Raw genomic sequence first — 60,948 nt, forward strand, 5'->3', positions numbered from 1 at the left:
ATAGCTCAAACAAAGGATCAGCAATCAATAACGAGGGAAAGTTTGGCCCAGACGCCCCCACCCCATCCATATTCTCAACTTAAGAGGACACATCTGTTTTTAATATCATTGCCTCTGTGCTGGAGAGTTACACAATCATGATCAAGTGTGTTTTCTAAAAGGCAGAAACACTCAAATAGAGACAAGGGCGAACACAAACCAACACAACATACACCCTCTTATGGCACACCAAAGGAATGAAGAACAAGATGTCGCTGTGATCACTGGGCTCAGTGGATATGTTTAAGATACATGTATATGACTGGAGGGTATTGTGAAATCAATAAAATGTTGAAAGAGAAAATATTTTATTATGTACAGACACTACAATGTACAGACACTACAATGGCACTACAAGATCACATGAACCACTGTTTTTACTCTAAAATGTAGGACTGGAGTTTTGTTTCATTGTCTCTGTGGCAAAATATGTTGTAAATAACAAAACAGTGCAAGAATGAATGCCAAAGACATGTGGCCTAAAGTTTTTTTTTTTTTTTCTGGAAGACATTGAAATGGGCATCAGTGAGCCGGGGGTCTTTAAGACATCGCCATTTTAGAAATAGAGTAGAGAAAGAATAAAGTCTCATGTGTCACAGCTTTTTCCCATTGAATACCACAGATCTCTTTTTAATTAAACTTTTGGGCATAATGTGGCATGGTGTTGCACAACATCTAGAATATTTATTAGCCGAGTACTAACAACTGGAATTGTTCAGCTATATGATTTTGACAATGTGTCATATTCAACTACTGAAACAGGCACACTGTCATCCTTTGCTCCATGTACTATTATTTGCAAGTTAATCTTTGTTGTTTTCCACAGTGACCGCATTTTTAAACACTGGAATGAATCTTCTACTGAGAATTCCCTGATACCTTACAAAAGTGGAAGGATGCCATTGGCTGGTTGGTCCCAGCTTTATGCAATTTTATGCAGAGAATGACAGCCCTTATGACTCCAGATCACCTTACACTGCACTTCCCAAGTGGTTCTGGGATTCCTGCAGTTACACTTTGCAAGTTATGAACACAGTGGAGTGACAATGGAACTGTTCAAGACATTGTGCACCTCATTGGTAGGGGGATCTCTTTCACAGTACAGTAGTATAAAGCAAAATTCATGAGTTTCAAATTGAGATGTTACAGTAAGATAATGCAAGACATACACAAAATACAATAAAGTGGACAATATAATGTAATTTTTATACCAACAACTGGTACCTTATAAGCACCAAACAAAAACAAAGCAAAAAATGACTGTAATCACTATTATGGCCATAGTTTTGTGAGTTTTTTTTTCTTTTATTATGAACCTGTGCTGGCATTCACTCAGTTCTTTTTAAAGCTATGCCAATTGGCTCAGCTCTGCCAAGCACCAACGTAGCACTAGTGGTTTCTGCCATTCTTTGCTTCTTTACAGCAAGCCCTCCATTGTAATTATCAGCGCAATTAGCTGATTCATGCCATTTTAACACAGCGCCTCAACATACTCAGACATATCATCAGATACAGTTTAAAGCCCTCTTAGTCTTAGTAGGAAGCTCTTCTGTTTTCTCGGGAAAGCTCATGTCTGTGCTGGATGGGTGCCACTAAAACACAATCTAGATACTCAAATTTCTATATTTCACGACTCATGAGTGCGTTTACTGTGAAAAGCACATAACATGCAGTCACTCTATCTGAACTATCTTCATTTTATGAGATATTATAAACATTTATCTATGGATGACTAATCTAATAAGCACTCAAACCGGTTCACAGCACAGGCAGATGCAATAACATACAAATGGATTGGTTCAGACAACCTTACAGCACCTTATAAATACCTTTTCCTTAAATACATAGATTTCATGCACCACCCAAACCTGCTTGTCCACTACCAACAAGTAGGGGCGCTGGTCATGACTCAGCCCCAGACAAAGCAAACAACAATCTGACCTTGATGATGGAGATAGAGTTAGCATGTCACCAGGGGCTGGGTGATAACATTTGTGACCTATGCCTCTGGCCAGTTTTGTGCCGGCTGGCGCTCTGCTGGTGCCATTCTGTCTTCTGCACACCAGCTGATTGAATGTTTCTTGTCTGTTTCTCACAGCAGACTGCAAACTGTCTAGCCATCCTTGAATACCCCCCCAGCCCCCAACTCCACCCATATCGCCACGCTCGGCTGCACACAGTGAAGTAGTGAGTGCTCCCAGTGCTATCTTCTTGATCAGACCCTGATGATAGTATGGAGACTGGTGTCTGAGCTGGCCGATAGCCGTCGGCCTGCTCTCTGTTGAGAAACAGATATGTGCAAGAATGGAAAAATATTGTGAACCCAGCTATTCTTTCCTCTCTATCTGTAAAACAGTTGTTGCGTCATCATTCCGTGTGTTAGCACATGCACTTTAATTGCAGTTGACTAACGGATAATTGTTGTGTTATTTGGAAGGGAAATGAGGTGACAAAAAAGGTTTGGATTTTATCCCTTTCGAACGTTGAGTTCTATAAAAAAACAAATAATGTGCAGAGTTGAACGTGCCTCACTACATATCTCCCTCTTCCTGACTTTTCTCTCTAGTTGAAAGGTGAGGTGACTGCAGTTCAGAGGTTGAGTACTGGTTGGCTGTGCATGTGTTGCTGCTTCCTGTCGACTGTAAGTCTACTGGTAGTCTGGCAAAGGGGTCACTACACAGACCTTTGTATTCAAAGAGGAGAACAAACAACGGAGACCTTGACCCCATACCCTCCCCCTTTCCCAAATCTCCTTACAAATATCAGCGCCTGAAGACTCAGTGACAATGTTCATGTTCACAACAGCAATGTGTGTGGGCAGTGACTGGAGAGACATTATTACTCCATTCACAAATTGTACTTATACAAAATGTTCCATAAAATGAACCATCATTGAAAGTTTTTTTTTCATCAGCTAATGAAAAGAGAATACTGCATTTAGACAGGATTGTTTTGAAAAAAAAAAAGCCACAGCAACCGTCCCAAGGTAGTGAATCCTTAGCTTTTCCAGCTGACTGAATGCTCTGATTGTAGCATGCTAAGCGGGGTCAGTGGAGACTCCCAGTAAATGGCCATGTCGCCAGTGCTCTCTGCTGCTGAGTCGACTGACGAAATAATGAACCGCACAGGCTTGTTTGATTTCCTCTGGAGACAGCTGAGCGGGAGTCTGATCCACATACAGCCCTGGCTCCCACTAACCCAATCTGCTTCAACCCGCTCTTTCTCTCTGTCTCTGACCGAGAGACGGCGTCTACGCAGGCCTTTTTAGGGTACATCTATTCACCGTGATTTATCGTAAATTAAAAAGCTGGGAGCTCAGTTGCACAGCTAAAATGCCCTCTCTGACTGCCTGGCCATGCTCCACAATGTCTGAGCTGGATTCCATTTCCTCTCATGTCTATTTCATTGCTATTGTAGCAGACCAATAATTCACATGAAATTGTGTGTTTCCAAGGAAAGGTTCATTTAGCCCTGAAGTTTGCGGTGCATACTGATCATTCTAAAATTAGACAGCTGAAGTGGATGAATATTGTTTATACCACAATATTTTGTGGCTGTACATGACATACATAACTGTTGTCAGAATAGACTTTTAAAAAAGCGATTTTGGAGAGGCCCCACAGCACTACAGCAGTAACATAATTATGGGTCCATGATATTACAGTGCAAATTCAGAAAGACTGGTAAAGGCACAATGGTGAAGGAGCACACCAAATCCAGTATTTTTCTGGGAAACAAGGATGTTGGCTAGCATGCAGGCAGTCGGTGGTGATGTGTCTTGGCAGGCACAGATACGGGCAGTGCAGTCATAGACCCAGTCATCATCATCTGGCTGTGCATTCCTACCCTATCTGTGCAGTAAACTGGATCTCCTTCTCCCTCTTATCAGCTGTCAGGAATTTTCTATCAGAGGCCCTCTTTCTCTCTCTTACTCTCCCCCACTATCTCTTCTCTTTTGCTCTCTTATTCTGACTCCCTTACTCTTTTTTTCCTCTCTTCCTGTCCTTTCCTTGAAGCTCAGAGCTGACATACAGCAGAAACGGTTAATGGTCATTAAGATAAGGAAGCAAGGAGACGTCAGTCGGCTCCTAGGACAGACTGGAACCCAAACAGCTCTGGTGCCTACTGCGTCACCACAGCAGGAGGTCCTCTGCCCTTGGGAAGTACCATGCCCATACGGTCAACCCATGAACCAAACTTATACATAAATTTACTTCTCTCTCAACACGTGCCTTTATCATTACTTTTGTTTATTTGTTTTTTTTTGCTATTCTATTTTACTTGATTTTATTCGTAAAAGTAACTGTATCTTAAAATGTTGTTCTAATGCGTTTCTTTTCCTTATGTTAAGCTATTACATTGTTTTTGCCTGTAATTTGTACACGTCTTTTTGCCATATGTTCATTTTTGCTCATCAATCTATACTCAATAATTCATAACAAAACTATAAAATTGACTCAAAGTGGCTTCCATTTAGACACTCCACAAAGGCCTGATTGATGGAGTGCTGCTGAAATGGTCATCCTTCCAGCACGTTCTCCCATCTCTGCAGAGGACATCTAAAGCTCTGTTAAAGTGACCCCCCTGACCATAGCCCCTTTTGCTCAGTTACTACATTTGGCCCAACAAACAACTTTACAATGAGTGCTGGTGGTTCCAAAAGTATTCCATTAGTATCACTGAGTCCACTGTGCTTGTGGGAATCCTCGATTTTCAAAATTTTCAAGGGTTTTACATTTGAATGCATTAATTGCTACAGTTTTAGAAATTAAATTTTCAGAGAGTCGCATGGACTTTTGGTCCTGACACATAATCTAAAAAACAGTGACATTATTGATTTAAATGCATGTCTGCCTTTGTCTTTTGCCTATGTCCATTCATAGTTTAGTTCAATTAGATGCAGGTAGATATTGAAGACAGTTAAAGAAAGCAGGAACCACCAGGCCATAAGTTGAATAGCTCTAAAAATTTAGGTATATAAGAGATTTATGCTTTTGATTAATACATCTGCAAAACCTTTAAAAACGTGTTTGCACTTTGTCACTATGGGTGATTAAGCACAGACTGATGGACAAAAATGGTAACTGCATTCATGCAATATGAAAACTAGGACATAATAAAGTGAAAGATTTTTAAAAAGTTTTCAAGTAAGCAACTGTATGTATGGGATTGTACAACTGTATGTATTCTATTAGTGTTGTACCAGTTGTGTAACTAAACTCCACTTCCTCTAATGAGATAAAAACTTTTGAAATAAAATGATGCAAGCCTGCATTTACATGGTTTCTAATTTATACCTTCAAACTCTTAGTACTTCAAATAGTACGAGACTGTAGTAAACAGCTAAAGAAATTTGCAAATGAGAAAAACTGACTCAGTGTTGACATAACTCCAAAATAGCCAATATTAAATAAAAAAGTATTATGGTATTATGAATTGATTATCTGATTAAATGCAGATGTTTCACCTATAAATTCATTATAAAATATAATTAGATAATTCCTGTTTTTGTAGTATTTATGCAGTTTGACTGTAGAACGTAAGTTCAGATTTATGTAATTATAGCTATTTTATTTGTGCATTAGTGGCTTTTTTCCAATGACATTTTTATTTCACAATGTCACCGTTTATGACTGTGGGTTGTTAAGCCTAAAAATGAGGGAAAATGTGAAACTAATATGTTTCATTATTAAGTTATTGAATGATTTCACAATGCATTCTTTCATTCCTATAAAGTCTAACTAATTCTTTAGAAAAAAACAAAGATATCTTTGATGGTTTTGTCATATAAACAATAAAACCCTTTAATGGTGACATTTTATGAAGACATCTCCATTGAGTCAAATTTGTCATCAAATTCCAGTACACCACAAAACGACACTGCAGGTTTCTCCATGAGAGATGTTTACAGAGAAGATAACCAAGTTCAGCGGGATCCTCTATGTTATTGTCCCATTTTGCTTGAGGTCTCAATATGGAACAGAACTGTGAAGCCAACTGTCTGGCTGAAATGTAGTGTTTAACTGTAGGGGTTTTATGTCCTTGCTGCAGAAATAAGGATTATAACTGAAAAATGCTGTGCAGAGAGTAAAACTTTACAACTGTCCTTCCCTGCATGCAGTCTTAACATCTGGACTCCACATATTGCAAACTAAAATATGGCTACAATTCATGCCACTGTGCCCATAATCCTGTAGTATCAAAGCGCAGGCAGAGGGGTCTCTCTTTCCTCTCTCTCCCTCCCATGCAACCCCATGTGATGACAGACCCCTGAGAGGAGCCCTTTGTTGGTAATTGAGCTTACCTCATTTTCAAAATACCAGGAGCCCTGCTGGATAATAAAAATGTGCCTATACTGGGGCACATATTTCTGGCAGAAGCCAAACAGTTTTTGCACAGAAAACAGAGCTGTACTTGTTGAATTAGACCAGAAAGAAGGAAAAGGTTTGTTTTTTTAATTCCCTGACTTTTCTTTGGTGGAGATTTTTTTTTCCCCTCTTGCCTTAACGAAGTGGGAGAGTGGCCTTGCTTAGAGTCCGGATCGTTGGGGCCTTAGTTATATCCATCAGGGAGCCTGTAATTACTCAGACAGCGCTGCTGCCATCACGCCATGCCTCCACCACTCTGCAGGCCTGGCAGCCTGTAAACGTGTCAGTGGCAAGATGTTGCTCCTCCTCTCTGTCATACATTTCCTTTCACATAAGTGGAAGGTCAAATACACCAAATCAAAGAAGCGGCCCCTCAGTGTCTACCTGTCCACACTCATTGCTAAATGACTAGGTGATATTATCTGTCTATAAAATCTTAAAATAAAGTATAAAAGTATAATAAATATAATAAAGTATAACTCTTTAATGTATCAAATGTCATTTCTTGTCATTTAGAATAGTCACACCAGGTTTGTAGTTGCATGCCCAAGTTACAACAGTACCTGGGTCATGTAAGTTTTTTTTTTTTTTTTTTTTTTTTAAATCTGGACCTAATTGATGATAATCCAGAGTCTTCACTAGCCACCTTAGTTAATTTACATCTTATAAGACCAAAAATCATGATGCAAGAAAGTTAAAGACAAACTTCAGATACTGTTCACTGAAATGTCCACAATATCTTAAATACTACTGGACAACAAGAGACAGCGTTGCAGGTGATTATACACAGGCACACAGGAATGCTTTTCTCCTCTTAACTTGCACACAATCTTGAGTACTAAGTATTAGCTATCTTACCATCAGTGTGGGGCCTGGCAGACACAGGTCTTTGAAATGTGATCCTTGTCCCAGCCAAGTCCTGCCTCCCTCACCCTAATTGGATGATTACATCCAGAACAACATTATTTTAAGCTGGAGAGAAATGGGGGAGTCCTTTAATGCTGAGTAAACTCATCTTGACTTGTTATTTGTACCCGTGGTACAATGTTAGCAACTTCACACTGTCAAATGGCTGTCAGACCAAGTGTAAAGCTTCTCTAAATTCATGCTGAATACAGCTCATTGGAGAGAGTGAACTATGGGATATCAGTACATCAGTACATGACAGATTTATACTATTGATGTGGTAAAAATATTCCATTCCATATTATCATACTTTTCAGATAATTATGTGATATGAACATGAAAATTGAACAAATAAAGTGCATGAGATTCTTAAAGTGAAGTTGCACAAAATCTAGGATAGACTGCTACCAAACTGGCTCGAAAAATCCAGCAGCATCTGTCAAAAGCAACTGGCGAAAACACTAGTCCAAGACATCAAGCCATTTTGCAATGCAGAAGGATGCTCACTGTGCAAACTGCTCCCAGCTATTCAAAAAGCACTCTGCATTTCTTAACATGAAGACGCTTTTTAGTCAGATTGCAGACCCTCTTGGTTGCTTCAACATTCACTTGAAGGCTAGGTCAACACTGGGAACAAAACGAGGCTTGGCATGGTCTTGTCAGCATTTTAGCTATTTCAGTGGTCATCCTTGTATCAAAAATCCTACAAACAGACAAAGCCTCTTAAATATTTGCTTAAACTTTCAGTGCCCCATAATCATGCCAGTAATGATAGCATGTTTGCTTTGTCCAAACACCAAGGGTTCTGTTCTAAACACAAAAAAATCACACACATACGCAAAGGCATGTACACACATGACATACTGGGACAATGATGGACGTGAAGAAATTATAGGATATGGCCACAGAGTCGCTCTCTAGTCACTGAAATACACAAACACTGCAGAACTATATCGAAATCATATTCACTGTATATTAAAATATTTATTGGTGAAATCATAATGTTCACAAGATCCTAGTGGTTGGCAGAAATTCTACTCAGTTTGACTCATTCAGCTAGACATTAAAGGTAAAAAGAAACACCAAAGATCTTATCCTTAGTGCATAATGTTACTTACATTATGCTTTCCTACAAATCATCAAAATGAATTTATGCAAGCTTTTAGTATTCTTTCTAATGAGAAACACTCATATGTTATATGCTCCAGGTTGCAAATGCATTTGATTCAGTGGCAATTTATTCCTGAGTGATTTTGTTGGGAGACATTAAAAGCATGAATAAAAATAAGCTTAAATATCAAAGGCTTTGGTTAAAAAAATATATCTACCCAGAGGGGAAAACTGTAAAATTACCTACAGTGTGCCAGGCTGCTTGCCAGTTGAAAACCAGGCCATGGAAAATGTACATATCCATCAGAGAGAACAAGCAAAACCACAGTTACATAAGAAGTTCAATAGCATTGTCATTCTTCATTTAAAAAAATAATCTTTTCTTTGTTTACAATAACAAAAAATTTTGCAGCCAGTCAGTGTGTATTTTTGCGTTTGTGCAGGCACTTTCAATTCATGCACGGTCATTTCCTCACTGTGGACTGAAGTGAGTCAGAATAAATTACCGTAACACAAACACATACAGTAAATCAAATCCTGATGTATGCATTACCCCCGCAGCCTGTACACTGCGTTAACAGTCTAAAGTGTGGCAAGTCATTAACAGCAGTCTGAAGCAATGTCAATACATGTTTTTTTAAACAGAGAGCATTGTGTCACGAGTAAGAGGGACTCAGAAAATAGGACCTTGTTTCCTAAATGCTCCACAGAGGGAATTAGAATTAGCCTTGTCAAAAGGTCAGGGTTCACATTAGGGGTGCGATGTCAGGAGCGAATTCACATGACCACCTCATTGGCAACTAATATTTGAGGTTATTTGCTGCCAGCTGAACAAAGACTTCACTCCATATATATTCTGGGCATATATATTCTGAACAACGTGTGGGGGCTTCTGAGGCACTGATGCTGGAGGTAATGTTGCTAACAAAGAAGTGTTTTCTCTCATATCCAAAACTGTCTTAATGAGTTTGTGTCTAATTAAGATTTCTAAACCCGATGCCCCGCAGCATCTTAAAAAGTAAAGTCTACAATACACTAGAAATATCACTTCACGCGTATGCGCACACACACGCACGCACGCACACACACGCACACACACACACACACACACACACACACAATGGGATGACCATAGCAGTGCACTCCACTCCACTTCAAACTAGAAGATGATGACATGTATTGTCCACCTATCCACATTCAAACCTTCTCTGGCATATATCAATGCCCTCCACCATTCCTCTTCTGCAACCTGTGTATACCCTGTAGGGTATACACAGGTTGTAAGGCTTGAGAGAAGTCAGCAGAGTCTAGCACACAGGTACAATGAGCGTGGTGGATGCTGAGTGCGGTGAATGGGTGGGAGTAGGCAGCCATTTAGCGGCTGAGGCGGCAGTCTTAAGATGTTGTGTTTCCAGTCATTACCTCCTTGCTTTGTCTAAACCCCCTCAGGTACTCCCCCTCCTCCATTCTTCCTACCCCCTCACTCTCACCCACAATGCACCTGGAGCAAGGCCAGGGATGCTGTTAATTTGAGCTCATTATTAAGTTAAATGCAGCGCGGGCGGCAGTGCTAGAGCTAATGAGCAGTGCAGTGCTGGCTGTGCTGCTCCCAGCCTCCTGTCCCAGCCATTAGAAAAATTAGAGAGTGGAAAATGAGTCAAGGGTTGTGGAGGCCTTAATTGAAGTCTTGAATGAAACTGTCTCTGATCTAAGTAACTGGGAAGGACTCAGTGCTCACAAAGAGTCAGAGTTGATCCTGCTGGGGCCAGAATGTGCATTTGTGTCAACAAAATCAACATCATTTAGACAAAGACGTTTTATGTGGAAACCGATACGTGATAAACAACATGCCTACATAATGTAGATCAAGTAAGAAAAACCTATAATAATCTACTTATAGCCATTGTATCTACATTTTATGTGTTTATCCTAGAGAACCATTATTGTTGTGTTCATGCACATGCTATCTTAGCTGTGTGGGTGGTTAGGATTTCTGCTCAAGGGGAACTATGACTGGAGAGGAGGTGCTCAGAGCAGAGGTACTACAAAAATACACAAGTTGGAAAACAAACAGGGCACTTGGTGTAGCGAGAAAAAAAAAAAAGAAACAGCTGTATTTAAGGCTTTTAGCGACTGGGAAGAAAAAAAATCTTGATTTGTCTGGAATAAACTGTTCAAAGCTGTCTACTGCTCTGGAATAGTATACCTCGTAAGTCATCACAGAGATTGTCTAGCATCTAGCCACTGAGTCAAGACCGTGAGAGACTGGGAGGTTTAGAAGTCTCTATGTTTAGATGACTTTGAGGGTTTTTCCTCTGCAGCCTTGCTAAATTGTCCAAACACGACCACACTGGCATTCATTTGCACTTCATCCCAACACAGCTTATCCTGACCACACAGTGACAATGTTTTTCTGGGAGATACTGTGGAGATAGCTGGCCAAATCTTTGAAACCAAATCAGCAGCTCACAGAGATCAGCTAGAGCCTCCATTTCAATATTAAAAGAGAGCAAAAGATCAGTTTTCTGTTTAGGTTTGACTGAACTGTTAGGAAGATAGAGGGACATGGAAGGCATATATGACTGTATGTGTATAGTGTGTTTCATAGAATCTGACAAACATTTCTGCTTAGGTTTTGTCTCAAGGGTGAAAGGTTGAAGTAACTGAGCTGAATTGACGTGCCTCATTCAGATTCTCATCTCCCCTCTCCCCCCTGCTCCAGTGTGTGGCTGGGGACAGTATGTAGCAAATTCTTGTCACAGTATTGTCCTCCTGCAAGTCTACTTTTGATGGAGAGCACTTAGCCATGTTTATAGCTGTACAGGTTCAAAGAGAGGCCAGCAGCACAATGGAGCTGGGCAAGCTGGCTGCAGCACCACTGTGTGGGAAACACGATCACACACCAAAGAATCAAAACAAAGACTCAGAAGGGGAAAAACTCTGCAAAGATTAAGGAAATTGCCATTTTTCCTATTCTATTTTGCCATGTTGAATTCTGCAGAAAACATTTCCTCACCACAACAGTGAAAGTAGCCAAAAGGTCTAGTGGCACAATAACGGACCTTTAAGAAAACTGACGATAGCAAATAAGTTCATTAGGGTATCAGTCAAAAATATTTTCCAGGGAATGGCCTTGGATTGCCTCTGTCTCTGTGAGCAACTGGCTTAGGGAAGTGTTGTCAAAACTGTTACATTGATGTGCATGACACTTTTGACTGGCTGCTACGGCTCTTAATTTATGCTGACTTCCCGTCATAAGAACAGAAATCTATGCATAATTGGCGTCAGTGTAGGTGATGGGCAGACACATATGCCACATTAAAGGGATAAAACTGGAATTTGGGTTTTGAGTCAATGTTTGGCTAACTCAGCTTCATCACATGTCCAACATTTAACTAAATAGTGTGCTGACATTGACCGTCACATACAGTAAAGGCAGCCAGTCTTCTCGTGGTGGCCTTCTCACCCCAACCAGCCCCTGTGACCTATCCTTCAGCCTCCCCCGCCCCCAATCTTTAATCCAGCTAACCTTGTCAAAACCACCAGACCTCATTCAGAACAAGCAGATGACTCTCTGCACACCAACGGCCTCTATAAATAGAAATTTCATTGAGGAGCAGCGGGCTGAATGGGAGGTATTGTAAACAGCGGGTCAGTCTAAAGCCTTACACAGGGCTAACCTGGGAAAGTGATGGAAAGTGACATGCTGCAGCCATGAGGCATGCAGTACAACAACAAACTGACACCACTGTACCACTATGCAATGTCCTTCAGTTCACATGTAAAGGTTTATACCTCAAATTGCTCAGAACCTACTTGAAAAAGAGCATACTAAGAACATTCTTTGAGTTAAACAAAACAATGTGGTTTATGTTTATTTCTAAAGTAAGAACACTGTTTCTGACGGACTTCAACATTCAACACATCCCAGTTAACCCTTAAACAATACAAATAATCAGATGTTTGTGGGACGACTAAGTGGACTGCTCACTCTGCATTTTGTATTAAAAAAAAAATCCTTAAAGGATCATGAAGTACTTACTTTTCCAGCATATATTTCAATACTCTATAATACATAGACAAATATTTTTAGCCATATCTTTATATCAGTCTGCAAAATAGCCACAGATCAAACCTGTCAATGAGGTGCCTGATCAGTAATTCAGTTTACAATGTTTTATACACAAGGCAGTGAAACAAACCAATTCTGGCATGGAATCCTTCCCCAAATATGTTGGTTGAATCAAAACATCATGCCATTCTGTGACATCAAAAACTGTCTGACATCTCGTTTAGTCAGGTCAGCTATTTCTAAAATGATAGATGTAGATGCTGTAGCCTCATAGGTGAGACAATCTTATCAGTGACGCTGAGCACACACACACACACACACACCCTCACACACACACACACACACACACACACACACACACACACACACACACACACTCTGTCAGCATGGGCCTCAATGTTGGTGCAGCAAAAACAGCAGGGATCTGAATTTGACTCGTGTCTGCAGAATTAACAGAGCTTTGGAAAAGTTTGGAGGTGTCTTGAAGATTATAGGTGCTTCTATCGACCGCTGCTTAACATATGGACAGACTATAAAGGTGCTGTGGCAGTTGCTTACTAAAGCACGCAAAGACAGAGAGGAAGAGTGAGTGAGAGAGAAAGAGTGAGAGAGGCTGAACCATTTTTAAGCCACTCAGTTGATTCATAATTCACACACATATCCCAGCCAGGGGGCAGGGATTTTGAGGAGCAGAGATCAGTAGCCAGGCTTAACTTAAAATGTCAAATGCTTTACTTTGACTTCATGGAAAAAAGACAGTTCAGAGGACCCGACAAACCACATGCTACCAAGCATTTTTATCCTTCTTGCTTGAGAGAAAAAAATCTTGGCGGCAACAGGTACAGACCAGCTCTTTCACTGAGCTGTACAAAACAGCGAGGCACTTCAACCCTGAAGGCCAGTGATACCTGATCATCAAACTGCCACCAATTAGAGCATTAGGAGAAGTCATTTATTTTACCTCTGTTAAAGAAGGTGCTAAACTCCATGAACCATTCCCTCATACCCCTGCTGAAATTTCATCCAGAGCAGCCCTGGCCCCACAGAGAGAAAGAGGGATATTGAAGGGCTAAGTGAGATGAGGACCCTGGAGACCAGGCTCACCAGAGTAGACCTTGCCAGTCCACGGGCAGCCAGAGAAATGACAGCCCCCTTCATCATTCACCCCCTCTCTCTCCTCCCTGCCAGGCAGAGGGACTGGGCACTACAAATTCATTGTTCACAACAGAAAAAAATCTGCATGCTAAGAACGATCAGTCACGGAGGGGCTACCAGAGTTCAGGGGGGTGGAGGTGGTGACTGACACCCTCCCCTTTTTTCAGCCTATGACCTAATGCAGGTAAAGAGTGAGGCTTAGTGCTAAACTGTTCCCCTCTCTTCAGCCCCACTCCCAAATCTCCCCGTTTAGTTATTTGTTGAACCTCCTGCACTGAAACCACTGCCTGTACAGGCACCAATTAGGTGTTGGACAGCATGCAAGTTTCCATCCATGGTAGGCAGTGAGAGGAGAGCTCAATAAGTTTTGGCCTACTCAATTCTATTGGTGAAAGTAACTGAAGAGCCCCATAATTTGTCGAACTCAGTGGATCTAATTGTGAAATCATAATATCATAACAGAAAACTGCAGAATATATCCAGTGTTATATTTGTAAATCCCTATCAACACATTTAGAAATGGAAATTGCCATTGATGAACAAGATGAGAGAAAAAAAACATAATGGAAAGATGCCCTGCAGAGCGCATGCAGGCTGCCTGGCTGTGTATTTCAGTGGAACAGGAAATCATGTGTTTGTATAGTGTCTCATCTGAGAGGTGTTTCCAGGTGCTCCTCAAGTGGTTTCCTCTGATTTAGGCCCATGAAGCTTGTCAGCTAACACCTAAGCTGTTAGGGGTTTACCCAGCTCATATTAATACATCACTCATCACACTAAACACCTCAAACTGAATGTCTGACACACCAGCATGGAGACAGACATATCTTCATTGCTCTATAACATAAACAGTGAAAAGCAATACTGAGGAAGCCTGGCTGTGGTAGTCATGCAGCACCATTCAATAGCATCTGTAGGTTTGGTCACGTGAAAGGATTTGAAAACAAAAAAAAATTTAAAACAAATATGATATCCTGATCTCAGAATGTCAACACGTGCTTGCCATTTGTATCTAATGCAGTGATCCTTTACAAAAATGCTGCAAATAGTCCCCTCTCTTCTGATAAACAGCACCCTCTGCTGCTTAGCCTCTAAACTAGCCCTCCATCCATTTCCAGCTTTAACTGTTTGGGAGCATGAGTGTTCAAGGCTATCCCAGCATTCACAGGTTACAACCCCAAAGAAGTCACCAGGTTTTTTTTTTATTGTAGTGCTAGCATATATAGAAAAAAAAGATATTACACCCATTTGCTGAAACAGCTTTCGGGTAGTCAACCCAAACAAAAGAGAAAAAAAATCTTGTTTTTCAAAGTAGTGCTAAAATGTATTTCTTCAAACAAGCACAAGTCTTTCATATGATAAGATATTGAACACTCAACGTAAATAAACACCCATTTTTCTTTAAATTCATCATGACAAACACAACAAACATGTTCACACTTTGACCTCCGTAGAGTACACCATCAATCACGTTTTTGGGAACAGTACAGGGAAAACACCCAGAAAATCCTTTTAATGTTGGCCAATAAGCCTTATAAAGTATCTGAGGAGTCATGCAGAGTGCAGCGCTGTGTCATTATAAACAAATGCTACACCATCCAAGAGCAGAAAACTGACCACTGCAAGTAACAGCTTTTCACTTCACAAGCACATTAAGGGCATCCTATGATGTATGGATATAAAATAAAATGTAATGGTAAATGTAATCAGTTATACAGATGACCTCATTACTTACATTTGTCATTTTAATGTAAACCAGTCTATAGTATTTTTTTCTAAATTGCTCAAGACAGATGATTAGGCATAATTCCCTACAATCAAGATTGGCGGTCCTGTTTCACGAGTCAATCCCAAACTGGGGAAGAGGATATTTCACCCAGCGACTCTGAACAGGGCTCCAACAATAACACCTCCCCACTGAAAGGAAATTCCTCCGCCTCCTCTGCTCTCGGCTGGAACACACAGCTCTCTTAATCCTACTCTGGTAATGAGGTCATTTCACCATCTAATGTTCTCCTTACTTGAACAAATTAAAATCAGTTGCTCAGTTACAGGAACAAAACGTAGTGACTGATCTCTACCTTTAATATGATGCTTTCTTTACAAAACTATAAATAATTTAAGTAATTTCAGTATGACTAGATTTGATGCTTCTAGATGTTCAGTACTGTTTCTGCAGCAAAGATCAGAGGACTTTGGTGAAGTGGGAGTGGAGGGAGAGGAGGTGGTAAGGCAGTAATGAAATAGACTGAGATGTTGTTGAGAGCTTTGCTCTGCTGAAACCAACTCTGATTGTTGCTCTGAAACCATCTAATCACAAGAGCAGCCGATCTGGCCTTAAGTGGAGGTGACAGTGTATCGGAGAGACACATAACAAGTCAGAGGGAATTGGAGATAAACAGATAAAAGAATGCCATCTCTGCTGGAAGCATCAAGGCACAGGGGGCAGGAAATAAACCTGTATTTAAGCTGATTACCCGAGCAGATTCCCAGCCCCTTTCAGCAGTTCTGCACAGCCCGGCCTCGCCACTACCAATGTTGTTAATTAGAGATTTGCTAAGGGGAAAAAAGGCAGCCTTGTCAGACTTGCAGGAGTGTTAGTGATGGCTGGCTGGAGGGGGACATGCAGAGCTCTTAATTGGGTCTGTATGCTGTATCGGTGGCTGGCTGGAGCGCTGGTGATGATTGCTGTGAGCAGGTGGCCATGGTGGCAGCTCCATGCAGGCCGTCCCAGGCCAGCCTGTCTGTTCTTGTCAGGACCTGGAACACTGAGCAGACAGCTCCTGAGCCCTGCGCTCATTACGGCAAGTTGCCCACCCCGTTGCCTAGCAACACCCTCACAGCCCCTCCACAACACTTCCTCCCTGGTCCCATAGTGTAACCCACGAATGTGGAGAACTACTTTCATATACAGATAAGTATACTGCTTCTTGTCTCTGTCCTTTTTAAATAGATGTCATTTATTAACCAAGCCACAATGCATTATATTCCCCTGTTTCAACCAACAGTGTACAGTACACCAAATGGTATTATGTCAGTGTAAATGAATGAAAGCTGCTCATTAGGCAATGTCTCAGGCACACAACAGCTGGTCACATAATGACATTTGTGATTACAATCTGCCTACTAACAGTACTTCTAACACATGGACCCAAATGTGAACAGGAACACGTGTAGGCTTCACCACACGCACAGGACTAGTTAAAATCTTCTTAGCATTCTTGCTAAATCTGCTGCCATCATTTTTTGGCAGTAATCTTCATTTGCACCAGAGTGTACAGTAGCGTAAGTAATGGGATGGGGAAACTTCATGCAAATACTGCTTGTGACATCAACTCTAATCCAGAAACCCACTCCAAGACAGGAGAGGTCTAGCAGTCAAGAAATCGGTGTTCACAAATTGGTGCTTTTATAGTTGTTCCAAACAGTCTTGATGCCAAATGTGGGCAAAAATGGAAATCTTATCAAACTCCAGTTGATATAACTGCTTGAGCCAAATTTTACATGGGAAACTTAGGACTGTGTGGGGGATTCTGCATTTTTGGTGTTTGTAGTAGTAAATGTCAGTATTTCATGTCCCAAGAGCACCCAGCATTTTTCTGTGGTAAGATTACATTGGACTATAGTCAGTCGAAGGTTTCATGATTCAATGGAATTTTGATGAATGCTACAAATGAAGTGTAAAACAATCAATCATGTCAGGGTCTGACTGGAGAAGGGCATGTGGAACAGTGCCTCAGCTGGAAAATGACAGGAAACAGTAGAATGACATCAGTTATGGCACAGTGCAAGGTCTGTTTAATGAAATGGAGAATTCAATGGGCTTCTATAACGCCTTTTAAAACATGAAGCACACCTCGAGACTCCAGTTGTGAATTTAAAAAGGACATATTTTATGTAACCACAGAAGAAAATGGAGCAGAGCTGGAATCCAATCAAAACCAACATCACCCCCTAATATGCAGTGACTAATCTGGCAGTAATAGATGTTATTTTCACTCCTCACTCCTCAAAGGGTTATGGCTTGAAGCTAAAACGAAATCAACTTTGTTTTGTGCTGTGCCTAGGTTCTGAATTATTCAACTTGATCTAATCCAGTCAACAGTCCACTTAATGATCTCCACAGTCCTGTGTGCAGGCTGACCGGTGCTGGAAAAGGTAAATATTAAATCATCGCTCTGCTCTGGAGGCTCTCTCTAACACTACATCCACACTAGGACTTTGTCATTCTGTGGTACTGTTACTGAAGCTGGAGAGAGTGGAAAGCTCTCAGGTCTAGACCCACTTCACTGTGCCAAGAAGCCCACAGCGTGCAAAAGCTGAAAACCCAACGTGCAATCATTTGTCACAGGAGGTTCGCATGCCTGGAATGTCTCAGTTTGTGCACTCAGAATATCAGACAAGATAGGTGGTGCTCCTAGAGATCAGGGCCACTCTCTTGTCGGCTGATCAAAGTGAGAGGGGCTGGCACTACAAGGTTCACATGCAGCTGCGTCCTCTTTGGGGCTGTACTTGGGCTGCGGGTGCAAGACCTCACTGTGGAAGTGTCTGTAAATAAATGGTTTTGTCACTGTGTTCGTACATTCCTCCAGCCAATGGGCCTGTTCTGCATTGTAACGCCATTAGAATAGGCTGCCGTCCTCACACCGGGCACCACATCATTATATACGCATGGACTTGACACAGAGGAATGTAAAGATGTCCGCAACATAGCACCATTGTTCGGGTGACCACGAAATGGCCTTCAGATATTTCTACTACAATAAACATTAGCACATTTCCCAGAATACTGAATTGGTGCTTTAATCGTTACTATTGCCATGGGGAATTTGAGCACCACTGTATGCCTTTGGCTGAGTTGATAAAAAAAAAAAAAAAAAGAGCAGAGGACTGGGATAATGGCACAGTGGAAATCAGAAGGAGAGGCAGGAGTGCGTACCTGTCCAATGGTCTTTCCACGTGGAATGTGAGGAATTCCCAAAGCCTCTGTAGTCAATATTTGGTTTAGATTAAATGATAAGAATAGCTCAGTCTCTCACCACTACAACTGGGACGCCAGCCAAAAATGGAGCCGAAAGGAACACATTCTAATGTGCATATTACCATGCCTAACGTTTGACTTGCATTACTTCGAGAATACGACACAGAAATAAGTTCTCATTACCGCAGTTACCTAGCTGATGCTATATCATGATCACACAGCCAGTCCTATGGGAGTAATCTAATCCGAGTGTCATTTGACCTTTGTCCTTAGAATCAGCACCTCAGGCCCCTCTTTGCACAGTGCTCTACTGAGCCTTACTTTTGCAACCCTGTCATTTTTATCTCTTTTGGGATGTGGTGAAGAAGGTCAAAAGGATTTGTTTATTTTTACTTTACTCCAAAACATCTTTCACCACATTTTGTACCCAAGCAATTGGATATTTGAGACTGAAAAGGCAGACCAAATGAGGTGGTAGACCTGCTAATAATGAATCATTTTGAAAAGAAAAAATGACAGCTGAAAAGGAAAACACAGTGGATTTCCTTCTGGCTGGTCTGACATTAGAAGGATGTTTAACTTAGGGTACCAAGGGAGGTGAACTGCATAGACCACTACACTAGTCTCAGGAGAATGAGAAAGTGAGCCACAAAGAATGAGAGAGAGGAAAAGGGGAAAATGTAATTAATCACACTACAGTCAGTAGGCCTGGTCTGGTGGAGGTGTTCTTCAGTTCTGGGTTTGTCTGTCGGTCTCAGGAGAAAGGCCAGTGGAACAGAAATGCTGAGTATGGGTGGTCAATTAGTTTACAAATTTCAGCTGTGACAGGCATTTTCTCAGCCCTGAGCACAAAACTTCCCCCCAACCACCATCCCTGACCAAACCACATCATATCAGGGCCCAAACCTCATGCCATGATCTGAGGCATTCCCCAGGCTGCAATGTAGAGAAGTTCACTCAGTGCAACCCGACCTAAATCAACTGCTTTTTACTGTGGTTATGTAGCATCCAGGATCTGCCAACGCCTTTAGTCCCTTTTCAGTTTTTCATGTGTCCAACATATTTGTGAAAACCAGACCTCCAATATTCTGTCATTGTGCTTTTTTCACTTCACTGGGCTCACAACATGTTGCACATCCTATCCAATTTTATAAAAGTACTTAAGTATTTAACTATAAAAGCCAAACACATGCCACATACACAGAATGAATTTGAATATTAAAGATGTTTTCCTAAGCTTGTCGTTAAATGCTGATGGAAACAATGATCGGGTTTCCACTAATGCTTGGTCTTTTACTATACTGGTTTGACGAATAAGGATGGCGTCACAGCTGCAGTGGGCAGCTAGTAATACACTTGCATACAGACAAACACATCTAAGTGTTGATAGACAAAAACCACACTGTGGATCATACCACACTGCTCTGGTTAATCTGTTGATTAACACTGTTATCAATCATCCTCTGTGATTCAGCGACAATGTGCACACTGGGATTAAGAAGGTGACTGATTCACTGTGAAAGGTTTTTAATGTGCAAAGAACTAAGACATATTGGACCATTATTCTACATCTTCATTTGCATGACAGATGATTTCTACTCCCTGCAATGATTACATAACATGAAATATGAACATATACATATATACATATATATCCTCCTTCTGGCACTACATGCGAGGGTATGAATGTATATTGGCATTTTTCATTAAATAATATGCATTTAAAGACATGTATATGTCTTCACCACCAAAGTATGCATCCATATCTTTCTGGCTCTGTGTACGTGCAGAAGGTCATACTGATTACAATGAATGTGCTATAGCACATTTGTCCCACTGCGGATGCATTCCAATTTGCATGAATACGTGTGCATGTGTGGGAATTCAGGACGGGAAATGTAAAGGTTGCATTAGTTCATTGGAAACAAAGGCACCTTCGCATGAGTCCTTTCCTTTCACAGACGTCCACGGCTCACTGTAATGCTTAAGAGGGATTATCCTAGAGCTGCCACCTTCACCTTTCACTTCACTTTATATAGATGGCCTGATCTATATTGTATCTTAGTCATGTAGAATATTAGCTTAAAAAATTTTCAACTTTCTGATATAAAACCAGCTTCTAGGGGGAAAAAGAAACTCTGTTAGACTGGGTGCCTTCTTCCTGAAGCTAGGACAAATGACGAGCAAAGCTGGCCATGGTCTGGTTTTCCTCAGCTATGATTGCAAGAGAACGCTTGAGCCCCCAGTGACTCCCCAAGCCTATCAACTTCACACACCTACACTGCTCTCTTACAATCTTATCTTTTGAGGTTTCACCTTACAATATATATCATCATCTTCCCTCCCTCTCGCCTTCTCCATCTTTCATTTCCCCTCTTTTTCCATGCTCTTACTCTCTGTTTTACTGCCCCGATTGACAATTGAGTCATAACTTCCTGACGGCACCGTTCAAAGGTCACCCGCCTCTTCTTTTTCCTTCTCTCTGTGTTCACCACCCCCTCTACTTCTCTCTCTTTTGGGAGGCCCGTCATCCAACACGCCCAGCTCTGCATTCCTCAGACAGTGGGAGCACCTTCAAATGCTGCCCAAGCATAGCAGACCACCACTCGCTACGGCACGCAGGGTGACTGAGCCCCAGCCTCAGCTGCCACCAGGCCTCAGCACAAGGCTCCAGCCCTGCCAAGAAGAGCTTTGACTGGGGAGAAATTGCAATGGAGCAGCAACAGAGTCTGTGTGATGACAAGGAGAAAGCAACTGTGGCTCTCAAGGACCAGAGTGATAACTGTACAGTATTAGCCACCTCCAAGCTGCTGAAACCAGCTCCAAGCAAAATCTTCATGCCACAGTGGGGCCTCACATGTATGTGCTGAGACATTGGCAGCTGCAATAGTGGGAAGCAGGCCTCAGAGCACCTTTTTGTCTGACCCCCAAATCCTTGAGGTCTCTTACTACATTGACACGCAGCTCCAGTTTCAGCCTCCCAAGGCTTCCTGTGTACGTGTCTCTCGAAACAATAATGTTCTTGTATATGGTCACATACCACCACACAGCAAATGTACAGTGTAGTAGTGAACAATTAATCCATTATTAGACCAGTTCAGATGTAATGCTTTCCAATTCTGACTACTGCTCTTGCATGTTTCCCCCATTATCACTGAAACAAGAAAACCTGATGATCAGATCCAGATAGCTATGCAGGTGGTAGGTATGCTAAAACACAAATGTTTTAACATTATGTAGGGGGGCACAGCAGATGTGTGCATGCAAAACCAGAAGCAGACTCAAAAAAAAGGATGGCGATTTAGGACATCCACACATGTATGCAAGGGTAAATATGCTGCATCCAATTCTAAAAAACAAAAGCTATAGCATATAGTGCACAGAGATGGAACAATGTCTCTGAAAATAATATATGTTTAGAACAAAGCACGCAATAACCATTAAAGCAGGTATAAACCGTATCTTGGCATCATAATTTTTAACAAATCTTATGTTTGTCAGATATTTGCATTAAAGTAGGAATTCCTGGAGAAACTCACAGTGCAAAAAGCTAATTTATTGGTGAGCCAAAACATTTCAGTTTGTGGCCTTTATGATAATTTGCATCATCATATTTTCCAGACTTTACCTTTAATTTGACTACATACTATTGATGTGTGCTAATGAAACTGCAGTCTAGTGCACTAACAGAAGGTGTCTGGTTTAATACATTTAAGAAACCTGAATCTTAAAGCAGTCACATTTTCATGTGTGTGTGAACACAGACAGGTATGTTTCCCCTTTTGGCTAAGCTGAATTGTTAGTCTTCAGTTGTGCCTACGTGCCATTATTATCAATGCCACATCTGGATAGAATTAGTCAAGGAATCCTATAAAGCACCTAATGGGCTCTTCTAACATTTTTTGAAGACTGATTAAGAGCTGTTTCAGACCTCGTTCACATAAATGAGAGCCATCTGTGATTTATTTAAGTTTTCACCAAATGTGTTATCTACAAATCTTGCTCCCTTTCAGCGTAATAGGGTTTGGAGGATTTAAGAAGGGACTTGACAAGACTGCTGAATATTTGCTCATGGGGCAGGTCAGATACTTGGATAAACATGGAGGGCTTCACAATCACTTACAAGCTGAGCATACATAGAGGTTTAAGGTGTCCTGCAGTTCTGTACAGTAAAAATAACCTAGATTGATTAAGACATATGACATATACTTTTAAAAAAACTGATATACTGTCATAAGTCTACTTTTAAAACAAGTTCAAATCAAAGCATGTTTGTAAACATTTAAGTCGTAAAATAAAACAATAACGTTAACTCCTGCTTGAAAGGTACAAGTCTTTCAACAGGGTGACCTGAATGTTTTATGAGAGAGACTAACACCACGAACCACATTTGTTACAAATTAGGCTTCTCAGTGCCGTAAAGTTGACACCTGCCACTTCAAACCTGTTTGGAAAAGGAGACAGACGCTGATAACCGGAGTAGTTACTTTAAATACATGTTCATTAGGTGAGTTTGCATCGTGTTTACCTGCTCAAAGTGCTGACCGCAGGGCCCTGTTAACAGGAACGTTAAAAAGAATGACTGATTTGTAAACAAATGTTCAGGTAACCAATGTATGCTACAAAACATTCATGCATTAAGTTAACGTCTAAACCCAAAGGTTTGGTCAAAGCATGATCACCACTTTCAACCCTATGGTTAAAATGTCAAATTATCATTTAGCCACAAGGTGTTGCTAAAAATCAACTATCAGCCACGTTTAATGCTGCCTTTACGTTCTCCTGTTAAGATGAATAGACATCTGATTTATAGATACATTTAATAAATCGACAACAGTAAGTTAACAAATTAAACAAACATATGATGAATCGGTGACTGTGAGTCATTCTCGCCAGTACCGCTCCGACTATCAAACTTCAAATATCAGTCCCAAACGTAAAAGCTAAAATTCCCGACAGCATTTGAAAGCACAGTAAAACCGGATATGACCTCATAACTACCGGACCCAAATTTTAGCTAGTAGCTGTAACTGTAGCACAAGTTAGCTTCCAAAATAAAAACTCTTGAAAGCATTTATCTGTATCACTGTTTTTACGGTGCTATGAAGATCTAGGTAGGATTTAAAAACAGAGGTAACTGTAGCAAGCTCGAATTTATTTTGCATGTCTTACATTATTATGGTTTAATCGCTAACGTTATTCAGTCTAATATTTATATAGCTGCTAACTGAGCTAGCGTTAGCAGTACTTGTTTTCATTTTCAAATAGATAAATTACTGCCGTAAAAAGTTACTGACATAAATATGTACTGTACTATTAAATACTTAATTTTAGTCGACAGCATTGGCTTGTAGCTGGAGAGCAGGGTTTGGGGACTATCATGCTATTTGTAAGAGAAATAATAATTTAGCAAGAATCTAACATGATACGGTGTCGTCCTTTTCAGTGTTTAGGAATGGTTTGACTGCAGCATCAGCGGTAAAGATGCACAGCCGCCTGCAGGAGTTAAAGAAGGAAGAGGAGACTCTTCTGAAAATCAAAGTCATGCTGCAAGACCAACTGAACAGGCTGAAGGTGAGTGCCAGCCAGAATCTGAATGTGAAGGTGTTTGTGTGTATGTGCGCGCTACTTGTGTTCACCTCTGTGTTTCAGTTTGAAGAAGGGGCCTTGAAATCCATCATTAATGCTCAAACAGAAGAAGGAGCCTCTCAACACCCAACCCCAGAAAAGGAGGTGAGTCACTGCAACAGTAAGAACAATAGCACTGCTAAATCCTCAAAGCACAAAAATGTGTCATATTAAGATATTCACAGTAATAGATTTGGCTGTGTTTGTTAATTAATTCATACTGAAGCTGTTTTTTTTTAAGTTAAATTTTGAATGATCAGATGTTTGCACTTCTGCTCTGTCTTGCTAGGGATGTTAAATTTTGTATATCTTAAATCCACAGTGATTACATTTAAATCCACAGAAAAACACAATTTGTTGTTATTTCCTTTTATACCAAAACATCAATTTAGCCTTGTATGTGTCATTCAGGAATGCAGTGAATGATAGAATCTTCCTTACTGTTGTGAAAGTGTACAGTGCACAGAACAATGTTAAATATCTAAAATTGGGCGCATGATATTTTACGACAGTAGTGTGCCATTTTTTTGTATTTGGCTATATGTTTATTATTCATTTTCATTGTTTCAGGTTTATATTAACCTTGATGATGAAGGCAAGATCAATCAAACCAAACTGCTACTGAATGCTGCTGTCGATTATAATATGGAGGAGGAAGAAGATGACGATGAGGAAGATGATGAGGATGACAAAGGAGATGACAGTGAACTTGAGTTTGTACCTGAAGAGGATGAGGAGGAAGATGATTACTAAGCTTCAATATTTACACCACTGAAGAACAGCTGTCTATTTATTCACCTGTTTTGTACTGTCATTTATAAAGTTTAATTTATTTGAGTGCGGTAATGTTTGATGTGTGGTGCTAACATTATCCTTCTTTGCCTGATTTAAGGCACGTCATCAGGATTTCACACTATGTTAGGATTGACATGTCAAATTTAGTGAGAAATGTCTCACTGAAATGCAGTAAGACAGTGCTATTAGGCACTTATAGCTTACTAGACATCCCGCGCATTAAGCTGCATTGCACTAGAGAATAAAATGTTCAGATGTGGTTGTTAGCATGAAAATGTATGGCTGTGCCATATAAGAAGATAGCGTGTATGAATTATGTAAGAAATGATAATTGTAAGCACAAAATAAAATGTTTTGCAGTTCCTCTCACACTTACAGTAATGTTTTTCAGATGAAATGAGTGTTTATAGTTAGAAACAGGATAAAGCTTATTTTCAATCCTATTCCCAGATCCTCTGTTTTACCTGTGTTAAATTGTCCCAAGAGAATGGGTAATGCAGTGCAAACAGTTTCCACTAGCAAACCATTCAGCATTTTCTAAACAGTTAAAACAATACACAGTGCGTCACAATAAGGCCAGCTTTCACGCCAACAGCAGGGACAGCTCTGGAGAAGGGTGGTGCAACAACAGGCAATATACAATAGAGATTGCACCAATAGATATATACAGCTTTCTGCATGGTCTGCTGGTAGGGAGAGCTCCCATTCACCCAGGGACTTGGGCTCAACACATACAGTACACCTGCTGCAAATGAATTATTCATAAGACACAGGTAATTGGATCTTTTATTCAGTGCATTTGCATTGTAAATCTAATTTTATGGAGTCTGTGTTGGTGATTTAAAATTTTAGTTGAAGGAGGAACATTGAAACTTAAGCACCAAGGTAAAATATGGCCAAGAATGTGTATTGGATAGATAGATACTTTATTGATCCTTGAGGGGAAATTCAAGTATCCAGTAGCGACAATTATTAAAATATACTGTTATGCATATTAGTATTCATAATTGCAGGTGTATTTGAGTTATTAGGTTAAATGTCTAGGCCTTTAACACATTTCTGAGTTAAAATTCCCAAAGTTATCAATTTTGATAATTTATTTCACACCAGTTTAATTTTCTTTCAACAATGGGACTGAAACGTGAATACAGAACACCTGTAATGGAAATGATTCACAGAGAATTATATTTATTTTCTGAGCTGTGAGCACTCAAATTCATCATAATGCAACAAATAACATTCCTTTCCTTTTGACTGAAACAGCAAGGTTATATAGCATTTCCATTCACATTTAGCATATTGGTGTAGAAAGGCTTATCCATTATCTATAATAGGATTGTGCACTGTAAATATATCAACCTCTGCATCACCAACTTTGCTTACAGAGGTGAAACCATAGTGTGTATAGGATCTGTCTGCCTCAGCAAGATGAGCTTACACTTCATTGAGTTTGAATAGTGGTATTGGGTTCTGTGTTAGGGATGTGGGACCCCCCATAGTGCATCACATTAGATGCTTCTAGACTGATTGCTGTGGTTGTATCAAGATTTCTTCTGGTGCTAATTTAAACAATTTTGTGAAAAAATTGTACACATATATGTACATGTCTCATATTTGCTTCAGACCAAATATGTTGTTCTGCTGCTGCTGAATGCTTCTTGTCTGTGTGCAGACATCAGTGAGGGACTGGAGCAGAACCGGACAGGGACAGTGCTGCAGCTCAGTAGTACCATGCTGCCCCGCTGTGCATTCAGTGTGTGCCATGTGTTTATGTTGGTGCTGTGTCTGTCTGCGGATGAGGACTTCGACTGGACAAAGAACGAACACAGCTCCTTCTATTATGGCACTTTTCCAACTGGTATGCTTTTCATAAATGAGATAGTATATTTGTATTATTTTGTTAACCATGACATTATTCATCTTAAGAATCTGTCATCACACTAAATTCGAATGGTCCGTGGCAATGTTGTATTTATTAGGATTTTCGTGGGGTGCCGGCAGTTCAGCGTATCAAACAGAAGGAGCCTGGGACAAAGATGGAAAAGGACTGAGTATTTGGGATGTGTTTAGTCATAAGAATGGCAAAATCCAACAAAATGAAACAGGGGATTCCTCCTGTGAGGGCTACTACAAAGTTAAGGTGGGGTGACCAAGTGTGGAGTGAGAGATATGGAGAGAACAGAGGGGGCAGACATAAATCTAAATCTAAATAATATTTGCACAGGATGACATTTCATTGATGAAGGAGCTGAAGCTTAACCACTATCGCTTCTCCATTTCCTGGCCTAGACTCATCCCCACTGGCATAAAGTGTGAGTAAATGCTGTTAATTGAAATGCTTTTAAAACTCACCAGACACACAAATATGACTGCATATGTAAAATGCTAGTACAAAACAGTTACAGAAACCTTATGACCATTTGCAGCTGAGCATATAAATGAAAAAGGAATACAGTACTACGATCAACTGATTGACCATCTTCTGGAAAACAAAATCACTCCTATTGTCACTCTGTATCACTGGGATCTTCCGCAGGTTGGTATGCATAATACTGCCCCTGGTTTTGCATAACAAAAACACTCTTCTTAACTTCTTAATTTAACTCTCTGCTTTTCTAGGTCTTACAAGAAAAATATGGTGGATGGCAGAATATAAGCATGGTCAACTATTTCAACGAATTTGCCAACCTGTGCTTTGAAAAATTTGGCAACCGAATCAAGTATTGGATCACTTTCAACAATCCATGGGTAGGATCAAAATAAACAATTGCGGTGTAATTTACTACATTTTACATTTTGATAGATCTTTTAATTTGATAATTTTTTATAGATCTTAGGTACACATGTATTTATCAGATACTGAATGTATCACTGTTGTACTAATACTCTTCCCAACCACAGTCTGTAGCAGTTGAAGGCTATGAGACAGGTGATCATGCTCCTGGACTGAAGCTGAAAGGAACAGGGGCATACAGAGCTGCCCACCACATAATCAAGGTATGAAAATGCAAGTTTATTTAAGGATTAAAATCACTTGACATCTCCCAACAATTTTGAACTGAAATGTAAACATCTTTTTCATAGGCACATGCTAAAGTTTGGCATACTTATGACACGCAGTGGAGGGGGAAACAAAAAGGTAAACAAAATTAAACCTTTAGAAGGATTAACCGCCTTCATTCAATATTTGCATCTCAACAGTACTGTCTGAGTATTGAGAGCTGCTGTTCATGCCTGCAGGTCTGGTTGGCATCTCTCTGTTGGGGGATTGGGGCGAGCCGGTGGATATCAACAACCAAAAAGACATTGAAGCAGCTGAGAGATATGTTCAGTTCTACCTGGGCTGGTTTGCCACACCTATCTTTCATGGAGACTACCCTCAAGTGATGAAAGACTTTATTGGTAGGTTAAATGGAACACAGAAAATCCTGAAGGAATATTGTCATCAGGGAACTGACTGATTATCCCTTGTGATTGTGTATGCAGGAAGGAAGAGCGTTCAGCAAGGTCTCGGAACATCTCGCCTACCCACATTTTCCTCCCAGGAGAAGAGTTACATCAAGGGGACCTGTGACTTCCTTGGCATTGGTCATTTCACTACTCGTTACATTACTCAAAAGAACAACCCATCAGGACGCAGCAGCAACAGTTACTTCATTGACCGTGACCTGGCTGAGCTAGTTGACCCACGGTGGCCTGATCCTGGGTCAGAGTGGCTCTACTCTGTTCCCTGGGGTTTCAGACGTCTGCTCAACTTTGTCAAGGTGACTCCTGATGTATAGTGTACGGTAAATGATGCAGGACTATTGACATTTTTGCAGTACCTGAAATGAGATGTACAAACTGCAAACCTACTTAGGCAACTTAATTCACAACATTCTAATTTTACTTTTATTTAGACTCAGTATGGAAACCCAATGATTTATGTGACTGAGAATGGAGTCTCTGAGAAGATGTTATGCACAGAGCTGTGTGATGACTGGAGGATACAGTATTATAAGGATTATATCAATGAAATGTTAAAAGGTGAATGAGCTCATACATATTGTGTAACAAATTAAAAGAAAGTGTATTGCTTTTGTGCGTAAGCCTGATGCAACTTTTTTGGTCAGTTCACTTTCTCTGTGGTGTCACTCAGCTATAAAGGATGGAGTCAATGTGAAGGGATACACTGCATGGTCCCTGCTGGACAAGTTTGAGTGGGATGAAGGCTACTCCGAGAGGTTTGGCTTGTACTATGTGGACTTCAGGAATAAAAACAAGCCTCGCTATCCCAAAGCTTCTGTTCAGTTTTACAAACGCATCATCAGCTCCAACGGTTTTCCCAATCAGAGAGAGGTGAGAGAAACAAAACAGACAACTAAGACCAAATCCGTCTCCTTCTGCCATATTTATACTTGTAGCATTTCAGATACACACATGCTAAAATCTTCTAAAAAATTTTGAGGTTTAGAAGAAATGGTTAATGGCACAAAAATAATTCAGTGATGATATATAATTGCACCATCACAGGTTGAGAACTGGAGGAGAAAGGCTGTTGAGACCTGCTCTTCTAGCAACCAGCTCCTGGCTGCAGGTTAGTTTATCTATGACATCGCTGAACTCATTTGTCAGGGATCAGAGGTGAACAACTAGCTGGGGTAAACAAATAAAGATTCTGCCCTAAATATTAAAAAATTCATGTGCAAAATTTATAAGTAGAATTTGAACAGAATGATTAGAATAAACAAATAAACCAATTATTAGTTAAATACTAATGCTGGAAATAAAAAACATATTTAATTGAAAATCCTACAGATTATCTGAGATATCTTCTTTGTTTGCCCCTCCAGCTAGAAGAAAATCCAAGGAACATGCAGAAATGCCAAAGGTTTGGCCAGTGCATGATGAAGTTTAGTACTTTATGGTATATGTCTTGTATTAATGTAATTTTTTTCTGTTGATTGTGTGGTTTTAAGTCTGACTGAGTTACGTTTTTGCAGTTTAACACAGCCTTTGAAACAAGTGTGTTCCTCTGGTATATACCGTGTGAAACTATTTGTTTATCTGAAGTGTCCGTAGTGTGCATGAATCTAATTTGCAACCACAAACAACCCTTCTGATTTCACAGCAGCTTTGATAAAAACTTAATAAACATGAAGTATGTCCCTGGTCTTATGCCCATGAGGTATTTCACAAAGCAACAACTGCACTTCTAACCAGATAACGTAATACCAGTGAAACTGTCTGTGCTTCATCTGAATTCAAAACAAAGCTTCAGTATGAGATTTAGGAACGCAATCAGCAATAATTTTTGAAATGATTTGCATTTTTGTAATTTATTTAATGATAGATGAAATTTCAGAAGATTGGCTTTTTAAAGTTATCTGGCTATGGTGCAAATGATGCTTTCTGAAATATTTCCCTGTAGTTGCATGCAGTTCTCAAAGGGTTAAAGTGGCGTTAATCAACTCTGAGTCATTTCTCTCTTTTTATTAGAGGAACAGCGGAGTACTGCTGCCAATATTCTAAGACTAATACATGGTAAGGAATTCCTCCTGCTCACTGTAAAATAGTTTGAAAATAAGTTGATTTAGGGAGAAAATATTAACCCTTTGAGTGCTGTGAAGCATCAATACTCGCTTCATGAACTGAAATATGTGGTAGTGAATTGTTTGTGTGTGTGTGTGTGTGTGTGCTTTGCAGACCCTTTGACCAGCCACATGGAGATGGTGACTGAGATCGTTGTTCCCACTGTGTGCACCCTCTCTATTTTGCTCAGTGCCATTTTCCTTATGTTCCTGCTGCGGAGGCGGAACTAGAAAGTGTACATGTTTACAATCACAATTATCACACTCCTATTTTAAGTGTATCATTTCTTTAATGGATCATGTGTGAACATAAGTACATTATTTGAACTGAAAGAAAATTTCTGACCTTATTATTTTGATGTGCATACAATATTAGCTGTAAATATAATGAATTTAGTAGCAGACTGCAAGAGTGTGGATGGCTCTGCAACAAGTTGATTTTCTTATTAAATAACTAATAACATCCCAAACAGCTTTTATAATCCACTGGACTTTGTGTTGTTTCGTTTAAACTGGTTGTTGAAGAAAAATCAGCATATGATAAAGATGTGGTTAGGATGCTACTGACAGGGTCACAGAACATATATGCAAAAGACTGAATTACTGAGTGAAAACAGAGAAAATACAGCATACTAACAAAAAAAAAGCACATAGTACTCACTGTAGGCTTTGTGATATGGTACACTTTAAATCCATCTAGCTTGTTCTACTGACATTTTTAAAACATGTTAACTGCAAATGAAAATATAAAATATGAAAATAAACACCTCCTTTGTTGTTCGGTTGTACTCTGTACACACTAATTCATGCAAAGTTGACAAGACTGCAAGACACCATGGTGGAAAAGAAGGCAGGATCTTCACTGTCCGCATTCACTGTTTCATTTGGGTAATCTGAAAAAGCACAAAGATGAAAAAAAAAAAAACATACAGTAAAAAGTAATTTACTGGAATAGTTATTACTTACAAATACATATCATGCATACTTGATGCAGCACATAAAGATCACCTGTTTCAAAGATAACATGATCAACCAGTGGTCTGTCGCTAAGCTGTAAGGATGTCCTGACCTCACGAGGGCCATGACCACTGGACACCTCAACCTCCCATACAGCTGGATGCTCTCTGTGGAATAAACCCACAAACATTGGGGTGAGAAAATGTTAAATAATTGCATTTGGCTGTAAAATGATAATGATGTGATCTGATCACAAGAGGGTAGCTCTAAATAAAGGCAACAAAATGCAGACTGAGGACATAGTAGGCTTGAATTATGAATGCTGTATTTTGAGGCAGACCACAAAAATGTGGTCACTTTAGGAAATGAAAACCAGGGGTGCTCGGGCAGGTTTTTAAATATCATTCTTCAAGGTAGGTACAAAATGTCCCCCAACTTATGAATGAGAAGACGAGCATGTAATTTTTTTCACTTGCCCACTTTCTCTGGGCATAATAAAGTAGTGAATGTGCAAAGGGTTGTATTCCTTACTTCTGGTAGAAATGGCTGATCAAGGCTGGTTTGATTTGGAGTTTGAATTCATGTTCTTCATCATATGGATTTGTTTTGTAGTGCTGCAAACAAGATCTGTGAGAAATAAAAGGAAAATAATTATTTGTCTTCTTTAATGTCCTCAAGAGAAACAGACAATTGGCACATTCATACATCACAGAAGAAGACAACTTTATTTACTGTGTGAGAAGGAACAGTCGGTCATAGGGCAAACCAAGGAATGCACTGCAGGTCACAATTATTTCCAGCAGATGGTGCAGTTTTCTCAGTCGGATCACTTGCTCTTGCAGATCAACATCTGTGCTCAGGAAGTAACACTGTGGAGGAAAATACTCAACTTCAGAATATTCTGCTAACAGTCATTTGAAAGTAGCTGTGAGTGATATACTCTGGTGTTTACCAAGTGGTTTAGAGTTGTCAATTCTTCACCTGAGAATGAAACAACAAAATGTTTGTATTACATACCAATAGCCCATGCCTAATAGTTCTTGTAAAGTCAAATGTTAGAACAAAATGTTACAGAGCAATAATTAAGACGTTACCAATAAGGTAGTTAATGTAATCTTTTCTCATCTTGTCAAGACCCATCTCTAGCAGCATGTGGACAGGGGTGAGACCTGTGAGAGACACATGATCCATCTGCTGGTGGTAGGACTGCAGGATCAGCTTGCTCAGTGAGCTGCTACTGTCTCTGTGAATCTTGGGTAAACAAACAAACCAAAAACTCAACAACCTACAATAATTTTTTTAGTGATTACTAGTTTTTATAAGCTGCATCATTCCATACCCAGGGTTTGATGTCACCATATCTGAGAGCTTCGATGACCAATTTCAGACAATCTCCAATGTCCTGATATGAAGTCACACCTTTAAGGAAGAAAAATACAAGAAAATGAACATTGCAGCCTGATTATAGTGTTACATCAGAGGAAAGTTTAATTTAAAAAAAAAAAAAGATAACATACTTTTTCTCATGCGAACCCACAACTGTTCCACAAAGTCCAAATCGCCTCGTTCCAATAGTGAGTTAAAAATAGGAGTTTCTGTCTCAGACTTCAGCTTTGTGGTCTTTAAGAAAAGATGTGGAGAAAGGCGGAGAATTTAGGAAGCTACAACATATACTGTAGTTTAAAATGAATGCATTTATGAAAGATCTGTTGCTTTTAACAATACCTCTGCTGTTTTTGGAGCCTGATCCTGAAGTGTCTTCGCAGTGCTCTGAAGCTCTGGATAAAGATGAGGTCACATAACAATGTTTTTAAATAACCATTAAATTATAGCAAAAGTGCATTTATTGAATAGAAGAGATACCTTCGAGGTAGGCCTTGGTCAGATTTACAGCTGATACGCTTTCCACAGGTTCTATCCATTCAGTCTCACCAGTTCTCAAACCATCAGCAAGAGTCTGAAATAACAGGAATCTGATCGATTTATCTGTTTGTTTGTGCCTTGATATACACAAATTAAATTATCTTGCACTACTGCGGGACACAAACCTGGATGAACTCCAGCTCCCTGTACATCTCGAACATTGGGCTTCTCATGTCCCCGCTGGCAACTTTAATATTCTGAATGGGGAAAAAGTAAACAAATTAAATATATTTTTTCAAATATATTAAATATATGTGTAATATAATTTATGTGAGTGGTTGCTACTTACTAGTGTTGCTGTAGAAGACAGGGGTGGGGTCTCAAGGATACTCTCGACATGGCACCATTTGAAATCTACTGTTACGTTACTCTGTGACTCAATGATAGTGTTTTCAACAACAGTAGAGCCAAACAAGCTGAATCGGGCACTGCCTTTAATCACCATCTGGAAATACGGACAGCCATAAATGTACAAACATGCACACTGACTTACAGAGAAGAGGAGCGAGGATGCACATTCACTCACTGAGGATGGATGATGCCTTTTCTTGTGCTCTTGTTTAAGTTCATCTAAGGTTATAAGAGCCCTTTTGTCCACACTCGAGCCTGATAACATTCAAGTTGGAATAAAACAAATATCAGCAAACTCAAACACACACAGGGTTATTGATAAACAAATATTCAAAGACCCATTTGAGCTTTACCTTTGCAGGTAACAGAGTATAATTTAATACCAGACACTTTATTGCTCACGCAGACTGTCTCAGCCCCAAACCAGGTTGTTCCAGCAGGATCAGACATATCACATCGCACCCACAGAGGGTGTAAGGCAGGGTTGTTGTCGACAGCTGACACATTAGCATTTTGCGATAATGTGTACAAAGACAGCAACTGCCTATGAAAACAAAGTGCGACATTTTCATTATTAGCTGCAACATTTTAGACAAAGTGGTTGTATTATTCAATTAGAATTTGACTCATTTGGATGAAATGTAAACTTCTTAGTATTGGTCACCTTGCTTTCATGATTGTCAGTGGCTGTGGACCCAGTTCTGCCTGGAGTACACTGGCAATGGCCTCATCATCATCATGATTAGCAGAACAGTTTGATGTGTCAGCTATTTGTTGATCATCAGGTTCAATTATTTTTGGAACCTTTTGAAATAAAGAAACAACATGGCCACATTGTAAGCCTTATTAGGGGATGCTATGTATGGACACAAAGTCATCTGCAGGTATATTTCTATTAAAAATACTGGGACAGGGTGGGAGATTCAGGACTAGAGGACTACACGGATTCATAGTAATTTAACAGAATGCAAACCATCCCATATAAACATTTTTGTAAAAGGAAACACTAAGTAATTGGGGAAGAATCACAACAACTATGTGCCAAGAAACGATAGATCACCTTGCTAAAATGCAAGACTATGTTCATTAATTCAGTTTTCCTATTACACCACATTACTTGTGCGAGATTTGCACACAGTGAATTTATTTCATGTGTCACAGCATTGGCATTACTTACAGCTTTTTCACAGACGTAGATTGGCTGGTTGCCACAGCACATATTCACCAGAGCAATTCTGTCTCCATTCATCTTTAATATTTGGATGTCCTCCTAAAAAACCAACAGATGCTGTAACGCTAATATTAAGGCTTTACTAACATTATAACGCAGAAGCGAAAAATTGTTACAGAGTTGACTTTCTATCAGCTAAAATTACCTCATATATACACGGCTCATTGCTTTCCGAATTTTGCAGAGATCTGGGAAACACAACAGATTGAGTCAATATTTAGTGCTTAACGTTTACTGAAGCAATAAGATACTATGCAAGAGATAAAGGCGAATAAATCATCTGTTCCTTGCCAATTACCTAACTTTACCATTAACTTGGCGTTAACGTTAGCTAAAGTGCTAACATTAAATCAGTAACGTTATAGCTCCATCTGAAACTCACCGGAGAATTTTGAAAAACTCCGCGGCACTAGATACCACCTTTGAGCCCATCTCCAAACTGTACAACAGCCCTCTGTTACTGAGCAAACCGTGAACTATACATACAAACACTTTAACCGAGTTTACCGTTAACGGACTGATCAAACTTTGGCTCACTGCTGTTGATATTTTGACAGTCGCGCGCTCATCCAGACGTTAGCGTCATGAGGTCACAGTTCATTACGTCACCGTTATAAACCTAGACGAAAGAAATAAAATAAAGTCTAACATTTGTAATAACTTTATTACACAATCACAAATAACAGTAACATATTTAACACAAAAAACAGCAAAAAAAAAACAATTAATATAAAAATGATATTAAGAAAGTAGTTCGGCGCTTACGTTTATCATTTGCCAACGTGAAGTAAAAAAATAGTTCCAGCTGTAAAAAATAACTAGTAATAAAAATGTTTAGTGTTGTGAATTTGACTTAAACTACAAACGTAATTATGTATACATTCTTGCAGGCTACATCACGAGTCTTTATCTGATTTTAAAGTAAAGAATTTTGGATCTAACGCTCCTGACGGAAGTGGTATGCTTTGAGGCGGAGGCATAAGACATTCAGGGTGATTTACCAACTTCCTTTTCACTGTGGCCGCCATAGAGTGTGGAGCGTGGTTCCCGGCGAGCCGAAAAATTATTACCGAAAATGGTGAGAAAGTCCAGTTATATTGGTGTTAACATGCTGCACAATGCGTAGAGTTTCTGTTTTTATTTGTATTTAGCAAACAAGCCTTTATTTTCAGTCCTTGGGAAGCTTCATTTCATATTTAGTGGGGCAGTGAGTTGGGAAGCTCCCGGCTAGCAAAGCTAACACGAGGAGCCATTTTGATCAAGCAGCTTCAGCAATTCAACTCGGTTACACGTGTAGGGTTTGATTTAGTGGTAGATCAGTAAAAGTAGCGAGCAGATGTATCGTGATATTGGTAGTATTTAGGGATCTGTAGATACCAGGTCTGACATTAGTTATCGCTCACAACACGGTTTTGATGAGAAAGATAATGTTTTGCCTGGCCCGCTGAGGCATATTAGCAGAATCGAGCTAGGCTAAGGCCAACAGCCGCGTACGTCACAGTACTACTTTAAACGCGAAATGTTAACGTGATGGCCTAATAAGTTTGGATATGTCAATTAAAGGTGAGGTACACATAATTTGATATAACGTTACCAGTTCGGTTGCACCGACTTTCATAATCGTTTGTCAGCACATGCGAGATGTGATGCCTCCTATGGAATATGCATGGCTTTCTCAGTCAACATGTACTTGAAGCTGAACGCTTTTCTTTGATTTTGTTTCCAAGGCCTGTGCCCGACCCCTGATCTCGGTATATTCCGAGAAAGGAGAATCCTCAGGCAAAAATGTTGTCATGCCTGCTGTGTTCAAGGCTCCAATTCGTCCTGATGTTGTCAATTTTGTGCACACCAACATGCGCAAGAACAGCCGCCAGCCTTACGCAGTCAGTGAACTGGCAGGTGAGTGTGTCTGTCTTGAATCTGTGGTTGTCAGCATTATTTTTTAGTTTTGATGCTAATACAGTGCACATACTCACTTGATGTCCAGGCCACCAGACCAGTGCGGAGTCCTGGGGTACAGGAAGAGCTGTTGCCCGTATCCCTCGTGTGAGAGGTGGTGGTACTCACCGCTCTGGCCAGGGTGCTTTTGGAAATGTATCCTTTTGATCAAAACTGGAAGTTCTACTTATTTAGCTTTCTCCTTATTATACTTTGTGTTTGAAGGCAAGCTAAAATTTCAGACTTGCAGTGATGGTGTAATTTGCGTCTGACTCTGTGCCAGTGACAGAATGCCTGCTGTCATATGCTGGCACAGATGGCTGATGAACACTGAGTCTGAGCAGGTAATAAGAATTTCATTTTTGTCACTCAGGTAATTATTAGACCTCCTTGACTATACTTTTGTGTAGATGTGTCGTGGAGGCCGCATGTTTGCCCCCACTAAGACCTGGCGCCGCTGGCACCGCAGGATCAACACAACCCAGAAGCGCTATGCCATCTGCTCTGCCCTGGCTGCCTCTGCCATTCCTGCACTTGTAATGTCCAAAGGTAAGGCCTGTTAGACTGTATATGCAGAGGACAACAACAAGAGCAAAATGTTTTAGGTACAGAAATAGCCATTCAAACATTCTTATACTAAATGTTTCAAAGTACAGATTAAAACCTGACTTGCTATGATGGTGTAATTTGCGTCTGACTCGGTGAACAGTGACAGTTGCCTGCTGTCTATAAGCTGTCACGGGGTATTGATGTATGCTAAATTCTGAGCAAGCTCTGGCAATACTTTGGCAAATTTGAACATCAGAAAGAGTTTCTGTGTCTAGTTGTCTTTGGTTGACCTGATAATTTGATTCTTTTGTAGGACACCGCATTGAGGAGATCCCTGAGGTCCCACTGGTGGTTGAAGACAAAGTAGAGGGCTACAAGAAGACCAAGGAGGCTGTGCTGCTGCTGAAGAAGCTTAAAGCCTGGAATGACATTAAGAAGGTAAGTCGAACCCACAAACTGAACAGTGGATTTGCTGTCTGTGGTGATGTCTTGGGTTTTGTTTAATGTTATGAACGGTTTCAACTGTTTTTACTTCAAATGATTTGTTGGATTAATATCATACATTTTCTGTTTTCAGGTGTATGCCTCCCAGCGCATGCGTGCTGGAAAGGGTAAGATGAGAAACCGCAGACGTATCCAACGCAGAGGGCCATGCATCATCTACAACCAAGACGCTGGTGTCACCAAAGCCTTCAGAAATATCCCAGGTGAGATATTTGTGAAACTGTTGTATTCATTACTAATCAGGTATATCAGTATAAAAGTTAAGGTTCTTTATAATTATTACTTTTTACTTCACATGTAGTGAAATGCTACATGGAACATTTTGGAGTTAGATGGCTGCAACAGTACATTGATACTATCATGTTACATGAACCTGTGTATCTAATTATTGTTCAGGCATCACTCTCCTGAACGTGAACAAACTCAACCTTCTGAGGCTCGCCCCTGGTGGTCATGTTGGCCGTTTCTGCATTTGGACTGAAAGTGCTTTCCGCAAGCTGGATGAGCTGTACGGCACCTGGCGTAAACCTGCCTCCCTGAAGGTTGAGTATAAGTGAGTATTTAAGGAGCATGATGCACACTTTAACATGATGACAGTGAAATAATACAGTGATGAGCTTCTACTTCATGGTCCGTGTTGTTGAAACTATGTGATATTTACCGAAGTTCTGAGTGAGAATCACAACATTATCCAGTTTTCTGGTTTTATATTGTTTCCATACATGAAGATAATTCTTACTCTCTCTTACATCAGCCTGCCAATGCATAAGATGACCAACACAGACCTGAGCAGGATTCTGAAGAGTGAGGAGATCCAGAAGGCACTTCGTGCACCTAGGTAAGCTCTGCTCCCATTAAATTTTAGAAATTTATTTTGGCTTGTCAGCTATGATGATGTTCCACTTCAGGTCCGTGTTTCTGAGTCCTGATTATTTTGGAAGTCCTGAGAGATCCAGGATGTTTATTTCAGATGTTGCAGTTTAGTTTGAGTTGTTAAGAATGTGTTGTCTTGTCAATACAGTAAGAAGATCAACCGCAGAGTACTGAAGAAGAATCCTCTGAAGAACTTGAGGATAATGCTCAAACTGAACCCTTATTCCAAGACAGCAAGACGTCATGCCATCCTCAAGCATGACCCTACAGTAAGGAGTTAAACAGTTCAAGCTTGGAAACAAAGTGTGCATTTAATTATAATTTATGACCATGAAATCTTGTTTGTTCTCCCCATAGATCAAGGCCAAGATGCTGAAACCCAAGAAAAGACCTGCAAAGAAGAAGGCAGCTGCCACACCCAAGGCATAAATCTATACACACAGACTGGAGTTCAGTGATGAATAAAGGATTTCAAATATGAGTCAGACATGTCATTAAAAATTTAAATTCACAAGACTTTATTTCACAGAAGCTAACAAAGATTTAGTGTTGGGGCAGTAAGAACATTGGGCAAAGAGCAATATCAAGCACAGGTTGAGCAGCATTATTCATAATTGAATCTTGATCATTAGAAAAAGATGGCTTTTCAAACAGGCCTTTATTACAGCCTAAAGAATTGTAAAATAGTTGATTTCACTTGGCATGGAGGTTTGTACACTAAATATACAACTACTGATTACACGAACTTAACCAATTTACTCAGTATAAACATATAATTATTCCATAATATAAATCCATTTAGTAAGAAGAATATGGGAGTAGTTGTAGACTGAATAGGTCTCACATTGCTGTACCATGGGTGGGGGTTGCAGGTTGGTTGAGTCCAATGGTGCTGCACAACCAGCCAGCAAAATCCACCTGCTCAGCTTCAGACTGCTTGATAAAAGGATGCACCTGAAGATAAGGACATGTGTAAGATGATTTAAGAGATGGGGTGAGGGGCTTGACAGGACATGATAGAACTGCTAAGTATGCACACTCACCATCAACTGCTTCAAGTCTGCTCTCTCTGCAGGGTTCTTAATTAAACTGCAAGGAACAATGTTTTAGAATGTGAGTAGATGTAGATTTTCCACAGGTGGTGGTTGTAAAGTAAAATTTTCTCCTACGTACCATTTGTTCACAAAGTCTTGGAATTCAGTGCTGAATATCCCAGGAAGCTTTGGTGGAGGCTGAAAATTAAAGGTCCAGTCAGCAGTTAATGTCAACTATGACAAACTAAGCAAAGACATAAGTATTGTGTACACTAGTAAACAGGTAGGGTTATGTCAGAATTTAGTAATTTGTTAATCCCCAGAGAGAAATTCTAGTAATGATATATGATTATATAGTGAGTAAGTTCACCTCATTAACTATGTAATCAAGCAGCTCAAATATAGCCATCGGGGGTCTGCTGTCAGGTCCGTAGGCTAAGAGGGGGAGGAAAAAAAGGTTGTCTTCTGCACCATTTATCAGTCAAGGTCACAGCTATAATTGACAAACTGTTTCAACAAACTATTTGGAATAATTTCATTTATGTCTATAAAATCATAAGATAAACAAGTGTCACTGTCAGACTTACAGCTGCTTGGTCGCCCAGGAGGACGTGGCTTTGGGGAGGATTCGCTGGAGGCTGCTTCCCCCTCAACTGGGAACCCAAATATCTGTTCCAGTTCCTTAGCATCAGGAGGTGGGATGGGGAAGCGTCCAATGGCCATTTCAACAAGAGACAGACCCATACTCCAGATGTCTGATTGAACTGAGTAATGGGTGCCCTGTAAACGCTCGGGCTGCATAACATGCAACCATTACAAAAGATCACCAAATTAAAAAAAACAATAGGCTCAAGCAAATTTGAAATTCATTACACACAGTGACATAGATGGTACAATGGTACAAAGCTTTTTTTAAAATCACATGAGAACTTTACGCAGGCTCTAACATATAATGGACAATAAACAAGGAAGAGAATACATTTAGAATCATGACTGTAAATTATTCTTGCTTTGGGTGCTTCCTCCTCCCAACTGTGTCACTAAGCTTACTTGCACCCTCAGTGTTCAAATCAATAATCAATTTGACTAGTTGAAGTCACTTCAATTAGTTTAGTTCAGTTAGTTTTCAATTAGTTTTTGATGAAACAGAGCATAAATGTACAGCTCGACGTTACATACCCCCCCCATCAGTGGTATACATTACACAGCCTGTTCCTGCATGAAAAGAATGTGATCTTATGAACTGGACTCTATGACATTAAGTATAAACCAAGTCCCAATTCATTTGTGAGGCATCAATTAAGGTTTAAGTCTGACCTTAGGGCCCAGGTACTAAAGCAGAAATCCTAAAGGCTAATGTGTGTGTGACTCAGTGCAGCAGGAAGAAAGCACTGTGTCCATTTTAACTCACAGACATGTAAGAGCGAGTGCCCACAAAGGAGTTGGCCATGGAGTCTATGAGCTGCCCGCTAACTCCAAAGTCACACAGCTTGATCTCACCACGGGAATTCACTAGGATGTTAGATGGCTTGACATCTGAAAGAGGGAACATGCAATATTTAGGAGAACATGGTGGGAAAGTGTTCAACAGGGAACAGTAAGTAGCACAGAGCAAACTGCTGGAAAGGCTCAGCGCATGTTGTGATGTTGCACACATACTCGCCTTGTTTCTTCACATTATTCATGTACAACACTGAATAACAGAATGGTAGATGCATCTGGACCAGCAAATTACTTTAAGGTGAAGATCAATAGCCTAATCAAGAAGCACAAATTATTTAAAGCTGTGGTAGACAATTCTGCTCCTTGAGGGTCAATACCCTGCTTGGTTTCCTCTGTCCTACCCACTTCTGATTATGTGGATCAGGTGTGTTCAGCCAATCAGAAGCTGGAACCGGATCCTGCATATTTTTGCACAAAACAGGATTGTTGTGTATTCTTAAAGAGATATTTTAATAAGAAATGATTAAAGCAAGCGAAACCTCCTTCAATGTCCATATGTCTCTGACTATTGTTTTATGACAGGAACCTACATAAGGACAGGTATTTATGTTTGAAACATCTTGTAAAGGTGGCAAAACCATATTTTATTTGTGACATATTTCAGTAAATTAAATAGTGACTGACCTCTGTGCATGATCTTGTGTTTCTCCCTCAGGTAGGAAAGCCCTTTAATGACCTGGAAAAGCAAATATCACATATTAGCATAGCAGGGATACAGATCAGTTAGTGCTGCAAAAGAAGTAATTTGTTAGCATTAGTTGAAGACTGAGCTTTATCCAAAAATGATACAAAAATAGCTGTGATGGCCATGGCACATAACTAGTGGGAGAGGTGTTGGAGCTACCTACAGCGATGCTGACTTTGCCAAGGATCTGCTCTGGGATCTTGCCTGCTTTCTTCAGCGACTGGTCCAGGGACCCACCATCCTACAGCCAGCGGGGAGGAAAATATGGATAGATTCTAGTGAAAGGACTCTTTGAAATTCAAAATATAATTTGTGAGATTGAACACATTTAAACCAAATTAGCTGCCTTCAATGCCAGTGAGGGCACGGGAGAAACAAAGGATGGGTGCTTCAAGTACAATGTGCAAAGCGGCAAGTGAATGCTGTATCAACACACTAGCAGCCATAATCTATTAAAGAACTGTACCATATGCTCCATGCAGATGCTGATTTCTCCATCACTGTAGAAGGCTCCGTAAAATCCCACAATGTAGGGGGAGTTACACTCGTGCAGCACCTGCAGCTCCCTAATGATCTGGTTCCTGATGGCAGGTTTGATCTCCAGGTGGATCAGCTGGAACACAGGAGACATCAGAACATAAAAATACAGGGCAATGCAATGTTGCTGCTGGACAACTGAGCACACACATACACATGCACAGAGAACATTAGATGCTATATATGATAAAATATATCATGGGAGAAATGTTTATATGCACACGTTTTGTTTTGTTTTTCAGTTCTTTCAGTTAAGTGTGGATATCAAAATGTGACCATTATATTTTTGCACACACTCTTGTCCCAGTAACCCACATTTTTCATTGTGCACAAAATACTTGCAAGGAAATGGAACAAACTTCCCTCAACACATTCTGAAAACACTAAAATCAATACTTGTCTGAAATAGTAGAGAAAAAAACTCTAGATATACAGTTATGTAATTCCAATATAAACCTATTGACTAGATAGAGTTTAGTCTGAGCTTTCTCATCCACACCCAGCCATCTGGGCCACAGCTCACCTTCCTCGCCATAATCAGACCAGAGGGTCGGTGGGAGACCTTGAATACAACTCCTCCGTTGCCTGCACCCAGCTCGCAGATTTTTTCAAAGTCGTCATCTTTCAGCTCTCCCACCTTCTGCTTCTGTGTCAGAAAGGCCTCCAGGCGTTTCCGCTGCTGCTCATCCAACTCAAGCTCCTCTAGCTTCTTCTGCAGTGCCTCCAAGTTTGTTCTTACAAAGAAAAGGGATAAAGTAGACAAGGACAAAGATGAGCAATGTCTGAATTACACATGTATTCTTTTCCATATAAAAGGGTCTTGGGTTCATTCAAACAGAGCTTTTGCAGACAGCAATCCATGGTGCATCCAGATCTACTATATTACTGACACCTTAGAGAAAAGACAGAAATTGTGCATGATATGTACTGCTGCACATGTCTCTGGGTACAACCAACCCAAGAGAAAAGGAAGGCAAAGAGGGTCACAGGGTGTGTTTCAATGTTTTTTCCTTGATTCCAGTATGAGGAACTCTGGAGTCTTTGCTGCTTACCTGGTACTGTTGTCATGGTGATGCATTTCCTTAAGAAATCAAGTGTGTTTACCCACTCCTCCTTGACCTCTGCTTCTCCTCCCACTCCCAGATGTTTTGTTTAAAAAAACACAGATTTGTGCTCATTTGGAACAACTGAAAACAATACAAAAATCCATCCATCATCTATACCTGCTTATTCCTAACCAGGGTCACAGGGATCTGCTGGAGACTATCCCAGCTGTCTTTGGGTGGAAGGCAGGGGTACACCCTGGACAGGTCACCATTACAATACAAAAATTAGCATTATATTTTTCAGTAAATGATTCCTAATATTAAATGTCTAAATATCACAAATGGCCAATGAATAAATCAAAGGCAGGCACAAGTTCAGCTCAAGGAGAGTTCATGTTTTCAGAATTGTAAGATACTGTACGTTTTCCAGCTTCTGCAGCTGAGGTGCAACAATTGTGTTAGTCTTTCATATTTGTATTAAATTATGCTCATCTGCTGATAAAAAGTTGTTGTTGTTTTTTATCAAGCGTAGTACTAATAATACACATATATTTTTTTAATCTTTGTACTTGAGCACGACTCAGTAGAGAGCAGCCAGAGCAAGGCAGCATGCGCTCTTCTCCGCTGCTCCACCACACAGCAAAGAGAGGGTTAAGTGGCTTTATTTTTGAGAGTGCGCCTGCATATCCATGGAGACGAGGAGCTGAGTTTGAGTTGGCTGTGGGTGGCGTGGGCGTTTTTTTCGACAAGAGTGCGAGGTGGTGGAGGCTGGAGATACCGAGAAGATAGGCAGCCTGAAACGCACTCCACACAATGTGTGGGAGGGACTACATTCGCTCCACAGTGTAACCCCCTCCCTTGCAGGAGGAAGTGAGCACGACGCTGGCCTCTTGTGCTCCATCCACACAATGTCCAAGGACACCCAACAGAAGTTGAATGCAAGAGACGCAATCTTTCTGCTGCTTGGCATAAAGCAGCGGAAAGAAGATAGCACTGCTGTTATCAAAAATGGGTTTCATACCACCCGTGGTCCTGAGCCGCACAGTGTCCAAGAACATCCAACATACGTCCCAGGGTTTGTTTTATTATTTCGGTTGCAGCATTCACCTACTTTAACTTTTACCAGTATGTAGATTTTAATTTTATATACTAGAAAATATCAGTTGCTTGACCACCAAACATTTGATAATGATCACAGTGGACTGAAAGATATGTGATGGATTAAGTAACAAAAAACAGGAGCACAACAAAATCAGAGACTCATCTGGTGATGGTCATGAATTTCATCTATTAGGGACCCAAGAAAAAAAAAAAAAAAAAACAGCTCCTATTGAAGATTTTATAGGCTACTTTAATTTTCTCCAGTACCTCCATAGACCTACACTGAAAGATAAACTCAGGCACAATGCACATGTACATTATCGTGCGATTTACCACAAAGTTTTTGAAGTTCAGCGTGTGTATCTCAGAGTTTAGCAAACAAGTGCCAATTCCTTTGCGCTAAAAATAGGATACAGTAAGTGGCATGTAACCAATAAAGAATCAACACCACAAAACTATGGCTGCTTTATAGGTTAATAATTAATTTAATTTTCACACCTTTACACACACACACACACACACACACACACACACGTTTTATTCCTGGATTTGTATTTACCCGTGAGACCGAGAGTCATGCGTATCAACTAAGCCTTTTACAGCTTTATAAAAGAAACAATAGCAATACTTTCTAAATAATTTACTGCTTAACTCCCTAAACAACAAAGGCAGATACCTTAAGTAAGGAATCTGTATGTGGTAGTAGGATCTCATCCAAGATTTCAGCCAGTAGCAAATATATCAATAGATATATCCAGAACAGTCTGTTTTTATTTGTTCTTAGATCTCCTCTGATAATATTACATGCTTGGCTGGCATTATGTGGGCCACACAGTACAGTTCTTCCATGGCCGCCAGCCATTTCACGCTGAGGAAGCATTTGGCAGGCTGGACTAGCAATTCCTTTTCATCTGAGTGGAATGGTCTGGTTTCAGTAAGAGGCTCATCAAATGCATTATGCTGAGCTCCTAATTTGCCAGTATTACCTGCGCGGCTGGTGTGAGCATCCTACCTCTCATGTTCTAAATATCAGCTAGAATTGTTGTTTCCTAACATCCGTATTCATTACATCAATACCAATGTCCAAAATGCCCAAACCAGCAGAACAAATCTTTATTTGGAAAGTAGTTAATGGTTGTTCAGGGTGCGAATCAGCAAGGTACATAACCTCTCCTACTTCAGTGGTTTATCCAGTCTCATTTGCTTTGTAGCTAATAAGTGATAACTGAGACGTGACAAGACCTGCAGACAGTGGCAGCTTATACCGCAAGAAGTGCAAGGTAGCCTGATTCCTTAAATGAGGTTTAACCTCCATGCTAATAAATGATCATCCACCATTTTGGTTATTTAGGAATAAATATATAAAGGAATAACTAACATAGAGTATGTTTCTGCAGTATGGGTTAATAATTGACGCACAACATCTTCCAAAATGATCATGCAATCGAATCAACACCACTCTTTAACAGTTTAGAGGTCTGAATACTTTCTGAGGCGATTATATAACAAATGTTTCCCCATGTCCTTTTTCATGTGGGTGTGCAGGAGTTTTAGTTTTACGCAGAGTTAAGTAACAAAATGTTTGATGTGTGAGGGAGTGCAGATCTGTCATCTACCATCACTAGGCTAAAACAGGATTTGCTTTTGCTCAAAGCCTCAGACAGCTGAAAGTGTGGTCCCAGATTAAACAGGCTTTTTATGGGAGACAGGACAGAATAACTCCAGGCTGCATGACATTTTCGTCAAGACTGTCAGTCTGAATATCAGTGCACAACACGCAGGGGGATCCTAGCAGAGGCTGCCAAATGTCAGAATTCCTGACGGTTGCTTCATCGCAACATACTGCTCATCGGCCAGTCGCAGCCTGCCCAGCAGCAGCAGCAGGAATGCGCAATGCCAAACATTGTGTCATCAACAACATCTTCTACTGAGCAAACCCAAAGCACAACTCCTCTGTTTAACATTATTAAAACGCTGATCTGCTATCATAAATGCATTAAAAATCTTGAAACTAACAACTAATGTTTTGTATAATTCTAACATAGAAATTGTATTCATTATAAAGTTTCAATGAAATGCTAGGTTTTGATTACAGCTGTCAGCTAATGTCTACTGGTATCTGCCATTAAATTTGTACTCAAACAGTTCATTAATTAGCTGATCCATAGGAAATCCATAGCAAAAAAATGTGAAACAAGATGGTGCTACATTTACTTTTTTATATTTTATTTCTCGAATTTTCATGTTTTTCTTTGTCTTGAGTAATGATAAACATAATACCAGCATGTTTGTGTTTTGGACTGTTGCTTAGGCAAAACAAAGCTATTCGCTGTCATTTGCTCTACGTTTTCTGGGATAATGTGTCAAGCAAGAAATACTTAGTAACTGGTAATAATGGTTGGCTGCGGTCCTATGAATTTCTGCTGCAATGAAAACTAAAATGTAGAAATTGATTTGATTTAAGGCCGGTTTTGACATTTCGTTTTTTATTCAACTAACTGCAAAGACATGACTTGCCAAATGTGTGATCTAATAAAGAAACAATGAAATATTTCACCTCTACAGTACATTAGCAAGGCAGCCATCACAGGGATGACATGTTATGTAATGCACATCTGAACTGATCCTGGTTGTCGCTGGACTGACTGGGCTTTTCTCTGTCACCACAGTTCAATATCTCCATTACTGTGTTTAGTTCAACAGTGGTGGGAACTAGGAACAGGCCTACACTGAACTTCTTCAGCACACACTATAATACGTCTCTCTGCAAAGGTCAACGTCTGACTAGTCACTGTCCACACACAGTGGGCTCTTAAGAGTAATGAGCGAGCTGTTTATCAGCGACACAGTGAAGAGGTGAGCCAAGGACCTGAGAACCGCACATGTTTGGGTCATTTATGTTGGGGAGCACATTTGGGAGAGTGGCTTACAGCTTTTACATAAGTACACTGGGAAAATAAGAATGTCACACGACCAAATTAAAATAGTTAAAAAAAAGGGAAAATCAATTCTTTCCAGTCATTGCCAAAGATTCCCATGTTTATAGACTGAACACCTTTGTATTTTTAGCTGCTTATTGATGCTGATACAAGTAGTCAGTGTGGTCATTACTTAATCAACAGAAAATTAATCACATAATTATCACTGATAATTGTTAAATACCTTAAGTGCCAATCAGATGGCTCTCTGTTCATTTGAAGACTTCACCTTGGGCTCTAAAAAAACTTATATAACCAATTTACTGATTAATGAACAACATTTTAATCAATTCATCCATAATAAAGAAAAATCATCATTAGTAAACCTCAGTAAGACACTTCTATATTAGAGACTTAGGGAATAGATAGAGTAAAGGAGCTGTTCATCTGTGTGGTGTTCAGCCTTTATACGTGAACAGATCACATTATGAATACACCACAGCCTGGATATCTGAATGAAATGAAATCACTCACTCTGTGGCTCCGGTGCCGTTGATAGTGTTGCCATCAGGGATCGGGTTGAGTTGGATCGGCTCTGGCTTCCTTCTCTTCTGCATGTTACACACAGGAAACACTCGAGCTGCAGCAGTATGGATGGACAGAGAGGGAGAGGGGGAAAAAAAACGAGCTGTGATACCAGAATGATTAACTCGGCTTGGTAACAAAGGCTAAGACGGGGAGCAGTGTTGTCATGAGCAGGAGGAGCAGAAAGACTGATATTCTCCTTATTAATGGGTGGATGTGAATGATCCAGGAGATGAAACGTCACACAAATATTTACAATCGCCACGGCATTGCTGTGCTTGAGACAGCGCCCCCTCTCCTGGTGATGGGCGGTACTACAATGCTGACTCCACGATAACAGGATAGTTTCACTCCAGTTTAGCGTTATAAACTCAAGAGTTGGAGGTAGATTGTGGGGAGGGAACTTGTCCACACCCGAAACCTCACTTGCGCCCTAACACTAACCAGTGTCCCTGCCTACTCCCAAGTCTTGGGATCTAACTTTTATGGTTTGAGACCAGATGTTGGACAGTGGTATCAGGGTTTATACTGTCAAGACTGAGGTCATGTCCTGTTATTCCAACAATTTGAAGGTTGGGGCATATGTAATTAAGTGAGTGCTGGAAGATCTACTTGTCTGTGTTTCCCACCTGACTAGTCTCACTTTGTGCTTTAAAGATCATCCATCCAGCCATTATCTATACCCATCCATCCATCCATCCATCCATCCATCCATCCATCCACCCATCCATTATCTATACCTGCTTATTCCTAGTTAGAGTCACAGGGATCTGCTGGAGCTTATACCAGCTTCTTGAGGTGAAAGGCAGGGGTACACCCTGGACAGGTCATCACATAACACAGGGAGACAACCTTTTACAGTGTACAAGCATAAATGACTGGTAAAAGACAGCAGTGTTGCTATGTTTCTATTAACATAACAGACTTGCTAGTCAGGGTATAGGTCCCCCTTTGCACCTGCATGACACAATGACAGAACCAATAAACAAGAACAGTTTTCTGAAAATTGAAGTTGGCTGACTGGATAAAAGACTGGCTCATAATTAACAAGCGTAGTTGTAAATATAAACAGTGAGAGAATGATAAAGCAGGTAAGTAATACAACAAATTAAAAGATAAGAGCTAAATAAAGACACATAGAATGAACTTGTTTTGTTTGAACACTGTCAGGTCAAGTGTAATAGAAATTATTTTAAACTTTATTTTGAAAATTGGTCGGTCTTGTATTCTGCCATGGTCCTGTGAAAGTGAAATGACATGAATGCGTGATGATCGATGGGTTAACTTGTTTTACATTGTAGAATTAATAGCAGCATCAGAAATATCTAATTTTGTGAGCATATGTGTATTATTTTGTAGCAGGAAATATTCCACTTTAAACCATGACTGGTAATTCATTCACATTTATGGCATGGTAACCCTAATCACGAGACCACTGGGCAATAACTTACAAGGTCATAATAAAAAGACCATGAACCAGAAGCAGCAGCAGCATCGGTTCCCTCAGGAAATGCTGATTGATCCAATTTCACTCATTTACTGTCCCTGTCTTTAATACTTCCTTATATACTTTTTGTGAAAAGGTTACTCCCTTTTCATTAGGCCGGGAGTTCCTAAATGTTAATTATGTTTAATGGATTTATTTGTGATTGTTTAAAGAGTTATGTGTTTTATAGTTTTAGCAGCAGGGCCTGGTGGAGAGGAGTGGAATTTCCCTTGGGGCAGTGTCAGGTGGGATGGTTGTTGAGTTAAGGTAGGGGGTGCAATTAGCCCAATTAGAAGCAGGTGTGCACTGGTAGGCAATCGTAGCTGGGAGATACCATTTTGAGTTAAGGTAGGGGGGCTTAGTTGTAGGGAAATGTAGAATGTATACATCTAAGAGAGTTGTAGACATCACACTGTTTGTTTGTGGTAGCTGTATGGAGTAATAGGTGGGAGAGATATATTGGCTAGTATTGAAGGTAATGGGAAGGTAAAAGGTAACTGAGCTCACCCCAGGGACACCGGTATAGTTGGTAGGGTCTAGTGGAGGTGAGGTATTAAGGCCAGGTAGTCTGGATAGGTGAGAGAGAGAAGGGACAGCTTGCTGGGAGGCTGCAATTTTAAGGCACTTTTTTCTTAATGTTTTGTAACCTGGGATTTGGTCTGCTTTTGTTAGTTTTGTTAATAAATATCACTTTTTGTACATACTCCAGACTGCTGAGCTGTTTCTTCAAATCATCCCTTTTTGGTCATGCCGAGTTTCCTCTTTCATATGGGGAGCGCGGCGTGACACTTTTATTATATTTTAATATCATTGACATTGTGGTTGCAAGAACTTGTTGGTTATTCTTCTTATACTGTATGAGAGGTCTGATTTTTATAGGAGCTCAGATTGTCCAGTGTCTTTTAAATTTGACACAATTTTTATTATTTTTTAGCAGCTATAACATTTGAAATTTAAACAGTAAAGTAAGGCTTATATATTATATAATGTATTCTTTTTTTTAGATAAAAAAACATTTTAATATATTCTGTCCTTTCTGGGGTAGATTTTCAGTCCTTCATACTGTTTAACCTCTGTGGAAATAAAATCAATCCCAACTACCAGTGAATGGCTTCACGTTAGAGTTCCCCAGTGAATGATGTTTCAGCTGTCAGCCTACCATGTAGATTGGATATCAAGCAGAACTTAAAACTGCCTGCCATTTTTACAATCTGCTCTAAAGTCTCTACACATTGTCCTGACGGACACAAGGCCACCGAGCCGTGCCCGGTTTACCAAACGTATTTTGCTGCCAAAATCATCTTTTTCTTCATAAAGCAGGACTGACAGAGGAAAGATTGGTCGTGTCCTCTCTCGAGCCCATGGGCAGGAACCGTGTGAATTCTAAGTTGCTTTTGACAAATTGGTTTGTGGGCATATCAGACAATCTTCCACATGGGCCATAAAAACATCTACACTAGTGGTTTTTCTCCCCTGGGGGTCAACATCCCCATAAGTTGTCACAAGGTGATTATAAGAGTGAGAAACGCAATTTTGTTTCATAAAATTCTGTTCAATTTAGGGACTGTCTTAATGTTTACATTTGTTTTTGCGAGCAAACGTAATAAATAAGAGCTATGTCGAAATTATTTTGTATTCATAATTCAAAAACAGAAAGGGTTGTGAGCCACTAATTTAAAATCTTAAAAATAATAATGTTTTCTCTACATTATACCTGTGAGAATGTGACGAGCCTTTCCAGCACTGATGAGAGGTCTTGCGAAAATGTAACAAACTATTTGTTGTATTTCTAATAATGCAGTATTTGCCTGCCTCTTTTAGTAATCACATGGATAGTACTGTTTTTATTGTCCCCAGTTTTGGGATACACTTAAACATGTTTGGCTTGACAACTTTCCACAGTACAGAATGATGTATCTGCAGAGTTTGACACTTTTTTTCACATTCAGTGGCTGAAGGAGGCAAGTTTCTTTGTGCTCGCTTGAAATGTGAACATAAGGTGTGTTTGTACAGCATTCAAACCTCACAGCTTTTTTAGCCATTCTTTGTCCAATACACAACTTAACCAAATGTGATGTCAAACTTTGACACCCGCACAACACAAACACTGAGACTTTCCAGTGAAGCAGGAGGCATTTTGTGTCCAGTTCTTAAACTTTTGATATGGAAAATATGAACAATTGTTCAAGTAGGCAGACAGGGTAAATGCAATTGTAAATGCGATGCAGTGTAATTTGTTTTAACAAGGTAATTGTGTTATTTGTAGAAAAAAATCAAAAGACATTTCAGATAAATTATTATTCAAAGCCAAATATTTGTACATATTTTAACATGGGGATGTTTAACAGCAACATTTCAGAGTTCCCGCTGTTCTGGATAATCCACAGAGCCCACAGTCAGCAGTTTATATGAGAGCTATTTCTCTATTAGAAATATAAAAGGATGATAATGTTTGAGAAATGCAACAGACCTTGCACAGACCACCATCCCACAACCAATGTTGTAGTACGACATTCTATTTATTGTACTTTCCAGACATCACTTTGCCAAGTGGAGACAGCTGATGAGACTTGAAAGTGTCAAACTCAGATGTACTGATCGAAGATGAGCTGAAAAACCAGAATACTCTGTATCTTTTTTTGATGCTGTGGATTTGTTGCCTCATCCACCACTACTTTCTTTGGGGAGTTAAGGATTTGTGGTCAGGGAGCACAGCAGGCCACAGAGGCAGCTTCTGAAGCAGCTGATAACAGCAGCCAGTTGCTCGAGCTGAGAAGAAAAGCCAATAGCTGGGGTTGTAAACATGCAAAGCAGTCCATGGGGTAGTTATGGCAGGGCAAGTGGGTACTCCTACTGTGTTTTCAGTTTTTGGATTGCTTGGATTGCGATTTGTAGGTCCAGTTTTTCTTTACAGAATTAAATCATTTTCTTCACCTTGACAGTCTTTCCACTCTATTCAGATGCCCACTAAAGCTGAATTCCCAATTTTAGTTTCCTAAATTTCTTTGATATCTAAATCTTTTGACAAAATGCCTCAAGTAGTGTATTTTCTTTCCTTGAGGCAAATCTTTAAAAAGATTTAATTATAAGTTTTGCACGAAAAAGCTCAACAGAAAACAAACCTGTAACACCAAAATGAATAAATCAATAAAAAATGTGTTTGCTGATCCTTCAGTGGTGTAATAAGTTTTCATTTTCCTACATTACATAATGTCACTTAGCCAGAGGCAATGTGAAGGTGGAGCTGTGTCCTTCTGTGTTAGTAAGATAACTCAGCAAGCTAACACAGAGGCAAAGGCATCTGCATCTTGTTTTACTTAATGTCGTTCATTTGCAACACTGCACACACAGGAAGACGTGCTGAATGTGACTCTAAACACATTTCTGATAAAGTACGAAAAATTAAAGAAAAAAATGAATTAGATGTATTGTTATGAATAACTCCCCAAAAATATATAAACATAAATTTGAAATAATTTGTTGATTAATTAATTAGTGTTTTGACAGAAAATCCTGCAGCTTCTTCCACCTCTGGTTCCACATACCAGGTAATGTTCCCATGCTGTTCTAATTTAATTTAAAGGTGCAGTATGTAAAATGGGACAGATTTAGTGACATCTAGTGGTGAAATTGTGGAATGCAACCTTCCTAGCACTGCTCAGCCCCCAACCGTACCTATTTCCAAACCTTGGGGGGGGGGGGGGGGGGGGGTATAGTGGCTATGAGGTGTCTTGTAAAAAGGTGATTCCCTGTCTAGAGCCAGTGTTTGGTTTATCCATTCTGGGCTACAATAGAAATATGATGGCACAACACAGCTGCAACTATGAAAGGAGATACACTCCTAATGTAGATCTAAAAGGCTCATTCAAAGATTAAGAAAATGCAGCTATTAGTATTTTCCTGTGATTACACACTAATGATACAAAAAATATTACACAATTCACCCTTCAAATGGAAATGGTCATATTTAGGAGAGGAGGTAATTGCTTTAAAACTGTTATTTATATAATTCAAGAGGTTATTACACAAAGAATTATAGTTGTAATTACAGGGATTTGGGGTGTTTTGCATTAGATATAAGAAGAAATGTCTAAAAAAGTGACAGATGTGTTTGAAACTAATTAAACTAAACTTTTTTAAAAACACATATTTTCATACAGCTGAGTGGCTCAGCAGTGCCAGAGTCTAGCTGAAGCCAATAGCAGAGGTGTTGATTGGTGGTGCAGATGACGACAGATCTCTTCAGTGCTGAGAACACAGTGGATGGGTGCTGTTCACAGATTCTGAGCATTTACAAATTAAGCTTTGAATAATAGCCATTATATTCCCTGTTCAGATTTCATCCTTAGTTGTCTTGTCACTTGTTGTAACGTTAAGTATGCTGTTCTATATTTGTGTTTTTATAAATAAAACACATGAAAAGATCAAGCCAACAATTTCCTAGTTCTTATTTCATCGCTTTGATGTGTAGTGCTCTCAGTCTACCCATTTATTTTTTGCTATAGACATAATGTAAATCTTTAAAAAAGGCCCAAAAATGGCCCACGAAATGAAATTTTCAAAAATAAATAAAGAATTATGTAAAACAGCTGGGCATTGCAGTTTTTAGCAAGCGTTACTTAACCAGAAGTAAACAGTGCATTTGTTTGGGACTGTTCTTCTTCGCAGATTAAATGACTTTGGTGCTCTGGTGAGCATTCACAGCAGCAGGACAACGTATGTTTGACAGGGTGGCTCATTTATGTATTTTTAATAGTTTCTGGAAAACAACTGTACACTAAGCTTCAGATACACAAATAATACAGGTTTTAATTGCACCACTTTATTCTTGGTTTTAGTCTTCTAATTAGATTTGCTGAAATACCCTAGGTATCACCAGACATATCCGTTATCCTTAATTATCAGGTAAGACCATCATTCATTAGGCATTTACCTAAAATTTTCTGTCCCCTGTATGCAACATATTCTGATCTCATCACCTCTGCTAAATCTCACTGTAGGAAACTATTTTCAGGGCTATGTTTCCAAATTGTCTATGTAAAAAAAATCAGAATGGGAATCTTGTCATCAGGGTTTCAAGATATTTTGTTGCTCTGTGATATGTAGCGATGCCTGAACTTAGAAGATTAGAAACCTTGTAGGATCACAACTGTACAGATTTTCTGCAATCAATCATTAGTCAACAGAAGAGAAGCGTAAATCTGTCACTGAGAGATGAGGATATTACAGGTGGATTTTGAAGAATCACCTGAATACTAAAGAAAAATTCCATCCATGACTTGATCTTTTCTTCCTTGTTCAGGGAACTGAAATATTCGGTTTACCTGCTTTCACCTCATACTTTTGAATGCTGCAGCTGGAGCATGAAAAGGTATGGACAGATAATCCTTAATGAAAAAAAGAAAATTTGTATTATTTTTTTAAAGGACAGCTTTTTCTTGCTCTAGTCATCCCCTCTGACCATGTTAATAATGCCCTTTGAGATGTGTTCAGTTTCAGTCTAAATGATGGGGAAGGGGGTGGGGGGCAATCTATTATAGTCCTCTTTCAAAGAAAAAGTTCTTCTAAGGCTAATATGAGGGTTCAGTATTTCAATTCAGTATTTTAGTACAAAAAGTTGCAGCTTTGCAAAGAAATTCTGACAAACAGGGTGAAATTTGTACTGAAAAGACTGTATTAAAGAATGTACTAAAAATACGTCACTGTAGATGATTTACTGTTGCGCAAGCAACATAATAAAACTTCAGAATAGTAACAAGTCTTTGCACAGAAAGAGGAATTTGTCTCCTATAAGTGCACATGGAAATGAGCCTGTAACCTACAGGTAGTGTACCTGCTATGAGTAATGTCTCAGGAAGATGTTATATGAGTCTTGCAGGGTTACTTTTAAGGACATGGCAGTGTGTGTGTGTTTTGTAAAGGTGTGTGGGCCCAGGGGGTGGGGGGGTGGGGTAGGATGGGTGGTGGTGTGTAGGGGTGGGGTGGGGATGTTGTAGCATCAGCCTCAGCGCTCGTGACGTCACTAGAGTTTAAAGTGGGCCGCGCTTCACCGGGTGAAGGAGAGGAGAGAGGAGCGGAAGGAAGCAGCCACGGGTCCTCTCACAACACCTGACTTCTGCGCCTCGCTGAGTAATACAAATGCCGCTTTGAACTTCAGAAACTACCTGCTTTGCCCTACCTGCAGATTGACTTTAACACTAATTAACGATGGAAGATGCGCACTGGACTCGCTGAATGCTGTTCCCTGCTTTGGTGAAGGGGATAACTTTAAACCTCGGGTCTCTCACCGTCTCGGGAAGGTGAGTTCAAATGCATTTTCGCGTAAATCAAAAATAAAAAAAAAAACAACCAAAAAACAAAAAGAGCTTGATTTCATCGACAGAGGATGCTAATGATGCTGCAGCAGGCATGTCTTCACCATCGACAGCGTCTGTGGTGATAAACAGCTTTGCAGATGTTTGTTTAAAAAGATGATTTGGTTGTTTTATTTTTGTTTGTGTTTGTCGAAGCGGCCCGCAGTAACTCGGGGCGCAGTCTTTTGGCATTTGGGAAGCGCTGCTGGTTGATGTGACAAATTGTGCTTTCTATTTAATTAGGCTATTGGCGAGTCTATCCCATGGAAATGTGCGTGCTGTGCCAAAGAAAAGGGCTGTATCATCCCGGAGAGTTTTATAGGCTAATCCACTGCAGCCATGTATTCTTCTTCTTTTTTTCTCACATGGCGTTTGCCTGCATGTTCTGCCAGGAAAACTATTAGTGTGAAGATACAGTGATTTTTATTTTTTTTTAAAGCCTGTTGTGATGCGGTGAATGCTAATGATTTAGAAGTGTGCTACAGGATGCACCAGCAGTTGGTTTAAAGGCTTCAGAATAAGTTTTGATTACGATTTTATTTTATTTTTATGTCTGACTTTCTTGTATTCTGATAAGTTTATTGGCTGTAGCCGATCATCATCTTTCATTTGCTGGCTCCTATTAAAAACATCACATTTGACATTAACATCGGTTTAAATGACGCCCGTGTAATCCCATTATGAGTTTAAGTTTTTTTTTATTACCATTATTTCTGAGCGAGGATTTAACGTAATGTTTTGTCCTTCACATTCACAGATGAGCAGTGAATCCATCAGCACTGATGGACATTTTGATTCAGTCTAGAATAAAGATCATATGCGGTGTGTTATGTCGTTTTTGAGCCACTAGATGACAACAGAGTGCAAGTTTAAGCAGCTGATTAAAGTTGTATTAGTCGATGAGCAGACATGCATAATGGTTTAATAATGATATCATTACTGCTGTTGACTTCCTTTGTGGGGGAAATAAACAAACAAAGAAGCTTTTTAGTAAAATCAATAATTTTGATCAAATAACAGATACATTAGGCACACAGACACACACACACATACACGCACGTACGCACACACACCTACACACACACACGCTCACACACATACATTTGAAACAACTGCATCCTTAAAGTAGCTACTGTTGTTTTGCACAGTTGGAGCAGCATATATTGTATCCCTGGCTCTGCATGGGTTCCCCGCATTATAGCAATGTGTAATAAAGTCATTTATCATAAATGTACCTTGGCACTGCAGCAGTGCAGTGCAGGTTTGGTTCTGACCCTTAGACTGACACCTTGAATACACATCAGAATTAAGATTTACTTTGTGTTTTCAATGATGACTTAATTTATTTAAGCCTTCTTTGTTTATGGATAATAAATACACATTTACTGTCATTTATAAGTTTCCAATTTTAACTTTTTTTTTTTTTTTTTTTGGTTGTCTAGATAACAACACACATTGCACAACTGCATTCACAAATGAATAATTCACATCAAATTCATTTTTAACCTACAGTTATTGTTTGCTTTGTATTAAGATGTCAGATGATCAATTGAAGAGCTTAAACAATTTTAATCCCATGAAGCAACAAACAAAGCCATCTGTCATTTTGGATTGCTATGACCCTACCGAATAATAACAAATGTGGTCTAATATCTTTCATATTTTCATTTTCCTTTACTTATGACTGATAGCTGTAATTTTTTACACTGCTGATGTGAAAAGCTATGAAGCTCCAAAATGTCCACCATCGTATGAGCATACAAAAAGATCTTGTTTTCTGCTTTTTGTGAAAAAAACACATTTTTCAGCTATTGCAGCTTATTTTTACTTAATTTATTTAGCATAACAAGTAGAGTTTTCTTAATTATTCAGTTTATCTAATTCAATCATCAAATTCAGTGGTACTTGGTATTTTTTGGGCAGCATTACATGGTCACTGAGCTTAGGATGCAATTTTAAATTATTATGCACATTTAAACAACTTTTATTTGCAGTAACAAATTCAGACCAAAATTAACTATGCAATATATATGTATATATATGCATACACACACACACACACATACACACACACACACACACATATGGTTTAAATATGACAGGATATATTCTCCTCTGATAAAGTGGCCATTCATGAAAACGTGATCTGTATGTTGTTGTTGTACCAAGTGTTGGTCCTACAGGTTAAGACTGGTTCAAGCTGTGATTTCACACAACTTTTTCCAGCAAAGTGAGGTCATGCTGCCTGAAAACAAACTGATAGAGCTTCAACAGTTTGAGCTCTCAGTAAAGCCAAGGACAACATTTACCACTGAGACGTTGTGAGATTTGGTGTTATGCAATGAGAAGAAAACGGATGCATATTTGTCTCATTTTCTGAACTCTTCCAGAGTAATAGATCTTTTAAGGGCACAAGTGCCCATAAGTTATTTGTGTATTCATTTTTTTTATTGTTTATTTTTTGTGTGCACTTTGTAGTCTAGTAAAACCCTTTCAACTGGAAATCCTGATGTTTGGTTCAATCAATATGTTTAATTAGGTCTGATTAATTGAAGTCCCTGGCTGTAAAAAGCTGACAGCTTTTTCACTTCACAAGGACACGTTCTATTGGCAAATGGAGAAATTACTTTGCATTTAGGACTTTGATTTTACACGGTCATTCGCAATATAAATTAGACACAAGGCAAGAATGTATGAGATAAGTATGTAAGTATAATTTACATCTCTGTTCGATTTAGAGGACACGCTAATTCATTCTTTAATTATTCAATAAATACAATCAACACTTGCTCAGCCGTTAGTTTGCAATCACGCAGGCGCAATAATCTCTTAATCACATGTGATTTGGAAGATTTGGAAACACTCATCAGCACATATGCTGACAAGTCCTTTCCCCACAGGCCAGATCTGCTGTTGACATTGTGAATAGTGTATTTGGGAAGTGCAGTACATAAAGTGAGCTGAGTGCATTTCACAAGGGCCTGTCATAATACTCAACGCAGCGTTATAAACCTGACACTGATTTTGAGAACATGTGAACACATCACTATACCCTAATATTTCAAAGCAGCATTTCTTGTGGCGTTTGTTGTTTTGAACCCTGTTCTGTGTCAGAGCCCCTCAGAAGTAACAGCTCCAATGACCTTTATTGTGCAAATTAAGCGTTTTTTTGCTTTGCGCTGACTGATAGATCTTATTATTTCAGCAAAAGTGCATTGAGCATTGAACAAACACCCTAGAGCCACAGCAACTACATTAACACAAGTTAATGAAATATATGGAGACAGGACCTGGGCTTTGCTTTACTTTTGAAAGCTGTGGCATTTACATTTTGCACATCTGTGGAAAGGGAATGAAAACAGCATAGTACACTTTTATCTCACACTTGTCTATGTAAACATATTTATGTTGCAGCCTACACTGTATTATACTGTATTATTTGACTATAAAAGCAGAAAGATGTCTTTGCTGTGCATTTTTTGTGAGCCAGGATTGTAAAGAAAAGTTATGACCATGCATTTTGCATCATTACAAAGGTAAACACAATGCAAAGTGATGCTATGTTTTTAAAACCACAATTTGCTCCTAAAACAGTATATCTAGTTGGCATTGGGAAACAAGAAGAAATCTGCAATTTAGATTAAGCATCAATTCTATGTTAGCTGTCCCAAAGGTCTGACCATGTCTGCATCTGATTATGACTGCATGCATTTAATTAATAATTTGACAGCACACGGCATTGATGTCGGTCAGCCAGTGCTGTACAGGGGAATAGATTGCCTGAGCCTGATATCCAGCCACAGCCTCTTACTGAGGAGCAGAAACGATGAGCTAAGGCAGATTTCAGATACAGGAGTTCCAGCATGGAGCTGTTAATCCCCCCTCCCTCAGGTGCAGCTGCGCCTTGAGAGGAACGCCACGGACTACAGCTCACCACCGCGCTCTGATTAATGCACTCATCAGTTCTTTTCTTGTTTGTTTTAATGACAAGCATGTCCCTTGTGGGAATCTGGTGACTTTTTGCAAATACTGCTGATGCATCAGCTTACACCTGCCACTTTTTTTTTTTTTCTTCCTTGTGCTGTGAAAGGACTGCTGCCATAAAGCCTGAGTCTTTTGACATGACTAGGCTGTCAGTTACAGTGTAGGAATCCACAGAACACATCTTCCACCAGAGTAACATGAAATCTATGAGCTGAGAAAATGAGCAGTGATAAGATCTCACTGTTATGGCGTGTTATGCTTTGTTGATAAGGCTATTATTTGTCGTTATGCTTTAGACAGCAAAAAATCCACTATCTCCGACATATGCTTTTTACACATAGTTTAGTCACTGCTTTACATTAGCTGATGAGTTGTTCTGCCTTTTATTTCTAATTACTCTGGTGTTTAAAAAAAAGATTTAAATCATTTACTTGGACTGTCAAAAAAAAAAAAAAACCCAAGGATATTCAGTGGTTATCTTTACCTTTGGGTAATCTTTTCTTCTGAGAACTGATGCTGTTAAGCAGAAGGAGAGAATTGAAATACAGTCCTCTCAGAAACACGCTGAAATTTAATATTTAATGTTAATTTGACAGCAGCAGAAAGGTACTGCGAGGCACCTAGAATGTTCTAAATGTTGGAGAAAATCAGTTAAAATGGATGTGATTCATTTTATAACAGTCCCATGAATTGTTATGTAGAAGATGATTGATAGTTCAAAGAGAGGCCATTTTAATACTTAAAATATTAATAACTAAAATACTCTCTT

At 39.7% G+C, this 60,948-nt stretch overlaps 5 protein-coding genes and 4 non-coding genes across 9 annotated transcripts; 7 read left to right on the top strand and 2 right to left on the bottom strand.

Moving 5' to 3' along the window:
• Positions 1-23,617: 23,617 nt before the first annotated feature.
• snapc5 (small nuclear RNA activating complex, polypeptide 5) lies at positions 23,618-25,422 on the top strand. Its single transcript, XM_026311422.1, has 4 exons — positions 23,618-23,761; positions 24,075-24,202; positions 24,281-24,361; positions 24,827-25,422. Exons 2-4 carry the CDS (start codon positions 24,113-24,115, stop codon positions 25,007-25,009), a joined length of 354 nt encoding a protein of 117 aa, XP_026167207.1. The 5' UTR covers positions 23,618-23,761; positions 24,075-24,112; the 3' UTR covers positions 25,010-25,422.
• A 1,592-nt stretch (positions 25,423-27,014) lies between these two features.
• lctlb (lactase-like b) lies at positions 27,015-30,878 on the top strand. Its single transcript, XM_026311421.1, has 12 exons — positions 27,015-27,191; positions 27,276-27,363; positions 27,478-27,587; positions 27,671-27,799; positions 27,953-28,048; positions 28,136-28,190; positions 28,292-28,453; positions 28,538-28,815; positions 28,951-29,077; positions 29,190-29,389; positions 29,564-29,627; positions 30,737-30,878. The coding sequence occupies exons 1-12, from the start codon at positions 27,015-27,017 to the stop codon at positions 30,850-30,852; spliced, it is 1,602 nt and encodes a 533-aa protein (XP_026167206.1). The 3' UTR covers positions 30,853-30,878.
• A 68-nt stretch (positions 30,879-30,946) lies between these two features.
• zwilch (zwilch kinetochore protein) lies at positions 30,947-35,650 on the bottom strand. Its single transcript, XM_026311418.2, has 18 exons — positions 35,466-35,650; positions 35,229-35,271; positions 35,030-35,122; positions 34,517-34,656; positions 34,206-34,396; positions 34,028-34,107; positions 33,791-33,946; positions 33,627-33,698; positions 33,442-33,535; positions 33,304-33,356; positions 33,096-33,198; positions 32,918-32,997; positions 32,673-32,829; positions 32,531-32,559; positions 32,311-32,447; positions 32,110-32,205; positions 31,630-31,745; positions 30,947-31,514 (listed from the first exon to the last, which is right to left on the bottom strand). Exons 1-18 carry the CDS (start codon positions 35,513-35,515, stop codon positions 31,426-31,428), a joined length of 1,779 nt encoding a protein of 592 aa, XP_026167203.1. The 5' UTR covers positions 35,516-35,650; the 3' UTR covers positions 30,947-31,425.
• Positions 35,651-36,077: 427 nt separating this feature from the next.
• rpl4 (ribosomal protein L4) lies at positions 36,078-39,428 on the top strand. The gene is made up of 10 exons (XM_026311866.1): positions 36,078-36,161; positions 36,811-36,982; positions 37,071-37,177; positions 37,432-37,570; positions 37,884-38,008; positions 38,148-38,277; positions 38,471-38,627; positions 38,829-38,912; positions 39,096-39,216; positions 39,305-39,428. Exons 1-10 carry the CDS (start codon positions 36,159-36,161, stop codon positions 39,374-39,376), a joined length of 1,110 nt encoding a protein of 369 aa, XP_026167651.1. The 5' UTR covers positions 36,078-36,158; the 3' UTR covers positions 39,377-39,428.
• Positions 37,267-37,364, top strand: LOC113133639 (small nucleolar RNA SNORD16). The gene has a single exon (XR_003296010.1). It is a non-coding gene; the product is annotated as a small nucleolar RNA SNORD16 (small nucleolar RNA).
• On the top strand, positions 37,692-37,791 carry LOC113133638 (small nucleolar RNA SNORD16). Its single transcript, XR_003296009.1, has one exon. It is a non-coding gene; the product is annotated as a small nucleolar RNA SNORD16 (small nucleolar RNA).
• LOC113133636 (small nucleolar RNA SNORD18) lies at positions 38,679-38,750 on the top strand. Its single transcript, XR_003296007.1, has one exon. It is a non-coding gene; the product is annotated as a small nucleolar RNA SNORD18 (small nucleolar RNA).
• LOC113133637 (small nucleolar RNA SNORD18) lies at positions 38,958-39,025 on the top strand. Its single transcript, XR_003296008.1, has one exon. It is a non-coding gene; the product is annotated as a small nucleolar RNA SNORD18 (small nucleolar RNA).
• An 8-nt stretch (positions 39,429-39,436) lies between the features above and the next one.
• map2k1 (mitogen-activated protein kinase kinase 1) lies at positions 39,437-48,594 on the bottom strand. The gene is made up of 11 exons (XM_026311865.2): positions 48,306-48,594; positions 43,230-43,440; positions 42,636-42,782; positions 42,333-42,410; positions 42,109-42,160; positions 41,393-41,517; positions 40,569-40,776; positions 40,352-40,416; positions 40,121-40,179; positions 39,991-40,036; positions 39,437-39,901 (listed from the first exon to the last, which is right to left on the bottom strand). Exons 1-11 carry the CDS (start codon positions 48,386-48,388, stop codon positions 39,788-39,790), a joined length of 1,188 nt encoding a protein of 395 aa, XP_026167650.1. The 5' UTR covers positions 48,389-48,594; the 3' UTR covers positions 39,437-39,787.
• Positions 48,595-60,948: the final 12,354 nt, after the last annotated feature.

Source organism: Mastacembelus armatus, chromosome 6, assembly GCF_900324485.2.
Source record: "Mastacembelus armatus chromosome 6, fMasArm1.2, whole genome shotgun sequence".
Classification (NCBI taxonomy): domain Eukaryota; kingdom Metazoa; phylum Chordata; class Actinopteri; order Synbranchiformes; family Mastacembelidae; genus Mastacembelus; species Mastacembelus armatus.

Excerpts from the sequence above, each read along its gene's own strand:
- snapc5 (XM_026311422.1), top strand. The coding sequence starts at position 24,113 with ATGCACAGCCGCCTGCAGGAGTTAAAGAAGGAAGAGGAGACTCTTCTG. Across the intron at positions 24,203-24,280 it reads ACCAACTGAACAGGCTGAAG|TTTGAAGAAGGGGCCTTGAA; the intron begins GTGAGTGCCAGC and ends TCTGTGTTTCAG. Across the intron at positions 24,362-24,826 it reads ACCCAACCCCAGAAAAGGAG|GTTTATATTAACCTTGATGA; the intron begins GTGAGTCACTGC and ends TCATTGTTTCAG.
- lctlb (XM_026311421.1), top strand. The coding sequence starts at position 27,015 with ATGTTGTATTTATTAGGATTTTCGTGGGGTGCCGGCAGTTCAGCGTAT. Across the intron at positions 28,191-28,291 it reads GTGGAGGGGGAAACAAAAAG|GTCTGGTTGGCATCTCTCTG; the intron begins GTAAACAAAATT and ends TCATGCCTGCAG. Across the intron at positions 29,078-29,189 it reads TATCAATGAAATGTTAAAAG|CTATAAAGGATGGAGTCAAT; the intron begins GTGAATGAGCTC and ends GGTGTCACTCAG.
- zwilch (XM_026311418.2), bottom strand. The coding sequence starts at position 35,515 with ATGGGCTCAAAGGTGGTATCTAGTGCCGCGGAGTTTTTCAAAATTCTC. Across the intron at positions 34,108-34,205 it reads ATACTCTGTTACCTGCAAAG|GCTCGAGTGTGGACAAAAGG; the intron begins GTAAAGCTCAAA and ends GAATGTTATCAG. Across the intron at positions 33,536-33,626 it reads GGGAGCTGGAGTTCATCCAG|ACTCTTGCTGATGGTTTGAG; the intron begins GTTTGTGTCCCG and ends CTGTTATTTCAG.
- rpl4 (XM_026311866.1), top strand. Across the intron at positions 38,278-38,470 it reads AGCCTTCAGAAATATCCCAG|GCATCACTCTCCTGAACGTG; the intron begins GTGAGATATTTG and ends ATTATTGTTCAG. Across the intron at positions 38,913-39,095 it reads AAGGCACTTCGTGCACCTAG|TAAGAAGATCAACCGCAGAG; the intron begins GTAAGCTCTGCT and ends TTGTCAATACAG.
- map2k1 (XM_026311865.2), bottom strand. The coding sequence starts at position 48,388 with ATGCAGAAGAGAAGGAAGCCAGAGCCGATCCAACTCAACCCGATCCCT. Across the intron at positions 42,411-42,635 it reads GCATCTGCATGGAGCATATG|GATGGTGGGTCCCTGGACCA; the intron begins GTACAGTTCTTT and ends CGCTGGCTGTAG. Across the intron at positions 39,902-39,990 it reads CAGACTTGAAGCAGTTGATG|GTGCATCCTTTTATCAAGCA; the intron begins GTGAGTGTGCAT and ends CCTTATCTTCAG.